Raw genomic sequence first — 72,089 nt, forward strand, 5'->3', positions numbered from 1 at the left:
AGTAGTCTTTCAACTTTCAGATCTAAGTCTTGCCATCAGACATCAGATCTAATAATGTCTTTGATTTTCCTATATTCAGAAGTGTTACAGAAACGAGTTTGTCTGCTATAACAATATGGGATCAATCTGATCTAACTAAAAACAGATCATCCACTCTGGATAATTTATCTCACTCAAATAGGCATGGCCTAAATCAATTTCTTGACACTTACATTGTTTCTTTTCTTCAATAATTATCCAACATCTTGCAAGATTTAATTTCTTCTTACTTCTTTATTTCATTCTTCCTCTGATACTATAACATGCGTTGGTTCTGGCTTATATTTCTTTCTTCCACCATCCTACACTTCCTGTTTACCTGACTCCTTGTTGTACGTCTTCCACTTCCTCAGTGGTATCTGTGCTTTTGTGAGACAACATAAGCATTGGGATGGTCCTAGACTGATTCTATCCACCCCCTCAGGATATAGTGGCCTACAGTCCTGCTAGCTCACAGTGCCTCCATAAGTACCCCTAAACCTAGTAGGGTAACAAATCGATGTGGCAACATCTGAACATGACAATCCTGTCTCCCCAAGGAATCATGGTATCAGATCTAAATTCTTTTCACTCAGTCACTCGTGCACACACAGAGGCACACAAGAAATACACAACGTAGGTTTTCAATATTTATTGAACCATTGTGATTCTTGTATAAATATGTGTTCAGTTCAGTTCAAATTGCTTTATTCGACAACATGTATCATAAAAGCATTATTTGACATTTGTACAATAAAAATATGTGTTAAGTGGTAAAAGATCTTAGGATACAAAAAGTCATTTTAAAAATCTTAATGCAGCAATGGTGGCATCATTTTATCATGCAAAGCATAAAACAAACATTACTAAAAACAAGTATCTAGAAGAGCATAAATACTAATTTCAAACCAATTCCTACCACCAGAGATACTTAGTAGTTAAAATAGGAATAAAAAGAAAAAGATAACAAGCATTGGCATAGCCAATAGGTCTCGCGTTTGGGACCTTAGAAGTGTTTAGCCAAGCAGCACATTATCCTGGGTGCTGTGCCCCAGGGATTGAAGGGCTGTGCCAAGAGGACATGCTGGGACTTGCAGGCCACACTAATAGCATGAAAAGTAAAAAAACAATCCTTTGCCCATTTCTCATATGTGAGGTCCTGTTTTTATTTCAAAGAATGTTTCTGTACAGAGGTTGCTTAGTATTGTAAAACAAACATGTGCATGCAAAATGCCTGTTATAAACTCACACTTCGCTCACATTTTAATTAAATTAAAGGAAAATGGTGTTTAAATCATCTGTTTAGGAATTATTCGAGGTTATCAGGGCAATACTTTCTACAGAACAGAGCTGGTGGAATCAGGGTGTCCTCTAAAAGGCCAGGGCCCACTTTGCCCACGCATTATAATGTCTCTGCCACAGCACCAGAAAGTAGAGGCCATTTGACAGAGACCAATGCAAGCATGCACACAGCCAGAAGAAAGTACGCATAGAGAGTGCAACTAACACAAGAGTGCACACTAACATAGACAGGGCAACAGCTGCAAGCACACAACTCTACAGATGTGTTGGACGTGGCCCTTCAGGCAGGTCCGCCCCTGAAGTTTTGTGCTTGTTATATGTGACCTGGGAATAGTGATCCCCCTTCTGAGTGTGTGTGTGGTGAGAGAGACCTGCCTCCCATAGGAATGCATGGGGAATGTATGTGGCTCTGGTAGTTCCTGATGCGTGGGGCGTGCCGGGTCGAGTCTGATATGTGCGCGCTCGTGAGGTTGAATGCTACAAGATGATGTATGCGGCATGCGTGTGACTAGAAGGGAAGTGCCACTTCTAGACCTTGGTGTGTGTGTGCAGTAAGTGTGCTGGCGCATGATTGGCTGAAGCCGGCTGGGCCTTCCCCCACCAGGCTGGCTCCACCCCCTTGGGGTGCGTCCAGTGTCCCTAGCCTGGCCAGTAACAAGAAATTCCTTATAACCAGTTCTAGCTGGTTCTCTCCCTGCCTGCCCCTTTGGAGACAAAGGAAGCTCATGTATAAAAGGAGGGTGGGCCCTCTTCTCTCTCTCTTCCTCTTTTCCTGCTTGTCCTGACTGGAACCCTGCCAGGGGCGTGCTGCTGCGTGGGCTCAGGGTTGGCTGGCCTCCCTGGGCCCTGCCCTGCTCCTGAACTGCTGATGTCCCTTTTTCCCTTCCAAGAGCTGATGTGCTCCCCCTGAACTCGTGGACTTCCTATGGATCCTGCTTGCTATGGCCCTAGTGCCTGGGAGCGCTTTCTCGCTGTCCCGGCGCCTCGGGGCGCGTCATTCACCCTTCTAGCGCTGGGGAGCGCTTTCTTGCTGTCCTAGCGCCTTGGGGCGCTTATGCGTGTTTCTAAGTGCTGGGAGCGCTCTCCTCCACCAGCCGGAGCCCACCCGGCATTTGCCCCGTTCGTGTGGGGGGCCCGAGCCCCCAGCGAGTGCCTACCTCGCTTGCCCCGTTTGCGCTACATTTATCGAGGGAGCGTACTCCTCTTATTTCCCCCCGAGTTCACCGCCGCAGCCCGGGACCCCTCGTGAGGCCCTCCCCCGGGCCGCACTGGGATTGGCTGCTGGGCTGATGACGTCTCCCCGGGCCGCGCTCTGATTGGCCGGCGGGCCGGGGAGCCTTGAGAGACGACCGGAGAGAGCCGAGAAGGCAGGGGTCGGCGGGAGCCTACTCCGCGCCCCTGCGTCCCACCAGGACAACTGCCGCTTCCCCCCCCGGGGCCCCCAGGAGCGAGAGGGAGCCCCGGAGAGCGAGGAGAGACCGGCGCGTCTGCCCGCCGACCGGTGAGTGCTACAGGAGGGGAGGCGGGGCGTCGGAGCACATTGTCGGTGCTCGCCCCTCCCCTCCAGCGCGAGCACGCATGTGCCTAGAGGCCCGCGGGGCCCCCGGTGATACCGGGTCCCCCGAGGGGGACCTCACCTGCCGCAACTCCGTCCCTGAGCCCCGAGGAGGCTCCACCACGTGTCCCAGACCTTGCCTGAGCCCCGAGAGGCTCCACCACGTGTCCCTGACCCTGCTGAGCCTGCGAGAGGCTTCACCATTGCCCCCCTGTCCCCCCCAGCCTGCAAGGCTACACCCAAGCCCCTCAGCGGCCCAGCACTTCGTGGGCCGCTGCCACGTTTAGGTTTGCCCCGGGCCCCTTTCAGCCCACTCTGGACATCGAGACTCTAAGGCGCCCTTGCCCCAGGAAGGCCATCTGGCCTATGGGGTGCTACTGACTCATATCAAAGTGATGCTGAGAATTATTATGTGTTGCCCTGCTGATGGGGGCCTCTGTTGTGTTATGTACCTTGCCATTCCTTCCCTCTTGTATAACCTTGTCTCATGTATGTCTATACTGTTTAGAGTGAGTTCTATTGCTAGTCCTATGAGACCCCGGGGCGTGCGTATTCTAATGCTAAGCTCCTGGTGATTATGTGTTCTAGTCCTAGTCCGAGGAAACTCCCAGTTGTTATATGTTCTAAATGCCAACTCCATCATGTGCACCTTCCTGGCAGTGGTCCATTGGGCCTGCCCTGTACCTTTTCCCTTGTAACCCCTGCCGTGCCTCGAGCACATTGTAAAGTGTATGTTCCTATGTGTCCTTCTTAATACAAAGACTATTTTCATATATACTTGGTGTAGAGTTCCTTTTGTGGGAGGCCCGGGATGTTGTTGTTGGTGGGTGCGTGCGCAAATGCTTCACACATGTCCTCCGAGATAGGCCTGACTGCCCACGCCGCGTTACCTAGAGGGTGAGCAGGGGTCGACTTTACATAGGAGTGGCGGTCTCTGACTGGCTGTGGCGCAAGCCCTGGCCGGCCGGGGGTCCCATTTCCTACACTGGTGGCTAGCGGTGGGATCCGGACTTGTGTTTGCGCAGTACCACAACGATAACTGGCCTCCCTACAAAACTCTGCATTGTAAATGGTCGCAAAGAAAGGAGATTATTGTTTTTAAGAGGTTACTTAAATGTCCGTTCTGTGAAAAATGTATTCTGGTACGCTATGAGTTAGGTGGCCCTAGCTCGGGAGGGTAGATCAACTCCCTAGTGCAATGTGTTTTTCTGGATTCACCAGAAGGGTGGGATCCAGTGGTGGCAGCGTAATTGTGTTCAATGTGTATGGTCCCTGTCCCTTCCCTGGAGTAATGATACCTGCGCCACATGGGTCAGGTCAGGTTGCTAAAAATGTCTGTTCTGTAGAAATGTTTAATGATTAATAGAAATACCTGTTCTGTGGAAAGTTTTAAAGGTTACTTAAATGTCTGTTCTGTGGAAAAAGTGTGCGTGTACACTGTTAGTTAGGTGCCCCTAGCTTGGGAGGGTAAATCATCTCCCTAGTACAATATGGTTTTTTGGATTCACCAGAAGGGTGGGATCCAGTGGTGACTGCGTAGTTGTGTTCAAATGTGTATGGTCCTTGTCCCTTCCCTAGAGTAATGGTACCGGTGCCCCAAGGGTCAGGTTGAGGAATCAGGGGCGGTAGAAAACTGTCTTACCAGTCTAGGGGACGGTGTTTGGATGAATGTTGAGGTGTGCTGAGTAATGGAGTGTAAGTTCTCTGGGATGGGGAGCTTGCTGAATCAACGATAATCCGGTCCTTCCTTACCCCGCTGAATGTGTTTTAGGCGTCAGGTGTCGCCCTGGCTAAATTTATGTTGAGTTGTATCCCGGACAAGGAAGACCTGCTGGCGCTGCCGCGGCTTACCTTGGGGAGAGCTGAACACTGAGACCTGCTGGTGCTGCCGCGGCTCATCTTGTTGTATTTATGTTAAGTTGTATCCCGGTCAGGGAAGACCTGCTGGCTCGGCCGCGGCTTGCCTTAGGGGAGAGCTGAACACTTAGTTCCCAGGTGGAAGACAAGTGGAGGGAGGAAGTTCCAAGACTGGTAAGAGAGTGTGTTCTGAGGGTGTTCTCCTGGGAGAGCGCGGAACCTCAGAAGTAGAGGTAGGGTGGGGCATTCTTGCCCGTGACCTCTGGCAAGCCTGAGGGTGCGGATCCTAGGTGGAAGGATCAGTGGTAGTCGTGGCTACCCTGAGAAAGGGAGTGGAGAAGGGCTATTGTGGGCCAGGGGTTACCACCCCCCACTTCGGATTAGCAGGGACCAGTGGTATCTGGGTGGCCTAGGGCCTGGTCCTAGTCACGGACAACTAAGGCGTGCCAGTGGGGTAGCCTGGTTGGGCCTATGTCTTTATTATTTTTAACTTTTTTTAATTTTTAGTCTGTGTGTGTCTATCGGTCCATGTGGCGTTGAACTGGAGGGTGGCTCTGCAGCGCGGGCCACGTCCATGTTCTATCCCCCTACAGCAGGGAAGTCCATCACGGTAGTGATTGGTCTACCCTGCGTTTGGGCTGGGAGGGGCATGTGTTGGACGTGGCCCTTCTGGCAGGTCCGCCCCTGAAGTTTTGTGCTTGTTATATGTGACCTGGGAATAGTGATCCCCCTTCTGAGTGTGTGTGTGGTGAGAGAGACCTGCCTCCCATAGGAATGCATGGGGAATGTATGTGGCTCTGGTAGTTCCTGATGCATGGGGCGTGCCGGGTCGAGTCTGGTATGTGCGCGCTCGTGATGTTGAATGCTACAAGATGATGTATGCGGCATGCGTGTGACTAGAAGGGAAGTGCCACTTCTAGACCTTGGTGCGTGTGTGCAGTAAGTGTGCTGGGGCATGATTGGCTGAAGCTGGCTGGGCCTTCCCCCACCAGGCTGGCTCCACCCCCCTGGGGTGCGTCCAGTGTCCCTAGCCTGGCCAGTAACAAGAAATTCCTTATAACCAGTTCTAGCTGGTTCTCTCCCTGCCTGCCCCTTTGGAGACAAAGGAAGCTCATGTATAAAAGGAGGGTGGGCCCTCTTCTCTCTCTCTTCCTCTTTTCCTGCTTGTCCTGACTGGAACCCTGCCAGGGGCGTGCTGCTGCGTGGGCTCAGGGTTGGCTGGCCTCCCTGGGCCCTGCCCTGCTCCTGAACTGCTGATGTCCCTTTTTCCCTTCCAAGAGCTGATGTGCTCCCCCTGAACTCCTGGACTTCCTATGGATCCTGCTTGCTATGGCCCTAGTGCCTGGGAGCGCTTTCTCGCTGTCCCGGCGCCTCGGGCGCGTCATTCACCCTTCTAGCGCTGGGGAGTGCTTTCTTGCTGTCCTAGCGCCTTGGGGCGCTCATGCGTGTTTCTAAGCGCTGGGAGCGCTCTCCTCCACCAGCCGGAGCCCACCCGGCATTTGCCCCGTTCGTGTGGGGGGCCCGAGCCCCCAGCGAGTGCCTACCTCGCTTGCCCCGTTCGCGCTACATTTATCGAGGGAGCCTACTCCCCTTATTTCCCCCCGAGTTCACCGCCGCAGCCCGGGACCCCTCGTGAGGCCCCCCCCCCGGGCCGCGCTGGGATTGGCTGCTGGGCTGATGACGTCTCCCCGGGCCACGCTCTGATTGGCCGGCGGCCCGGGGAGCCTTGAGAGACGACCGGAGAGAGCCGAGAAGGCAGGGGTCGGCGGGAGCCTACTCCGCGCCCCTGCGTCCCACCAGGATAACTGCCGCTTCCCCCCCGGGGCCCCCAGGAGCGAGAGGGAGCCCCGGAGAGCGAGGAGAGACCGGCGCGTCTGCCCGCCGACCGGTGAGTGCTGCAGGAGGAGAGGCGGGGCGTCTGAGCACATTGTCGGTGCTCGCCCCTCCCCTCCAGCGCGAGCACGCATGTGCCTAGAGGCCCGCGGGGCCCCCGGTGATACCGGGTCCCCCGAGGGGGACCTCACCTACCGCAACTCCGTCCCTGAGCCCCGCGAGGCTCCGTCACGGCCCCTGGGGCCCCATTGATGCCGGGTCCCCCGAGGGGGATCCCGCCTGGCCAACCCTTGTCCCCTGAGCCCCGAGAGGCTCCACCACGTGTCCCTGACCCTGCCGAGCCTGCGAGAGGCTTCACCATTGCCCCCCTGTCCCCCCCAGCCTGCAAGGCTACACCCAAGCCCCTCAGCGGCCCAGCACTTCGTGGGCCGCTGCCACGTTTAGGTTTGCCCCGGGCCCCTTTCAGCCCACTCTGGACATTGAGACTCTAAGGCGCCCTTGCCCCGGGAAGGCCATCTGGCCTATGGGGTGCTACTGACTCATATCAAAGTGATGCTGAGAATTATTATGTGTTGCCCTGCTGATGGGGGCCTCTGTTGTGTTATGTACCTTGCCATTCCTTCCCTCTTGTATAACCTTGCCTCATGTATGTCTATACTGGTTAGAGTGAGTTCTATTGCTAGTCCTATGAGACCCCGGGGCGTGACGTATTCTAATGCTAAGCTCCTGGTGATTATGTGTTCTAGTCCTAGTCCGAGGAAACTCCCAGTTGTTATATGTTCTAAATGCCAACTCCATCATGTGCACCTTCCTGGCAGTGGTCCCTTGGGCCTGCCCTGTACCTTTTCCCTTGTAACCCCTGCCGTGCCTCGAGCACATTGTAAAGTGTATGTTCCTATGTGTCCTTCTTAATACAAAGACTATTTTCATATATACTTGGTGTGGAGTTCCTTTTGTGGGAGGCCCGGGATGTTGTTGTTGGTGGGTGCGTGCGCAAATGCTTCACACATGTCCTCCGAGATAGGCCTGACTGCCCACGCCGCGTTACCTAGAGGGTGAGCAGGGGTCGACTTTACATAGGAGTGGCGGTCTCTGACTGGCTGTGGCGCAAGCCCTGGCCGGCCGGGGGTCCCATTTCCTACAAGATGCAAGTGTGCACACACAGTGACAGTTGCAAACCGTACACTAAATTCACACAGCCACACTAATTCAGTGCAAAGGAATGTAAAAAGCAGCACACACATGGAGACAGAGTTGTAGAATAAGAAGAACAAACTAATACGGACAGGCTGACAGTGACTTTTTTAATTAAACATCACACAGACAAGTAAAGGGGAACACAATAAGACATGCACAGCTCAGTTGTAAGAACAGACACCAATGATACTGTTTTTTCTTCTGAAATTTGAGCAACAGCAGTGTGCGACATCACTCAATGGAAACATGTAGGAATTAAAAACAGCAGAAAACTCTCACACACAAAGTTGAGGGCTGTGCGGAATGGGGCGCAAGTGGAACACTGCTAAATTGTGCATGTTTTATGGACATGTTTGATGGAGGCCCCCCAATTGCAGTAACTCATTGAAAACAATCCTACTGTGCGATCCTCTCACTTTGTAGTCAAGCTTTCTTTACAGTGGCAGTAGCAATTCCCCAATTGTATTCCTGCAATGGTGTTTGTAGCGCTCACCAACTAAAGAGCAGTATTAAGTCCGTTTAAATTCAGAAATGCAGAGACACGCCATCTGATAATGTGAAATACAACAATGTACTTTTACTCGCACTATGGTATTCGGGAGGTGCGAACACATAGAGAGTCCATGTAGATTGCCTTGCTGGTGCTTGTAAATCGGGTTGTTTATCTTAATTTCAAAGGGCCCACCACAATAACCCTATCCTTTCCAGAGGCTGGATAAATAACATGCAAATTCAAGGCAATAAACTGTTCACTCACAGCCTTATCACAGATCAAAAAGAAAGACGGTAAACATCCCAAAGTGATGAAGGCAACCTCATGCCTCTCAAGGCAGCCAACTTATAATAAGTGGCTGCCCAGCATAGAAATCCTACTGTCGTAGATGAAAGTACCTCACAGCATGTGCGGGGCAAGAAGCGAAACCCAGTGCCTCTCAAGGAAGGCAGCCAGGACTGGCTGCAACTAGGCTTTTTAGGTCTCGGCCTGAACCAGCGCATGCGCTGACTTCAGCAGAGACATTTTGGGGCTCTCAGAAATGCTACTTTGCTGGTGATCAGCTTGCTAGAATGTTCACAAGAGCGCACGCACGCATGCGCATTATAGCAAGCTGATTGCCGGCAAGGTAGCATTTACGGTTAAGCGCATGCACACCACGTGCGTCACCACTTGCGTTTTTGAAAATGTAGTTTCACAGCCACCAATGCTTGTTTGTTTTTCTCTTTCTTAATCTCCCCCCAGCTGTTATTGCTCCCCCTCCTCTGACATTGCTTTATGTGTGCCGCTGGTTGCAGACGTTGGCATTAAAAAAAGTGCTCCTGCCTTAAAGCTATGAAGAAAGCATGCTTTTTAATCAGAGGAATGCTTCAACAACAGTGTGGAGACGATCCTCATTGTGCACCCCAAAGACAGTCTGCTAACATGATGAGTCCACCAACACACAGACGCAAACAAACACAAATCCGTGCACATACACAAAACACACAGCGCAAGTTTCCCATCTGTTGTGTTCCTCAACAAGCAAACATGCTTTCCAAGTTCCTGTACCACTCTCCTTCCCCATTGCATCCAGTCTGCTGAAGCCAACGAGGGCCTTCAGCACAGCAGTCAAACATTTTTCCTTTGCATGCATTCCAACCCCCTCAGTGCAGGCGGAGCACTCACTCATGGAGCTTGACTAACAGCAACCAATGTATGCCCAACAGTCCCATGGCTTCAAGTAACCTGCAGGATAATTAGCTATATACTTTATGTCAGACACACTGGGGGGTGTAGAGCAGCGTGATTGGCTGTGAGGCGAAGGCACAGAACACTCCGTCAGAGAGCAGAGGGCAGTGGTGCACTTCTCTGGTCTTTAAAATTGGTCTGCTTGTTCCTTCCCCCGCCATGCCAAGTACACTGGTATGAGAAAGCTTGCGCCTACCTGAACTAGCGCCGGGGGTACACATTAGGTGCAACCACTCTCTCCCTCCCATCAACAGATGGAAGCTCTGGCCACCTCCAAAAGAATGTGTTCTCTGTGCTCAAATGGTTCATGTTTCCACCGCTAGAGAGCGACATGCGCACATATTTGTACTGCCTTGTAATCTGCTGCAGAGTTGTGGCAGTTTTTAATTTTTACGTATTGATAGTATTCTGTAAGAAAATGACTTTCTTGATATGGCTTTTGTAATACGATGTATTCACTGTAAGGTTGTCAAATTCTCACTATGTTCAGAATTTGTGTCATTAGAATGAATTATTTGGCCGTTTTACCATCGTTGTCCAGCATTTGACTAGGTGTGTAATGGTCACCTTAAGATAAACGGGTGATGTGACGTACGCAATCTAGAGCTCTGTTTTGTCAAAATAAGAGCTCACGACTTCCTTTTAGTCACATGAAAAAACGCCATGAATTTGAAAGTATATGCTTTACTTTGGCAACACTTACCATCCCAAGAAAAGTAGCAGCTGAACACCATGCTGCTGTCCAGATTTGACAAAAGGAAAGCCCCTCAAGACTGTAAAGTACAAAGTTTAATTCCAGATGATATTGATTACACACCTTAATTGGAGTTTGCCTTTTGTGGTGGGAGCGCTCCGGTGACCTTCTTTGCAAATTAAGCATGTCTCATTTAAGCAATGGATTTCATTAGCTCCTGTTTTAGGGCTATACCCACGTTTTGCATGCCACATGTTTGTTTTGTGTATCAGTCAGCATGCAATCACTGCAAAAGGGATGTGGCCTAGTGGTAAGCGCTGCTGACTTTGAACCGGGACAACATCCTGGCTTCTGCTCAAAGTCGCATGATTCTGTACCACCATCGAACAAACGTTCCAGTTTTAAAATTTGCTCCACCTCAGCATCACTCTGCAACACATCGGCACCAGCACAGCAGCAAATAAACACCACCACAGCACCACATAAGCACCAACACAGCACAACATCATCAAAGCACCACTAACCGTGCAGCACCAAAACAGCAAAAGCACAGCACCACCTCAGCTGCAGTGCCCCAACACCTCAACATCAACACAGCACAACACAGCACCATCTTAGCATCAGCGCAGCTCCACCCAGCATCAATGCACCAATACCAACGCAGCCAAAATTCTGAAGCAAATCAAGACTAACACAACACCACTTCAACAACAGTGCTGTACCACCTCAGAATCAGCCCTGCTCCACATCAGCATCACTGCAACACCAGCAGTGCAGCCCCACATCAGCACCAGCACAGCCATACCACAGCAGCAATTTAGCACCAACAACGTACAACTTCAACATAAGTGATGCACTACATCAGCATAAACTAAAACAACATCAACACAAAGCCAGCTCAACATTACAAAGCAACACAGCTGCACAGCAGCCACACTGCTCTACAACATAGCTTAAAACAAAGACCAAACCAAAACATCTGGCTAATCACTTATAAGGTCCCCAAAGGCGAGATCTATTGGCTATGCCAATGCTTGTTCCTTTCTTTTGCCAACAGTGTGGGCGCCTGTCCGCTCACTTTTTTTTCTCTGTTAATCATTTTGCTATATCACATGCTGGCTGGGTGATGCTGACATGTCACTTCCAAGTCCAAACTGCGGCAATCCAGTTCGCTTACTGCATGCAGATTACATGGCACAGTGTTAAAAAGGTCTTGTAAACAGCAAAGTTGGGTATGAGTCATTATTACACAGGAGAGTAATAATGGAGGACGTAGATCATGTTTAATCTAGCATTTGCAAAGCCAATCATTCTGCTTTAATGTGCAAAATAACACGTAAATAGAGGCAGAGGCATTTTGCATACGTAAATGCTAGAGCATGTTTAGGCAGACCTATTGGCTTGGCCAAAGCTTGCTTACCCCTCCCACTCTCACTCTTGCTTCATCTTGTAATGAAGAAGAGTTGGTACTGCTCTGAAGGACAAAACGTTTCCAATGTGATTCAGAGGGACTGACTGCGATCTCCATACAATATGCTAACTGATTCATGGGTTCCACTGAACTGCTCTGTTGTCACCTGCTCTTTAGTGACACTGTTGTGACTTATATGTTTTAATGGGGTGGGGTTGGATTATTTTCTTTACGTTTAGTTAAAAGTGGGGAAAAAACTAAAGAAAATATATAAGGAATTTGTTGTAATGGTTCATGACTCGTAAATGTATATTATTACATAATATATAGCATGCATTCACATTAAATAGTTTTAAATATGGCTGCACATATGTCTACATCTAATATTTTTCCTACAGCATTTTTTATTTAAACACATTTTAATAGCTTCCTTTTAATTTATGACGAATAATATTTTTAAAATAAAGCAATTGTGTCCCGCTCATGTACTAATTGACATATTGTATATCTCCGGTATTCAATTCAAACTCGGCTTGAACCAAGTCAAAAGTGAGTGAAGCAGTGCGAGTGGTTTATTAAAGTAGTCAAAAAGGAAAACAGGGCATAGCAAAAAAAAGCAAGCATGAGAGACAAGCACTCGTGCTTGTGCTGCCAAGTGCCTTGCGGGTGCGAGCAGCAAGGCGCAGTCTGCTCTTTTTTAAAGCACATACTCGTGCATGTGGCACGTTCCTGCTCGCTCCCGCATGGTGGTTGCCGCCACAAGCACAAGTATGTGCTTTGAAAAAGAGCAGAACGATGGCTAAGGGTCTCCTATGTAGCGCATGCGCACTGCGTAGGTGAGACCTAAAAAGTACAATTCATCACTATCATGTTTGTATAAAGTGCAGGTGCTACGTCCATCATAAGAGGTAATCTGGAATAATAGAGACATCCCTATGTAATCTATGGTTTTAGTAAGTGCAAAGTAACAAAACTTTGTTAGCTGCCTCTCAAGTCACAAAGGCCTATGTTGAGGTCACCCCACGTATGACTGATCCTAACTAGCCATTCTTGGCCCAAAAACTTGGCAAGCCCACATGAGAAGAGAATGTTGGGATCAGATTTTAAAATGAGCAGAGCAAACCGGTGGTCGCGGGTGCCCCTGTCAAAGCAAATTGGTTTTAACCATTTAATCGCAGCTTTGTTGTAGGCTGGGCAATTAAACAGGACATGACAAACACTTTCTACTGGGGCTCCGCAGCAAGGACAACTTCCTATTGTTTTCACAGCTCTGTGCCAATTTGAAATTAGGGTATTAACAGGGAGCCTGCTGAACCTAAACTGAATGTACAACGTTCTATCCAGTGGGACCTGAATCACATCTAGATAAGGCTCTAGGCTTCTATTTTGCTTAGACAGTAGAAATTCCTCTGTTAATCTCCCCAGAGCTGGCTTGCTGAGCTCCTGACTATCATCCAATCCCAGTACAGGGGCTTAAGTTCCGCCTTGCCTTCTGGAATTTGGGTGTCCCATGATTCTGTAAGGCCAAGTAGTATCATAGTTTTCTTCACATATGATATCCAATTGACCCTATGGTCCACATCCAAGTTCAGTACCTCCGTTACGGCTCTAGCATAGTTGGTAAGCTCTGTGGTGCATCTTAGACGGGCCGAAAAGAGCAGTGGGCAGAGCCTAGCAATGGCTCCAAACGGCAGCCTACCCATATCATACATTAGAGGTAGTAATGGGGTGTTACGGGGAAGCATGATCAAATCCCTCAAAAACATGTTATAAATATATGTGCTGCAATGATTAATAGACAGAAGCAGATAAAAGTGATTAGGAGTATGAGAAAAGTGAAAAGGGTGAGTGTACAAGATGGTTCCCAGTTACTAAAAGCATTCGCCCAGGGTGCGTTCTCACACCTTTTCTGTTTTCCCTTTATGCTAATAGGGTGGAGTCTCAATTGCTTGATTCAGCCATAGATTTACCTAGAATAAATAAGATGTGTATTCTAATTTTATTGTATGCAGATGATGCAGTTTTAATTGCGCACAAGGGTAGGTCGCTCCAGAAACTGTTGAATAATTATGTAGAATTTATGAACAGTCTGGATCTTCATACAAATGAATCGAAGTCATTAATTTGGATTGCAGGAAAAAAGCAGAAAAATCCCCCCCTTTTTTATCTTAAATCGTAAATATTTTCCTATTTAGGGGGTGACCTTTGACTATCGAGCATCTTGGATGAATATAGTGGCGAATCGTGGGATTATACTGGAAAAGAGTACAAACGCAATTTGCTCCTTTTCAAATAAATTGGGAACAAGAAACCCATCTAATGTAAGAAAGGTCTATGGGGCCAAATCTAGTGCTGTAGCTGCATACAGTGCTGGAGTGTGGGGTCACGTTAATGTAAAGGGGATACAAATAATAGAGGATAGTTTCTGGAAATCTATGATGAGTCTTCCCATTAGCTGCTCCAATTTTAAATTACATCAAGAGATCAGTGCGGGCAGATTTTTCCTGTATTCAGAAATTTCACCGGAAGGAGAGAGAATTTGAGGGGGACTTCAGCCGGTATGGTAAGGGTGCATTTGCACCAACCCCATTTGTGTTTACGTGACCTGTTATTTGATTCGGTATCTGCTCTAAGTATTGCTATCGACAACAATTAGGTGAATGTAAAGTGGGCGCAAAAGCTGTACTTGCTTTCCACTTCTATTCCGAGGATTGGGCTCCTACAACAGTGAAGAGATTATCTTGACAACAGCATATACTGGTGCATCCCAGTCAGAAGGTTATCTGATTGGAGTTTACATTAACTTGGAGGGTTACTACAGGGATCAGGGATAAGTACCATTCTTGACCATTTTGATTGCTTTGACCTGGTGAGCTGCATGCTGTGCTTCCAAAGTGAGGATTGTGTATTCCTTCTAGCAGCGCACTATTGAGCATATTAAAGCACTATTGCCTGGGAGAAACTGTAATATTGTAAGTGCGCTGTGGTAGTGAACAGCACAGCTGACTTGGGAAGGGATGATACTGACTGCTATGAGCTATGCTGAAGAATAGGCACGACTGATCTCTGAAGTTATTCATAAGAGTATTGTAATTTAGCCTTTTAATAAGTGTTCTCCTAGGGTTTCTGAGGGTTTTCTCTCCTCTTGTGAAGCAAGGTTTTCTACTGTGACTGGTGGGTATTGTGTGAGCATATCATAACAGTTTATGTAAAGAGATGTTGTTGTGGCATTTTAGGGTATAGATAAATAATGCTATACTTCTATTCTGTCAAACAACTCCACTCATGCCAATAGTGATACCCATTTCCCATCGCACTTCATGATCACACATGACACTTAAAAAGACCATATATCTTATTTTTCTTGATTGACTCATATCATTGTATCACAAAATTATCAAGCTGAATTATTCATTTGTTAGAACATCAATTTGTCAATCAGGTAAACCCTGAATGATGGTAATCTACATGAGCCCCAGCCGCTAGCCACGCCGGAATGACAGAAGAAAAAAAACAAAGCACAAATAAGCTGTCCCCTCTTGAAGGTCAGATGCCAGGAATCCTTATATAGTTGCTATGTGTGGATTGACAAATATAGGAAAAGAAACTAAAGAAAAAGATAAGATTATAGCTTAAGGACATAAGGTATGAAGGCATCACTATGTGTGGCAGGAGGACCAGACATGATCAATAGTCAATAGTCAATAGTCAATAGTCAATAGACCACAGTCAGTGATGACTTATAATGGGTGCCTTGCCAGGATTCTTGTCGGGTGGATAGCGTTGGGTGAAGATAGAGCTAGAGCTAGAGCTAAAGCTATAGTTTGATTCATCCGTTGTTTTTCTTGGACTTCAATTCTTCTAGGTATTCCCCGGCTTTTATTTCAGATAAAAAGATTTTGGTTGTTCTATTGCGTATAACCTTTAGTCTGGCGGGATTCATGAGAAACACGTCTGCCCCTTGTTGTTGAAAAGGCAGGATTAATTGTCTTAGGCGCCATCTGCGCTCGACTGTCTGATGGCAAAAGTCTGGCTTTGCGAAAAAGTTTATCCCATTGGCCCCTTTTTTAGAGTTGAAACGGGCTTTATCATAGATCATCTCTCTAAGAAGAAAATTTCCGAAATAGACCAGGAACACCCTCGGGTGTCCTCCAGCTGAGTTATGTTGTCGTTTTAGATGAAAGGGGAAACGGTGCGCCCTCTGTACCTCATGGTCCCAGTCCCAGCCGGATTCTTCAGGGAAGGATTCTTGAAGTAGCTTGACGATGAAACGTCTTGGATCTTCCCCCTCTTTCCCTTCGGGAATACCAAGTAAGCGTAGGTTGTTTCGACGCTGGCGATTTTCCTGGTCCTCCATCTTTGTCATTAAATCGATCATGCAGGCTGTATTGGACTCCCCCTGTTGTTTAGTAGTTAGGGCCTCTGTTTCCAGGTGTTCCGTTCGGGCTTCCACCATGGCGACCCGTTCACTGATATCGGAGCAGGTCTTATTCAATCGCCTTAGCCCGCCCTGCAACTTTTTAGCGGTATTCTTAGCAATGCGATTATCTGCCCGCACTTCTTCCTGAAAGTCCTTAATGGAGGCCAGAATGGCTGCTAAAGAAGGTTCGGAGGGGTCTGTTTGCAGGTTCTTTGTGTTTCCCCACTGAGTAGAACTTGAATCTTCTTCATCCAGGGGGTAGGACACTTGAGAATCTGAATAGTCCCATTTAAGCTGACTGCGGCGCTTATTTTTGTTAATGGGTTTTTTGGGACGCTGGACTGTGCCTGTGTCTTTGTTTGAGACCTCACTGTCCCTTTCGCTGTCTTCCTCGGAGCCATCCTCGATAGAAGAGGTTGGGGTACTGTCTGACACTGAGTAAAAATCTTCAGCTCCTGCTTCAGGAGTCCAGGGTATTTGGGAACCGGAAGGCACCACCAGGCTTTGAATGACTTTGTTGGTCCCTGCTTCGCCAAATTCGCAGGAATTCAGTGGTCTTTCAAGTACTTCAAGTACTTCAGGTACTTCAGGGCTGTTCTCTTCTCTATTCTCCTCAGGTGTGATCTCGATGGCTAGAGATTGTGGGGTAGGCTGATTTAAAGAGACCGGGGTATCATCTCCTGGATGTATTAGGGCTTGGGGGGTCCCGTTTTGGCCTTTCACGGACTCAGTTAGTACTGCCAAGCTGGTTTCCGGAGTGGTGGGCTGAAAGTCAATTTTATCAATGTTCCCTGCTTGTAGAACACTAGTGGTTACAGTTCCGGCTGGTGGGTTGCTGATGGGAAATAGGGGGGTTTTGTTGTTGGTATTTGGCAGGGTTTTTTTCCCTCCCAGGAATATTTTTGCGGGGGGGGATGTAAAGTCTCAGTGATTTTTATGTCTCTGGGAGGAGCCCCCCCACCTGGTTTGCCCTGCGGTACCCCTCCCCCCCGCTTTCTTATCCCCACTGACCTCAGGTTTTGTTTTAGGTGCTCCTTCAATAGCAGCAGAAGCAGCACGACCGGTAGTGTCCTGGGCAGTTGGTGTTTTCGTTTTGGCACCTCTGCGAGCCCCTCGGGCGCTCATGATGTCCCAACCAAGTTCAGGAGGTCCTTCCACGAAGCAGATCCAAAGGGCCGTAAATCCGCTGTCTTTCCCTCCGTTGAAAGCTGTGCGCGATGCGGAGTAAAGATGTGCTGCTGCCGCGGCAGATTTTAAAATGGACCGTGTTCGATGCAGGACAGCCCTTTGAGTCCTCTGTGTGATGCGGGCACCATGTGTGGGCTTGGGGCTTCCAGTCACCTCTGCAGAGAGGCCCCCTCCCGAGAAAAGCTGTCTCGAGTTTCCTGTTGCGCTGTGGAGCTGGCGTGAGAAATGAATCAGCATCCCGATGACAGGCGCAGGACAGCTAGTCGAGTGATTACGCTTCCGGCGTGAGCGGCCAGGCAGCGTGAGCTCAGGCAGATTCCATGTTGCTCCGACACCGTTTAGGTTTGTGGGATTACCATCATTCAGGGTTTACCTGATTGCTCAGAAAAGGGGGGGCGGGGGGAGGGGGGGAAGAGGGAGGTACTTGCACTTGCACTTTTATTGGAAGAATGGGAACTATACTTTGTTTAGTTTAATTCACTACTCAATTATTGAAGATACACACAAGCAGACTGTATACTTCATGGCACCGAACGACGAACAACACTCTTTTTTAAATGGCTAACCTTGATACTCTAAGAATCATTAGCTTAAACATCTGCGGGCTAAATGACCATTCCAAAAGACAAAGTGTCTCGCAGGGCCTCAGAACCTTGAGGGGAGACATCTACTGTTTGCAGGAAACACATGTCAAAGGCTCACAGAAATACCTACTTGACTCTCTAGGATTCAAAATTCTGGGGACTACCTCTCAAGGATCAAAAACCAGGGGGGTGGGAATCCTTGCTGAAAAAAGACTCCTTCTGAACACTCCCAGGTCCAAAGCAGACCCTCTCGGCAGGTGGGTCATAACGGAATGTCTTCTTCCTGGCAGTCCCTCTTTCACACTCGGTTCTATTTATGGTAGTAATACGGATGACCCAGGGGTCCTCAACTTAGTGTCAGGGGAATTAGCACATTGGCCTATCCCAATAATTCTCTGTGGCGACCTCAACCTACACTTACCTAGTGATTGGGCTACCGATAGTACCTGGAAGTATAAGGGCAGAAAACCACTCGTCTTTCAGGCCCTGACCAATCTGGTAGAGACGCATGGCCTGAAAGACGCTTGGGCCAGCTTGAAACCCTCCAACCCCTGCTATACTTTCTACTCTGCCCCTCACCACACTCTTGTCAGGCTAGATTATTTCTTCATCTCATCCTGTCTTATTAACAACAGTACTATTGAGATAGTCCCGCGTTTTATGTCCGATCACAACCCCCTTATTCTCAACATCAAGGGGTTGTCAAAACCTAGAACTCCCACCACTTCGAGCTTTGAGAAAGCCCTACTGCAAGATTTAACATATCAGACACATATGCAGGGATGGATACAGGATTTTCTAGAAATAAATATGGGGACAGCACCCCTGACCATAGTTTGGGACACACTTAAAGCAGGCATCAGGGGCGAAACTCTTGGTTTTTCAGTGGGTAAAAACAAAAAGGAGAGACTTGCTACCTCTGATCTCCAGGAGAAGCTTAAGACTGCCGAAACTAAATTAACACAAGCCATTCAAGCAGGGTTAAATACCGAGGCTATCCAAGACGAGGTTGTTTTGATCAGAGCTAAAATTGGAGCATTTTTTCTGAAAAAATCGCTGCAAAGTGGGCCGCTACACGACAAGAAAATTACGAATGCAGCGACAGTATAGGGCACCACTTGGCGGTCAAGACCCGACTACAGTTGTCGAACAGCGAAATACACACCATTAAACTCCAATCAGGAGAGGAGACCAAAGATTTTAACTTAATACGTAAGGGCTTTCAGGACTTTTACGCTAAACTGTACACTGAGGAGAATATAGACCCGATTGACATAATTGAGAACGATATCTCCAGTTACTTGAATGAGATTAATCTTGAAACACTTTCTACAAATTCTGCCGACATATTAGAACTTATTCCTACTTGGGAAGAGATACAGAAATCTCTTAAGTCCCTCCCCGATTGTAAAGCTGCAGGTCTGGACGGGATCCCCATGGAATTTTATAAAGTCTTTGCGCTCCAAATTCAGAAAATATTAACTGATCTGATAACATCTATTTTCAGTGGGGCCTCTCCTCCTCCAGATTCCTGGTCTAACGCTAGGATAGCAATTTTTCCCAAAAAAGATAAATCTCCACTCGAGATGAGCTCATACAGGCCAATAACACTCATCAACTGCGACTCTCAGATTTATTCCAAAGTACTGGCAAACCGAATTTCTTCTGTGGTGGAGTCCCTGGTATCAGAGTGGCAACATGGGTTTATCCCAAAATAGGGCACCACAGAACATGTCAGGCGAGCCATTACTCTATTTGACGCCGCACAGGCAGCAGGAGACCCGATGTCATTAACACTACTTGACGCCGAGAAGGCCTTTGATCGGGTTTCCTGGAGATACTTGTGGGCAGTCATGAAGAGGATGGGCTTTGGGCCGAAGTTCATACAGGCCGTGAAAGCGCTCTACCTTAACCCCTCAGCCTGTGTTTCCATAAACGGTCAACTAACCGAGCAACTGAAGATATCCCGAGGCACCAGACAGGGTTGCCCCTGCTCCCCTCTGCTGTTTGCCCTGTACCTGGACCCTTTTATTAAACAAATTGAAAACAATCACAACATTCCACCGATAAGTTTCCAAGGCTTCAATACAAATATTTTAGCTTACGCAGACGACTTGGCCATTACATCACCAGACCCTCTAAAAGCTATAACGGAATTAGAACATGAGGCAGAAAAATTTGGAAAGATCTCTGGCTACACTCTTAATAAAAATAAGACTCAGATAATTACTAACAGCAAAATCTCCTGGACCGATCAGAGGGTAGTAGGCAAAGCCAAATATTTAGGAGTATGCATTTCTTCTAATCTGGACGAAGTTGTTTCCAATAATCTGCTCCCGCTCGCAGTACAAACCAAGAAAGCACTGAAACAAATAAATAACCTTCACCTCACTTTAGTTGGTAGATGCAACGTCGTAAAAATGACCTATTTTCCCAAACTTTTATATTTTTTCCGGACCATACCTTTAGAATTTAGTAAAGCCAACCTCACGAAATTCCAACAAATCTACACACAGTTTATTTGGGCATATTCACAACCTAGGAGGGCATTCAGACAACTATGCATGCCTAAAGACCGAGGCGGCTGGTCCTTTCCCAACATCACTTTGTACTACTGGGCCACGGTCATGCAATATAGTACTGAGCTAACTAAAGAACGTCCTGATGTGTTTCCTACAATGTTGCCCTCTCCCTTTCAACTATTGGTGGGGGAACACCACTGGGGGTGTCTGCTACGAGAAACTACCTTTGGATACTTTAAACGGGTTAGATTTAAGACCCTGCTCAACTCATTTAAAGTATTTCAAAGCATCCGTAGATACCTTGGTATAGGCAGATATAATCACTATTCTCCTATTTTAAACAATAGTAATCTCCCTGATATCTTTGGAAGGGCCTACTTATCTGACTGGTACAGGGCTGGTATTAGAAAATTAGGTGACTTAATTACCAACGAGGGAGTTATCCCCTTTCCTGACCTTATTGATAAATTCAGCCTCAAGAAAGAGGACGCTTTTAAATATATGTCTATCTACGACTTTCTCTCTAGAAAGGTAGGGGGAACCTCAGGTTTTATGGAGGTAGAACTCCTTAATGTCTTACGGAAACCTCTGACTCCCCGAATTGGCCTCCTATACTGCATCCTAAATAGACAGACTCCTGACGATTTGCAAAGTATTGCAGGCAAATGGTCTACCAAACTTCATTCTCCTAGAAATGTTTTCTTTAACTCACTTACCCTTTCACAAAATATTTTACTGTCTGCTAAATTACAAGCTCAGCACTTTAAAACAATTTTTTTCTTATATATTACTCCTAGCAAAATAGCAAAATGGGGGACCGGCCAAGGTACTCTCTGTCCCAGATGCGCTGAATTCGGGGCCAACTCCATACATATATTTGCTTCTTGCACCAAGCTCGCGCCTACTTTAAATCGAATACAGGGGTTTCTAAGAGGAGTCACCTCCCAGCCAATAACTCTGAACCATACTACCATCATGCTTGGGACACAAACAGAAGCCCCACATCTGAAAAGGGAGGGCCTAACATTTATAGCAATGGCCGTCTGGAGGATCTGTGTTCCTACAGCCTGGTTAGACCCAGAACCCCCTTCTTTTTCTCAATGGCTTGCCAGATTTATGGCAACATACCACCTGGAAATAGCTGTATATGCAAAAAAAGGACGTAAGGGCCGGAGAAAGGGCACCGAGGTGAGGGAAAATCTAACTAACTGGTTGACTCTGCCCGATTAGCTCGTGTATTTCTGTTCCTTTTTTATACTATTCAGTGCCAGTCCTCCCAGACAGTTTTTTCTGCATCTTTCTATGTCTGCTTCTTTCTATTCCCTCTTTCTTTTTCTTTTCTAGTTTTTTTTTTTCTTCTTTTTCCTCCGGTGTATTTTTGTGCCCATTATTCCAATTCCCGCTGTAACCTTTTTCTTCTCTGTCATAGGAGGGTGGGGGGAGGGGGGAGGGGGGCCACAGACCTTCAATGTTAATTTGTATGTATACTTACTTTGCAATTTGAGAATTAAAAAAAAAAAAAAAAAGAACATCAATTTGTCACAATCCATTAAACAACAAAGAGACACAAAAAAGTATTAAATTAAATAACATGCCTTAAAACACCACACAAAATCGGACAAAACATTAGACAATACATCAAATTGAATCACCTAATACAGAAATCTGAACTGCTCTGCATTATATTTTGGGTCTCTAGTTGGCACAGGTAGGTACTTGTGACAAATAGGGACCCTTGCCTCTAGTCAGGGTAAGGGGGGTACACTCCTAAAAGAACCCCTGCTCACCCCCTTGGCAGCTTGGCACGAGCAGACAGACTTATCTCAGAGGCAGTGTGTAAAGCATTTATGACCACATACAGTAACCCAGTGACAACACTACAGATGGAAACCACACAGTTGTATATTAAAAATAAGTATTCTTTATATAGACTTAACACAAGACCACAAATGACAAAAATCCCCAATACTATACTTAAAATGGTAGCTTTAGCTTAGTTCTGTTCAATTCTTAAAATGCAACACTTTAAGTCAATGTACCTTGCGATGCATGACGCTTCCACAACAAACAGTGTTGCAGCGATGGAAATGCAGCAAAGTTTTGGTGCAAATAAATAAAGACGTGAAGATCTTCCAGATGCGGCACGCTTCTCCGATGATGCAAGAAGTCTCAATTCGATGCGCAAGCTGCAGCGGCGACACCCTGGTTAAGCGATGCGACAGCAACAGCCTCGGCTGCGACACTCTTCTCCGACGTTGCGAGAGGCTTCCACATAATGTGCCAACTACAGCGGTGACATCCAAGATGCGACGGCAGCAGCCTCGACGGCGGTGCACTTCTCCGTGGATGTGAGGCGCTTTTCTTGATGCGGTGCAATACGACAGCTACAGCAGCGACATCCATAATGCAACGGCAGCAGCAGCGATGGTGACACGCTTCTTCCTCTTGAGTCGCGCTTCCAGCTCCTTGTGACACACAGTCCCTCAGAAGGCCCAAAACTGCTGCAGTAAGCACCTCCCAAGGAACTCTGAAGAGCTGGGGGTTGAAGTCTGTTGTCCCTGAGACTTCAGAAGGAGGCAAGCTCTGTTCCATGCCCTTGTAGATCCTTACAAGTTGAAAATAAAGTACACAAAGTTCCTTTCTACTTCCTTTGGCAGTCATGCAACCACTGCATGCCCCCAAGCAGCACTTCAGCTTAGTGATAGTCTCTCCTCAGTTTCTTCAGGTTCCTCTCCTCAGTAAAGGTTTCCTCTTGTTTGTCCAAAAGTAATCTAATTTCTTGGGATCAATGTCCCAATATTTAGACCCCAAAATCCTTTGTCCTCTGAGGGCAGAAGAGCCTTTGCCCAGTCCAAATCAGTTCTGGAGCACTCTGTTGACATGACTCCTTCTTCCCTTTCACAGTACAGGGCAGAAACATCGGACCTCAGGAGGTGGAGCCAGCATTGTGGAGGGAAAGCACAGCCTTGGAGCACTTTGTTGACAAGATTCCTTCTCTTCTTTCACAGTGCAGGGCAGAGATTTCAGCCATACCACAGGAGGTGGAGCAGCATTGTGGAAGGCAGACACAGCCCTATTCAGGTCCCAGGTGCAACTCCACCCACCCATCTAGATGCAGATCTCTCTATTTACCAATCTGCTGGCTCATTCTGTCTCTTGGAATCCCCTAGCCCTGTCACTCAAAAACACCAGACAAGGAATACACAACCTAGCAGAGGCAGGCTTTGGATAGTTAGACAAGAAAATACCTACTTTCTAAAAGTGGTATTTTCAAACACAGAATGTTAAAATCAATTTCACTAAAATATGTATTTTATCATTTTGAGTTCAGGCATACTAAACTCGAATTTCTACTGTGTTCCCTGAGTCAGTCGGGATCATAAAATGCAATAATCTAACTACCCATTCTGGCCTATTGGAGAACAGGTAGCCTTGCAATAGTGAAAAACGAAAATGGCTGTAGTTCACTATTAGGACGTGCCACGCACATCAGGGCTTGTCCTACCTTATACTTACAATGCACCCTGCCCTTGGGCCTACAATGGGGTGTCTGATATGAAGAATGGGAAGATTTAGGGACTGGCAAGTGGGTGCACTTACCCAGTCAGCATGACAGTACCAGACTGCACACAGGCTCTGCAATAGCAGACCTTAGACACATTTTACAAGGCTGCTTCTGTGGGTGGCACAACCAGTGCTGCAAGCCCACTACCAGCATTTGGATGTACATGCCCTGGGCACACTCAGTGCACTATTCTAGGGTCTGACAAGTAAACCAAATCAGTCAATTATGGAATCACCAATTCATACATCAATTTACAATAGAGAGCACTTGCAATGTGGCACTGGACAGCAGTGGCACAGTGCCCAAAGCATCTAACACCAACATAAACACATGAGGCAACAGCAAAAATGGAATGGAGACCCACGCCAATGGTGCCAGGTCTGACACTCTGGTTGTGTAATTCGGAATACAATTTGTAATTTTTGGACCAGAAAACAAACAACGCCCTTTAAGCTGTTGTTTCAACACCCTGCTTGTCTATTCCTTTCACAAGGACAATTCCAAACAGTGTACCAATTGGGCTCATTATAAACCATCCCAGTTATAATTTAAATTAATTCAAATCATGAGCCTCATTCATAGATGCTTGCATAGAACACTTATTTGGAAAAACAACAGTCGACACGTTTCAAACCCTAAAATATGTCTTTCAGGGCTCTCCTCAGGACTCAGAACACACAATGAGCTCTTTTACCCAAAATAGTCTCTCCTGATTAATTGTCCTTAGGTTTAGCCCCAACTTCACTATCTATTAAGACATTCTAATGATAAAAATCCTTCCCATCCATTGGATCCAACAAGTGCTTCCTGGGCATGTGTATGAATTCACTTCTTCTTGAGAGGACACCGAACGGGGCTCTAATCGCCATTTTGTGGGTTCTACTTCTATTCCAGCACTTAAAAAAAGGCATTATTATGAGAGTATTGGGACATGAAAATGTTACCCACACTACTCTGCCAATTCAAGGCTGAGATTTTCTTTTGCAAGTGACACTTGCTAGAAGATTTTAGGTCTCCTTCTCAGCTGTTCCCTTACCTACCTTCCCTCACTTGATCACCTCAATCTGCTGTGCTATATTAGCATTCAGAATTATGGCTGCTAAGAAGTGGACTATGTTGAGAAAATAGCAGACTCTGAAGAATTTGCCAGGCTGACAATCTGGATGACTTGATCATCCTGGCACACAATCAGATTACAGTGAGGTTACATCTGTCCTGGTGTATACAGTTACTGCATGAATTAGGTTTTGTGGTCTATTTCAAGAAATCAGTACAAAATCGGACTTCTTGTGCATAGTTTCTGTGTTTCTAGGTGGATTTGGTAGGAGTTCACCTACAATTACTGTGCAGAAAACAACATCTATCAAAAGGGAACTGAGATTAGCTTTTATCAGACAGAATGTTTCATTGAGGTTTCTAGCTAGCATCATGGGTTTGTTGGTATTATCGATTCAAGCAGTATTCTTGAGCCCCTACACTAGGGAGCATCCTCAGGTTTTCCAATTCTTAAATTAATATTGGGGTATTTGTGCAATAGACCTGTTCTCCAGATTGAATACACAGCTGATCATTTTCTTCAGCTGAAGGCCGGACTCAATAGCAGCAGCAATGGATGCATCACCTCACGATTATGCTTTTGCTCCATAAGTGATGATCTCGAGAGTAGCGGCTCAAATCTCTGGGTCTTCCACATCTGTTGATTGTGTTGGGCCAACTCACCCTCCTGGCTTAAAGGATTTCAGGGAACTTTGGCGAATGTCAGGAATTTCTGAACATGCGTAGTTTTTAATCCAACAGGCTAGGTCCACAAACACCCAAAAGAGACATTCTTTTACCTCGATGAGATTGGTATGCTGGAGCAATGGCAGGAGTGTGGAATCCTTGGGGGCTCAGTTGCACTTGATTGTACAGGGTTTGTCACCATTAACAGCAGAAGGAATGGTTGCAAGTCGCATAACAACTTCAGATCTGCTGCTTCAACAGCGTATATTCTAATTGAGGGTAAACTGATGGGTGAGCACCCTCTTGTGCTTAAGGTGATGTGGGAAATCAGACTTTCTAAGCCTTCTACGCCCAAATATCAGACATTATGATGGAACAGTTCCTTGAATGGCAGTCAGACAATAATAATGCGACAAGGAAACAATTTTCCACAAACTGATGATGCTGTTATATCTAATTTTGTGTAGAAGAGTTTTTAATGTGCACGCTCTGGCTTTAGCTGGCAGAGTGTTTCCCACAGAATGGATTTCATTTGCTATTTCTAAATGCACTAAGGCACATTCATGTTGTATGTTGTTTCCTATTTTTCCTACAATCATAAGTTATGTGTTGTTTATTCTTTTAAGCTATATGAAAGTGTTAAAAGGGTGTTTCAAAAAGAATCTATGTGACAAGTGCTTATTGCCCTTTAAAAGTCACATAGGCCTATGGCTCTGGCCACACTGGCCGGATTGATGAGATGGTTGCTGGAAGAGGCTGTAATTGATGTGACCAAATTCAGAGCCCATTTGACAAGAGGTGCTTTGAATTAAAAGCTTTTTCCCTTGCTTCTAGGTTAGAAGACAATATGAGAGGAGGTAACTGGTCCTAGGAGTCTATACTTAAAATGTTCTATTATAAGCCTATTGTGAAAGTTGTTTTTTATTATTGTGGTTCAGCTTTAAGCAGAGCATATTCTGAGCCTCTAGTCATGCCATAGAACGAAACAATTTATAGTTTAAGTGTCAAGACATTTCAATTCCATTACGGAACTGGAGGCAAGAATTGTCCCACACAAATATTAGTTTAATTATCATTTCATTATGTAACTTACATAATGCTTCAGTTAGCCTTAACCTACTGTTACTTGATGGCATGGAAACATTGCGTATGGCTGATTTTGTTGTTGCAGGGAACGAACAGAAGCAGGAGTGATCATCAGCTGAGAAGAAATGGGCGCTTCATTGGTTGGCTCTATCCAAGGATTCGGTTGCTCTTCGAAGGCTGAACTGTTTCGATATTGTTACACTGTTGAAGCAACATGCTTTTGCGAAGATGGAATTATTCCATTTGGATTAACTTTTTTCTATATACTGGATTTTTTTCAGATTTGATTGACTAAAGAAAGATTTACAAAGAAAGAGGCAGCAAGATGATGTATCTCATGTTTCAGGGGACAGGTTCAGGATGGTTGGTAGATGTAGCTGTGACAAGTGGAATAGTAATGATGGGAAATGTATTTTTGTTTTCAAACTGTTTCCATTGGCTGGTGTGTTTTTTTGCAGTAAAGACTGAGAAACATAATCTTCGCCTCTGTATCCTTAATAGAATTGAAAATGCTTGATGTGCTACCTAGAAAAAATATATTGATTTCCCGAGAAAACCAGGGTTCTTCTTAGGAGATAATGGTCATCACTATGTTCATTTTAGTCTATGGAATATTTAATTCAAGTCTTTCCATTTCAATCTTCAAGAAACCTTTTTTGAGTGATCTTTCCCTGCTATCGTGGTTAGCCTCAGCTAGGCCTACCAGTGCTAGGGGTTCGCCCTTCTCTGCACAAGTCCTCAGACCAATAGAATAGAAGTTGGCACAGAAACTGAAATATAAAACAAAGCACTTTATTAACCTCAAGAGGTGGAACTACATTCATACAACACCCTTCGGCAGTGTATGAAATAGCACCCTGAACAGAAGGAACATGGTCCTTTTATACCCACACAGGAGCTCAGAAGAAGGTGGTACAAGTACAGAAGAGAAGGTTTACATACATAAAAGGTCATACAGAAATGGACAGCCAACAGTAGGGAGGAGCTTAGCAGTTTGCTAATTATGGTAAAAATACCCTGACAGTTACAGACTAAGACATATTGAACAGTTACAGTGTCTTCTGCGCAAGTGCAGAGTAGCAGAACATAAATATAGTCTGTCCATAAGCAGAGTACAAGAGTAAAAGACAGCAAGGAAGGACAGAGCACATGGCCGACAAGATGGCTGCCAAAAAGAAGATGGCTTCAGCTAAATGCTAACATTGATTTCTGCCAAATTACAACAGATGACCCTTTTAGCATTAGCTGAAGACATTCGTTCATTTAGGGTAATCTGAATATGCATCCTGTACATTTATTTGCATCATTTCAGTAATTGTTTTATTTAGCATGTGTTGGGCTTTTATTTCTTCATCATTCCGCTTACAAGGCATACAGGTAGTGATGCAGACGGAGCAAAGCATTGGACCATATTGTATACATACACAGCATGTAAATAGTATCACAAGTATGACACATAGGATGGTCAAGAGCTTCCAGCCCCATGTAACAAACAATGTCCATAACCAGCTGGCAAAAGTCCACGTGCCAGTCTCTGGGTGAATTTCAGCAGCAATTTTGTGCAGTTTAGAGATTGTATTGAACACTGAAGGTGAGTGATCAGGAATGTAGACGCAGCAACTACTACCGATGATGCGGCATGCACCACCTCGATCAGCTAAAACCACATCTAAAACAATACGATTTTGGAGTGCTACAATCCTCGCAACTTGCAGCTCTTCTGTAATGTTCCCAAGTGCCATAGCTGTCTGATTGGTAACAACTTCCACAACACAAGTCAATTGTCTTATCTTTTTGCTGTTTAATGCAGCACCCACAAAGAAAAGAAAAATAAGCCCAAATTGAAATCAACGTATTCTTGCAAGGTGGTGTCAGTCTGGTCCACCTCATCAGTGCTTGTTGTCCTCATATATCTGTTCTTAGAAATATCATTGTACAGTTTGAAATCCTTGTGATACGATGCAGGTGCCAGAAACACAGGAGGCAACAGAAGACACATAGCATATTCCAGACCATCCAACAGGTAGTTGGCAATATCCCTTGTTACCACAGACAAAATAAATATTATGTGAGGATATGAAACTACTGTTATTGGGACCTTCAATAGTCAGAACCACAGTACACTCAGTTCTTCCTACTGGAATTCTCCCAACACTGCCTATACACAAGTCTGCTTTAACTCTAGTAACAGAAATCACAATTGGTCCATTGTTCTTAATAGTTCTCATATTTGGCACAACATATGGCGTGGAAATATTTTCAGGTCGATACTTCTCCCATTCCCAATTAGTCCCTTCAGCTCGAGGATAACCATCTTTATCTGGATAACACACCTTATTGAGCTGATAATTAATCCGTCCTACTGTCATCCTTGAGATGTTAGCCTTTTCAGAAGCAAACAAAAGCACAAACCATGCTTGGCAAGAACCATTGTGAGAGAAAGGAAGAGGAATAAAAGGTGTTCCTCCCTTCTTCTGGTGAGCAGGTATCAACCCACACACTCAAAAGTGAGTAGTATTGGTGGCATTTTGAGTGTGATGTAACATCTGAATAAAAGTGTTGTTCAGGTAGGATTGTCGATGCTTTTGCTCATGGTACGGAAGTGTAAAGTAATGATGTTCAGCTGGTACTGGGGTAGTGACAATCAGAAGCTGCCGAGCAGGAGCCACTTTCTCAACAAACCAGGTTGTCACTGCTACAACTAGCATAGCAACAACAAATCCTACAGCGCATATGGCCTTTTTATTACAGATCTTAGCAACACTTGATCTCTCTGCAGACATGATCACTTCATTGTTGAATCAATCGTTGGAGCTCTAAAGTCCTGTGCAGCCGTTGGTTTCTTCACCGAGGGTCAAGATGGGTGTCACTATGCAGGACTGATCCCCCTCTTGCCACATCAGCTCCATTTCACAAACCCAGGACGGTAGCTCAACCAGTCTTTTTCAACAATGCAGGCTCTTTCTGTGGTCTCAGTTGGTTTCGGGATACTCCAGAGATCGTGTGGTCCGGGATGACTTCCTCTGATTCGTCAGGTGATATGGTGTGGCCTTTCTGTGTTTCTAGAATCTCTCGATGGTCAGTCAGCACAGCAGGTTCCACCAAGGTAGGCGACACTCGCTTGCAGTGAGTGCTGTGTACCCAGTTCTTCCTGTTTGTCACTCGAACCGCTGTCCTTGTAGCTAGGAGCACCTGTTCCGGTCCTCGCCACCTGGGCTCCAAGCTGTTCGACCTCTCGAAGGCTTTGACCATTACATGTTCGCCGGGCCGGAGTTCATGGGCCTCACCTGTGTACCTATCAGGAAGATCTTCTCGAACCTGTTGATGAATAGAAATCAAACTGTCAGTCAACTGCGATAAATAGTGACTCATCAGAACACATGGTGCATCATGTATGGGGCGTGGCTTAGGAACTCCTCAAATGTTAATCGGTCTCCCAAATACCACCTCATATGGTGTAAGCCCAGATCATGAATGTGGCACTGATCTAATAGACAACAATGCCAAGGGCAACGCATAAGGTCATTTTAAAGACGTGGAAGCCAGTATTTTCGCTAGTTTCTACTTCAAAGTAGCTTTATACCTTTCCACTAGCCCTTCTAATTGTGGGTGGAAGACTGCATGGAACTTCTGTTTGATCCCTAATCCTTTCAGGACATACTCAACAACTTGCCCAATAAAATGAGGTCCGTTGTAACTCCACAAAAGTTTGCAAACACCAAATCTAGGGAAGAATTCCTTTAAAAGCACCTTTGGTGTGGCGAGAGCCGTATTATCTTTTGTAGGGTATGCCTCTATCCATTTACTGAAAGCACATACCACCACTAGAACATACTTCAAGTTACTGCAACGTTCAAGTTGGATGTAATCCATTTGCAAAACTTCAAAAGGTGCGGTTGGTGTAGCAAACCCTCCTGCAGGAGTCCAAGTCCCTTCACCAGGATTATACTGCCAACAGATCAAACAGGACTGTACTGTCCTTTTAGCTGTGCAGGCAATTTCTAGATGCTCCCAAACTTGCGTGAGCAATTTCGTTATTGCTGAAGCTCCAACATGTGCCGGCCTATGTGCCATCGGAACCACAGGCTGTAATTAGGCTCTAGGCAGTTTCCACTTATCCATCTCTTTATTGCGCCAATAGCCCTCATCATCCAACATTCCCTCTTTAGGCCATTGCTCAAGCTCCTCCATAGAAGCAGATCTCTGTATGTCTAGCACTTCTTGTCTAGCATCATGCCAACGTTCAGCTTGTGACTTCAGTATGTACATTGATGTAGTGCTACGCTGCATTGCAGTTTCGTGGGCTATGTGATCTGCAATAAGCATGGGCGGAAAATCCGTTTCGCTCGCGGATTTTGCGGATTTTCGGTAAATTCGCAATCCGCGAGATTCGCGAATCTCCCGCAAAATCCGCAAATCCGCGAGCAGCGGATTTTGCTCGCACTGCTCGCACTGTTCGCGTGAGTTCGCGGCTTCCCAGTACAACTTCGCGCCCCGCGAATAAGTGCAAAATTGCAGAAATACGATTTTAGCAAAACTGAAACTACTTACCAGGTTCAAAAGTTCAGGCTCATCATTAGTAGCCATTTCCTGTAGTGCTTCCTGAGGGGCCCCTCCAGAGTTCAGTTGCCAGTTGCAACTATTATGTGACCCTGCTCTGAACCTCAGAATAGTTACACATATGCCACAAAGGTCCTGAATTACAGCTAAGGGAGACAAGCAGGAGCCAGGCTGGAAGTTCAAATCCATTAATCAGCCCCTAATTCATTATTGTCAGTTGGGGCAGGGCAGGTGTTGTAACTAATTTTGCAACAATGAAAGCACTTAGCAAGTACAAAAGATCACTAATCAGGAAGCACTAAGGAAGCAGGTGCCAGCTAAAAAAATATTCTGTGACACATTAATCAGCCCCAAATTAATTCAGGCCACTTGAGGCAGGGAAGGTGTGCTTGCGTTGCCACAATAATGTACACTGACTGGACAACCAGAGGGTGCTGTGATGAAACAGAGGGTGGCATGGGTGGGCCAGAGGGTGGCATGAGTAGTCAGAGAGTGGCAGTGGTGACAGAGAGTGGCAGTGATGAAGAAGAGTGTCCCAAACAGGCTGGACATGTAGAAACAACAAGTTCGCGAAACTTGCGACCCGACAGGTAAGTTCGCAATTTGCGAAAGTGTACAAAACCCTCGCGAACTGGCAGAAACCCGCGCAAACACAAAAAAAAAATCCGCAAATTCGCGAGAATTCGCGGATTTTGCGGATTGCGAGTTCGCAAATCCGCAAAATTCGCGAACGCGAGATTCGCAAAATTCGCCCATGCTTAATCTGCAAAGGCATTGCCTTGTCCTGTCTTGTCAGTCACTTTCTTGTGTGAGCTACACTTAACAATAGCTATTTTCTTCGGATATGTTAGTGCAGTCAAAAGATTATGCACTAGTTCTCCATGCATTATCTGCATCCCGTGGGATGTAAGAAAGCCTTTTTCCTTCCAAACTAGGCCAAAATCATGGACCACTCCAAAAGCATAGCGGCTATCTGTATAGATGTTCACACACAAGTCAGTGCTAAGTTCACACGCTCGTGCCAAAGCTATTAACTCAGCTGCTTGAGCTGACTTCTGTGGTATATGAGCTGTCTCCAATACTGTCTGAAGTGTCGTAATTGCATATGCAGCTGAGGTTGTGCCATCTGGTAGCTTGAAACAAGACCCATCAACCCATAGTTACCCATCTACATCTGAAAGGGGCATATCTTGCAAATCGAAGCGACCCTTTATCTGTTCCTTAGTAAGGAATCTACAATCGTAAGACTCCTGTGACTGAGTTTGAGTCATTGGATATGGCAACGAAGTAGCTGAGTTCAAAGTCGCACATCTCTTCAAGGTAATGTGAGGGGCCAACAGTGCCAATCTGTAGCCTGTCAAGCGAGCACTTGTTAAGTGTTGCGTCTTAGTCTGGTTCAAAAGGGCATCAACCGTATGGGGTACTAGCACCAACGATTTAGGTCACAAAACTATCCCTTCACTCTGACGTATAGACACAGCTGTTGCTGCAACTGAACAGAAGCACCCAGGCAATGCACGAGCAACAGGATCAAGAACAGCTGAAAAATATGCACAGGGTCGCTGCTTGTCACTGTGTGTCTGTACTACGACTGAAAATGCACACCCATCTTTCTCGTGTACATAGAGTGTAAAAGCCTTCGTATAATCTGGAGTGCCTAACACTGGTGCAGAGCAAAGAGCTTGACGTAACTGATGAAAAGCATTCTGGTATTCAGTCGTCCATGGAAGGGGCATTAGAGTGTCTTTGGTCAGAAGTGCCAACAAGGGTTTACCAATATGTAAAAAACCTAATATCCATTGCCTACAAAAATAAGTAAGAAAAATGAATGCACTGACATCTTTCTGAGTAGAAGGAACTGGTGTGTCTAAAATTGCTTGAATGTGATCTGGTGTAAGTGCACGCCCCTCCTTAGACAGAAGGTGGCCTAAGTAGGTAACCTTCGGTCTACAATCTTGTAATTTCTTCCGTGACACTTTGTGGTGGTGTGAAGCAAGAAAGGAAAGCAAAGACAAAGTACATTTTGCACACTGTTCAGGCATATCGGCTGCCAACAAGATGTCATCGACATATTGTATGAGAGCCACTCCTTCAGGCAAAGTGAAAGAATCAAGTTGTCTTTTCAATGCTTGACTGTAAATACTAGGACTCTCAGTATACCCTTGAGGAATTACACAAAATGTGAACGATCGATTATTCAAAGTAAAACCGAACAAATATTGGCTATCAGGATAAATAGGAATCGAAAGGAAACCATTCTTCAGGTCAATCACAGTGAATGTAGTTGCTGTCGGAGGAACTAAGGTAAAAAGTGTTGTTATATCATAAGCCACGGGGTATTGTGGTATTTACAATCTTGGTAACCTCTCGTAAATCAATGATGAATCTGTAAATCCTAGTGTCAGTATCTTTTTTTTAATGGGAAGAATAGGACTGTTGCAAATGTTATAAGGAACTTTTTCCACAACCCCCACTTCAATTAAATCATGGGCAATGCGTACAAGTGCTTCTTCACCTTCTTGAGAAATTTTGTATTGAGGCTATCATGGCAATCAAGCACCCTCCTTGACACTAATATGTACTGGTGGAATAACCATTTGCCCTACATCAGTGTCTGAAGTAGCCCACAAAGCACTAGGGAGTGAAGCTGATACAATGTCTTCTTTAACAAGACAAGATCTCTCAATCATGGGGTAGTTGTCAATTAAAATAACACATACACCTTCTGGAGAACATCGTATCATAGCCCTGAAATACTTGAGCATATCAAGACCCACAATAATGTCCGGAGTGTTCGGAGAAAGCAAAAATGGACTAGGAGAAGTAGATTTGTCAACATGAAATGTAAGTGGTTGTGACAGTGGGCTGAGGGAAGGTGTTCCACCGAAACCTATCGATGCAATGGTTAAGCCAGACAGGGGAGCAATTGGAACCAATTGTTTAGATACGGCGCTACGAGTAGCTCCTGTATCAACCAGAAACTGATCAGTAGAACCCAAAATATGTGCTGTAACATAGGTACCCTTCTGATCTACCGGAACTTCAGCTGATTCCTTACCCCACCCTAGGCAGTCCTATGCATAAGCAGAATTTTCAAATCAGACAGCAAATAGTCAGAAATGTCATATTGGTTCCGTCTATCGAAAGTGTTAAAACCATTCTGTCCACGCGTATTAGTATCAAACCTAGCACGATCGTCCGTGCTTCCTCTTGCCCTGAACATCCTGAACGATTTCTCATTTGTCCCCGTCCACGTGGATACTGCTGAACACGCAATACCAAACATTCAGCAGCCCAATGTCCAAATTTCTTACAGTCAGAAGACAAAGTCGGACGAGCATAAGGAGGAAAAGATGGACCATAAGACACATGCCCACCCCTGTCACCACCTCTAGAAGGCAGCCTGAGCTAACATAACTTTCGTTTTTACTTCCTTAGTCTTCTTATCCTCACTACCCTCCGCTTCTAATTCTTGCCGTTCATAATACTGAGCCATACTCAAAAGAGAAACCAAAGAACAGGTACTCCATGAACTCTCACTGGCCTTTAGGCAACTATCTAATCCTGGCAACAGGTTGGCAACATATTTATCGACAAACAGATGCCTTCCCATGTCATCTGTCAATGACTAGCCACTAAAATCGTTGAATGCCTCCTCAAAACGTGTAAAGAAGTCAGAGACCGATTCATCTGTCTTTTGCTTACATGATGCTAACACAGTCCAGTCTATCTTTTTAGGGGGAATAATCGTCTTTAACTTAACCAATATAGCTGAGGGAAGGTCTCAAATTAACTGACATGGTTTCCATGTGGGTTCCCTTTCTACGTCCATTTGTTCTAATTCTTTCCATAACGCCCCAAAAGTCGCATGATCATCAACTTTACGAACAGTTCTCCACATATCAGGGGGTAATATCAATACAAAAAACATGTCGATATCAGTCAGAGTCATGGTACAAGAGCTAATGGCTCCCTCAACTTCCTCATAAAAAGTGGCTGGATTTTTCTGCGGATCAGGCAATGCAGTTTTAAGAGCCATCACATCTGCTCTATTCCAAGGACTGTAAACAAAATTATAAATAAAATAACCCTTTGCATCAGTGGAATCCCTATTATCACTTGTTCCCGTACCTCTAGGAAGGACATACAAAGGTGCGGCTTCCCGCATAGGTCTCACGTGAACTACTACATCCTTATCTGTTTCAGAAGTAGAAGCTTGTGTCCCGCCGTTTTGAGATGTTTGTGCACCTGCCTCTGCTGCCTTTTTCTCTTTTCGCAAACGAACTGCTTCAGCACGTAGTTTAACCAAATGTCTGATTGAGTCAGCCACCTGAGAGAAGACAAAAAGACCATCACACATTTGCTTACAGTCATTTGCTATATCATCGGGCTCCAATTCATTAGAATGTTTCCTAAACCGCTCAATGACCTCTGCGGCAAATGTCTCAGTAAAATATAGTTGCTCTCTTTCCTGCTAGTTTTTTATGTTATCTAAAATTTCAGAAGCAGGAGCAACACCACTAATTGCTTTGCGAGCAGCAGACCTAAGCTCAGACGCATGGCCAGTGGTTAACATAGAACAAATTTTCCATAATTTCTCTTGCTCTGTAGCAGAGTCCTCATCTGACTCATGAGGAGCAGAAGGGAAAGTATACGAAGGTGGAGAATGGTCTAGCAAAAGGGAATCATCTTGTGGTTTGTTAAGGATAGGATAAAGGGGTCTCCGAACAGCGTATTGGCCAGTTACCAGCAAATGATGCTCCCTATCTTCTCTCTCCTTTATTTATTTCATTTCTTTATTTTTCATTTCTAATGCTTTCGCATGAATAATTTTTCGTTGTTCTTTTCTGATCAAGCTTGCCCTCTCTTCATTCGTTCACGCACTTCTTTCTTCCACATTCGTACACAGTCAAACATATCTTGCCTAGCCTTTCGCTTAAACATACATTGTTCTACATACTGAATCTTTCGTAAAACAAATGACCCATGCAAAGGTCAACGCAACTCAGAATCCTTACTAGTATATTTATTCCATAACGTGCTGAACATTATAGAAGAAATACCATATTTCATATACATATCCCTATTAGGCGTCCCCTCCGGGGCGGACCAGTTGTGTCTTAAATTGGTACCACCACAAAAGCAACACATTCTACGAAGTGTGCTAGAAACAGGCATGCCAAAAATAGTGCAATATATGCAGTATTATACCTAAAGTAGCACTTAAATCACGTGTGCCGTTCAAATCTTATACAAAATAGAGAAAATTCTCCTTATTACCTGCCTATATAAATTGCAATTTATATATAGATCCAAATCCCAAAATCCCAACATTGGCCAATGCAAATACCAAACCAAACAGCAAGTGTCGCATCAAACGACCTTACCAATCCCAAATGTCTAGATTCCAACTGCCAAGTTCTTGAATCGACCAAATGGTCACTGCACGGCGAATCAACAGAAGAGATCTCAGTTGAGGACCAGCACCACCTGGAGGGTCAGATCAGAAAGAGAGGAAAACGCCATGGTTTCCAAGACGCGGGTCTCCTCGGGCAGATATCGCCCGTAGCGAGATTCCAATCCTTTGTTTCTACCACTCTTCGGGCATCCGAGTTGCCGATGAGCCCCACGTTGGACGCCAATTTGTTGTGGTGTGCCTCAGCTAGGGGTTTGCCCTTCTCTGTACAAGTCCTCAGACCAATAGAATAGAAGTTGGCACAGAAACTGAAAACTAAGTACTTTATTAACCTCAAGAGGTGGAACTACATTCAGACAACACCCTTCGGTAGTGTATGAAGTAGCACCCTGAACAGAAGGAACATGGTCCTTTTATAACCAAACAGGGGCTCAGAAGAAGGTGGAACAAGTACAAAAGAGAGGGTTTACATACATAAAAGGTCATACAGAAATGCACAGTAAACAGTAGGGAGGAGCTTAGCAGTTTGTTAATTACGGTAAAAATACCCTGACAGTTACAGACTAAGACATAAGTGAACAGAAACAGTGTCTTCTGCACAAGTGCAGAGTAGCAGAACCTAAATATAGTCTGTCCATAAGCAGAGTACAAGAGTAAACGACAGCAAGGAAGGACGGAGCACATGGTGAGCACATGGCAGACAAGATGGCCGCCGAAAACAAGATGGCTTCAGCTTAATGCTAACATCGATCGCTGCCACATTACAACACTGCATGGCATTCTTGTAAAGGACTAACACTAGGGGGCTTATTTTTGCGCCACCGGTGACTTTTTGTGACGCACCAGTGGCTTAAACGGATGCGCCATGTTGCGCCATATTTACGACGTGACGCATCTAGGTAGATGTGTCACTTCATAAATCCCTGCGCTACATTATACCTGCTCTAGGTATAATGTATGCCGGGTGGGCGTACCCCCGCAAGAAAGGGTCGTAGAGATTTAGCTGCGCCACTTCTAGGACCCCAATGAGTCAAAACCTTACGCCTGCCTCATGGCAGGCGTAAGGGTGACGCAAGCCAAGCCCCATGTGAAAGGAACATTGCTGGAGTTGCGTCAGGCTTCTGACACAACTCCAGCAATACGCCACTTTTTGCGCTGGCAGCTACGTCAGTTTTACTGACATATCTGTCCTTCCTTGCGACATGAAGCATCATATTATAAATATGACGCATCATTGGTGTCGCAAGGAGGGCACACTGAGAAGTGGTCCATCGCTGCTTTCACGCAGCGATGCTCCACCTCTCGTAAATGAGGCCCTAGGTATTTCACAAGGAAGCAAGATGAAATAGATAGATTGTGCGGGGTGACCAGAAAGCACAAGAGCTGAAGATACCAAAATAAATGGTATCCGCATAACTGAATACACACAGACACACACTCAAACACACAATCATAGACAGAGGAGCTGCATACATTTGGCAGCCTCTCCCATGATAAGTAACACTAGTCACGAATGCAACACTGAGCAATTCACCCTCTTCCGCTTACAGTGTACATAGAGTGGAATTTGCACACTTGGGGGCTTATTTACAAGTCCCATGCGCCGCCAGGGCCTCACTATTTATGTGATAAAAGTGACGCACAGGCGGCACAAGGGGTTTGTAAATAAGCCCATTGATTTGTCCCCATGTTTTTTGTGTGTTCTCAAATTTACCAACAATGGGTGACATGGAAGCAGCTGTTCTTTTCTTGTCTTTTTCAGTGTTCATCGAATTTAGGAACATCAATCTTTACGCTTTGTATCTGCAGCCGTACAAAGCAAGGCCGTTGGCATGTGAAGTGGGGTTCTGCCCTTGAACAGCAGTCAGGGCACCGCACATATTTCCAAAAGCAACATATTTTCTGCCTTCCCGACTTCAATGTTTCCCTGGTGAGTGTGCAGCGCAATTGGTAGGGATACAAAAGGAAAGGACACATTTAACCCGCAAACATTCCACAGTGGTCTGTCTCAAGCTGCACAATTTGCGCGCATTTCGGAGAAAGTCCTGTAGAGGCCAAAATAACTCGAGCAACAATTTGTTCCCTGCTTGCTTTCCATAATTGCAGACCCCGAGCAGTACAGTTCAAGGGAGCAAACGCCAGAAAACTAATTTCACTGGGGAGCGCAACCTAGATATGTACTGATGTACTCTCATCTCATTCCCTCTGGCACAGATGAATCCCCGGCCTTATTTAAATGCTTCATCCCGAATTTGCTATTAAGTCATTTTGCTGTGAAAATATTTATGTCTCCCAGAGATTACAGGAAGAAAACCGTTTAAAGGGCAAACAAGCAGCACTTCTGAAAATCAAGACAATAGAAAGTGGGGAAATATATCGAAAATATCTTGCGAAATAATTCAACTCTCATGTCAGCGCTGACTGACAGCTCTAATACATTCCTACATTTTAAGCAGGCTTACAATTCGCATGCATTTGCTCTCCACTGCTGAGCAGAGGGGAACATCTATTGTCAAATGCATAATATAACATTAGGAATGCAAACTTAATGTAGCCAATGGTAATGTATTATTTAAAACTTATGAGCCCGAATAAGGGCTTATTTTCTCCAAATTGAAATTTATAGTTTCATTTTAGAGTGCTAACTTGAATATTGATGGGCTATTTGGCATCCTGTTATAAAATTGGAATGGAAAACAAAGCAAGTAACTACCAGGCACAAAACAGCTATTATGATAATGTATGGAAAACTGACTAGAAAAGGCATCTTTTACTTGGATTGATAGCTAGAAACACACTGTGTAACTTGTGCAAGAGTTATAAAGAAGGCTAGCGTTTATAGTATTATACTTTCATACTGTTCTTGCTGCTTTCAAATAACCATCTAGAGAGGGCCTTGCAATCTAAATTCCTCCCAGCAGACCCATCAAATGCTCAGATAACATTCTATTTAAATGCAATTGATGTTATCTTCTGTGTGTCAATCTCGATCTTTTTGTCATTTTGTTCAACGCTCATCTATCTCTCTAATAAAAGATTTCTAGATGTCTCAATCAGTCCATAATTGCCAAAACCATCAATCATTTTTAACGTGCCACTGACTTGGCTGAAATATACATTCACTGCTTTGGATCTATGAGTGGAATGGGTGTGGTTCCTGAATAATAGGTCCAGGATATAGTGGGAGACTAATATTGTGGACAATATATTGAGGGACAAAATATCAAAAGGTAAGTGGGCGGTGGCAGAGCCCTCTAACTGCTGTGCATTGCGCCTAACATTTTAATTTGATGGATGCTGTAATTTTAATGTGTGGCTACTCGTGTTTTATTTTCTCTTTTAAGAAAAAAATAACCGACTTGGGGGCTTGTTTCACAACGACCCTCCCGTTATTTTTACAGTGTGGGGGTCTTCTCTGCACCTACCTGAGGCTTGGGCTCAATCTCCCTCCTTCCCGCCCGGTACGACGCGGTGATTAGCACCGTTGCGCGGAGGGCGAGGAAGGGTAGAGCCAGGCACTTCCGTTGGGCTGGTAGGCCGGTTTGCAGTCTAGTGGCTATTCTTCCAGGGATAAAAGTCACATGCTTAAGCGGCCGCGTGCAGTGGACGCGCCGCCGATGCGGCAAAGGCAAGCCCATCTGCGCCAGTCAGCGGCCGCACGGGGACCGGGGCCAGAACCCCAGGTCGGCCAGTGGTAAGAATACAGTTTAATTCGGCAGATTTGAATGCGATGCACCTCCTTATAGCTAGCGTGTGTAGACATAGCATGATGGTCAACCAGGATTGAGATTGTAGTCATTGCTCTGTTAAGTGCAATACTGAGCGAATTAGGCAGACAGGGAGTTAAGGACTGAACTGTGGTCTACTGCATTGTAGATCTCTAAGTAAGCATAAAATGGAAGTCTTTGACTTGCTCTCAGAGGGGAAGGTTGATCTTCTGTTTCTTACGGAGACATGGCTAGACTCCGATTCTGAGCCGGAAATTCTAGAGACACTACCCCCTGGCTATACGCTAACTAGAATTGATAGGGCGACAGGTAGAGGAGGAGGGATAGCGATTATTTTTAAACTCCCCCTCCAAAGTCTCCTTGAACCATTCACGATTGCTGATAGTGAAGTGGGCTCCTTCACTATCAAAGTTAGCTCTAACATTACGGTGAAGAACTCTAGGTCTATAGACCACCTGGCCCACAAACGCGGTTTTCACCCAGCCTGGTTGAGGGTATTACTCATTTGGCCATAAGACATGACAAACTTCTACTGTTGGGCGATTTGAATCTCCATCTGAATGATCCCCTGAATAGGGGGGCCGCTGACTTACGTCAGGGCATACTGTCGGTCCACCTTAGTCTGAAATCATGTGCTCCTACCCATCAGCATGGCCACTTACTCGATCCAGTGTTTGCCAATTGGGAGGATGTAGGAGTAACCACCCCCTCCCTGTCCCCTGGTCAGACCACTTCTTGGTTCCATTTGTGGTGAGGGTTCCAGAGCCCAGAGTCCAGAAAAAATCCACATGTAACTACCCCTGTAGAAAACGGACAGGTTTCTCGCGGGATCATTTCAACAGAGCACTGATTTGGGTGGGCCCCCGGGGGGCACAGATATTGGAGGTGTATAACTGAAGCACTAAATAGTGCGGCCCGCTGCTTCCTAAAAAGACGGTGGGCAGGGCATCTAAATTCGCACCTTGGTATAACACTGCTTTGCACCAGGCTAAAGCTGAATGTAAACGCCTGGAGAGGCGTTGGAGAAAGGAATTTTTGAGCCAGGATAGATTGGAGTACCTTGGAAAACGGAAAAAATACCATGGACTCATTAGACGGGCTAAGGCCACTCACTACCAGGCTAGAATTGGGGCTGCGAGATTTCCTCCCTTGCAGCTGCCACCGCGCCTGCAGAGGGCTCAGCTGAGTCTTGCAACCGGATAGCAAACTATTTCTCGGAGAAAGTGGAGAAAATGTATTCCTCTTTTCCTGGTACCGTAAAGATGGGTATGGAATTTGTGGAACAGATTGGAGGAGCTGGGGTGGGTTTGAGGCTGGTTAGCTTAATTATTACCCCACTGAGCTACTCAGTAAAATCTGTCTGAGTATTAAGTCTGTCTCGCCCAGAGACCCCGCCTCACCTAAGTTTCTGGGTGAGAGTATGGCTATTCTTGAGCCCTATATGAGGCATATCTTGGAGGTCTCGTTTAGATCACACATGGTGCAGGCAGGTTGCAAAAAAGCAACTGTCCTTCCACTTCAGAAGAAGCCGAATATTAGCCCGGACAAACTTGAAAACCTGCGACCTATCTCGCTGCTGCCTTATTTGACTAAGGTCAAAAAACACAAAGGGCCTTGACTCTAAACTCAGCAAGGCTGAGCCAAACTTGAATGATCAAACAAAACAATCGCCAGTGCTGAGGACTTCAATTATAAGCTGACAAGCTGAAAGAAAGGTTGTTATGAATGTAGCATAAACAACTGCTTTAAGAATTGCAGCATATGAATTTTTAATGCTTCTTTTTGAATTCTTCCACTTTTTTTAGACACAACTCATTTCGTGCATGGAAATACAAAAATATTTATATGCATAATATATACAAAAACAGTTAACACAACAAAAATTGACAATTAAACAGTTCAGACACTCTTGGCCGTTCATTCATCAAACTACCATTCAAACAAACAAACATACAAAGATTGGTCTCGGTATCAATAGAACTTTAGACATATATTAAGGGGAGAAGTCCTTTTCGTTTTCAACCAATGTCAAGATATTTGCAGAATGCAAATCACTAGAGCATCCAAATCTCTTGCTATTCACTAACAGCCGTTGTGAAAAAGATGTTTTAAATGACCCGAGACCGGGTTGGTCGACGCGTTTCAAACCCCGCCATGTACCGGGGTTTTCCTCAGGACCAATATTAACACTGCAACAACAGAAAGACATGACTTTAGGACTATGACCTGTACTAAGAGACTAAACCCCTGTGCCACACAAGAGCAGCCTAATCCTACCTTGATTCTTCGATCACAAATCCAATTTCATAAAGGTTGTATCTCAAATGGAAGTGCGCGCGGGTGCTAAGGAAAGGGGAAAGAACACACGCACGCTACATTTAGTCATTGCAAACACCCGCTCTCTGACCTGCAAACATCTACCATCTCTGCGGTAAGGCTTACCCGCTCGGGTGATGGCATCTAAATCCCCGACATTCTTTTGTTTGTCCGACCTCGTTACTGGGGAGGTGAAGCGACTGGATCTGATTCCTCCGCTACGTGGAAGAAACAGGGGGTGTGTATCAAAAACTGATTGCAGTAAAAAAGAATTAACCCACTACCCTGTCTCCGCCGGTGGAGACAGTTTGAGACATACCGGTATATGCAATTTAGGCACTTCTGACAGGAAGGCTTGATGCTTCACCCTCACTCGTTCCGACGTGGTGAAAGACACGGCAGTAACTTCCTGGTTAGTTGAAGAGTCCCGTGTGGTGGTTCTGGGAAATGTAGTTCGGCTCAGAAAATGCTGATGTGTGGACTGCGGTGCGCATTGTAGATTCAACATCTTGGCTTAGAAAAATTTAGCAGTAGCGGAGGGGTCAACCCTGCTGGATAACCTTGGTCTAGCTGCTAGGTTTATATATTTCTGAAATTTCATTGAGCCCTCTCAAGGCAGTGTTAAATTTCATAATTAACAGCGCTTCACGCTGACCTAACATTGCGTCCAAGTCTCCTCCATGTGGGTCCCTTTCTATTTTAGAAAGGACTGTCCATCTCAGGTCAGTTTGCTCATGCTTTTTGCCCATCCAATGGTTGACTAATGGGGCATTCTCAATTCCTCTCCGAATCCTTGATTTGTGCTGTGTTATTCGGTGTCTCACTTCTTGCGTAGTTTTCCCAATGTATACCAACGGGCAAGGGCAGACAATTGCATAGACCACATATCGGGTCTTACAATTAGTAAAAGTTTCGTGTTTCCAGTGGATGTTGTCAAATGTAAAAACCAAATCTTCCATTGTCTCATCACAGCAAGTACAGGTTCCGCACTTATGATGTCCTTTGGTTGGAGGTAATCCAAACAGGCTTCTCAATGTGGGGGCTTTTGCAATTGGAAGGGCAGCCCTCACAATATGGTTGGCCACGCTTTTTTCTTTTTTGTAGGCAAATAATGGAGGTGCTGAAAAATCTTCATGAAGATCTTTCAGCAGGTGCCAGTTAGACGTTATCAGTTTTTTATGTTGATTTGCTGCTGGGCAAAAGGTGGTGACACAAACCAATCTTTTGACATCTAGTTTGGTTTTCTTCTCCAGTAGTGTATCTCGTGGTATCCACCATGCTCTTTTGAGGGAGTTTTTAAGCAGGGTTTTAGACGCCATCACCCGAGCGGGTAAGCCTTACTGCAGAGATGGTAGATGTTTGCAGGTCAGAGAGCGGGTGTTTGCAATGACTAAATGTAGCGTGCGTGTGTTCTTTTCCCTTTCCTTAGCACCCGCGCGCACTTCCATTGGAGATACAACCTTTATGAAATTGGAGTTGTGTTCGAAGAATCAAGGTAGGATTAGGCTGCTCTTGTGTGGCACAGGGGTTTAGTCTCTTAGTACAGGTCATAGTCCTAAAGTCATGTCTTTCTGTTGTTGCAGTGTCAATATTGGTCCTGAGGAAAACCCCGGTACATGGCGGGGTTTGAAACGCGTCGACCAACCCGATCTCGGGTCATTTAAAACATCTTTTTCACAACGGCTGTTAGTGAATAGCAAGATATTTGGATGCTTTAGTGATTTGCATTCTGCAAATACTTGACATTGGTTGAAACAAAAAAAGTACTTCTCCCCTTAATATATGTCTACAGTTCTATTGATACCGAGACCAATCTTTGTATGTTTGTTTGTTTGAATGGTAGTTTGATGAATGAACGGCCAAGAGTGTCTGAACTGTTTAATTGTCAATTTTTGTTGTGTTAACTGTTTTTGTATATATTATGCATATAAATATTTTTGTATTTCCATGCACAAAATGAGTTGTGTCTAAAAAAAGTGGAAGAATCCAAAAAAAGCATTAAAAATTCATATGTTGCAATTCTTAAAGCAGTTGTTTATGCTACATTCATATCAACCTTTCTTTCAGCTTGTCAGCTTATAATTGAAGTCCTCAGCACTGGCGATTGTTTTGTTTGATCATTATTTGACTAAGGTGGCAGAGAAGGTAGTAAACCAACAGCTAATGGCTCATGTCAAGGAATCCAGCCTTCTGCACCCTTCCCAATCGGGCTTACGGGCGCTACATTCTACAGAGTCGGCACTACTCCTTCCCATGGAGGTAATCAGACAGGGGGCAGATGCTGGGCAAACTATGGCCCTGATTCTGCTGGACCTGAGTGCCGCCTTTGACTCTGTGGCTCATTATACCTTGCTGCAGTGTCTGAACAATGGTGGTGTCTCAGGCCCAGCCCTAAAATGGTTGCAATCCTTTTTGACAGAGCGCAGCTTTCAGGTCAGACATGGTGCTCATAACTCCAAGGACATCAAATTGGAACAGGGTGTGCCACAAAGGCTCGGCCCTGAGTCCTACCCTGTTTAACCTACACGTAACCCCTTTGGCGGGGATAGCGGAAGGTTTTTGAATCAGGGTCGTCCCATACGCTGACGACACCCAGCTGGTGATCTCCCTATCACAGGCACCAGATTTGACAGCTTCTAACTTCAGGGCATGCATGCAGGAGCTTGCCTCCTGGATGGCTAAGAACAGCCTGAAACTTAACCCCTTCGAGGCTAATGACGAGCTGGGCTCGTCATGGCGCTTACCTGCCGTGCGCGGATGACAAGGCCAGCTCGTCATGAAATAATGGCATACAATCATCTGCAGCGCAGGACGGGAAAACGCCTAGCAGCCATGGGGTTAATGGAAACAAAACCGAGGTGCTTGTGGTAGGGGGTGCTCTGTCGATCTGGACGTTGGGTTGATGGCCTTCGAGCCTGGGTCCCACTCCCACACCATGCACCCAGGTGAAGAACCTGGGTGTATGGTTGGACTCCAATCTTTCGTATGAAATTCATACTAGATGTACAGTAGTGACGTGTTTTGAAGTCCTTAAAAGCCTGCGGAAAACTATGGATCTCCTCCCTATAGAGGCTAGAAAGACGCTTGTGCATGCCCTCATTACATCTCACCTACACTATGTTAATATACATTATCTAGGCACCACAGCTAAATGCTTCAGTAGACTTCAGGTTTTGCAGAATGCAGCCGCAAGGCTGGTGCTTATGCAACCGAGGAGGGCTGCCTCCAAAAGAGCTTTGGACACTTTGCACTGGCTCCAAGTGAGGAAAAGACTGATGTTTAAGGTCCTTTGCATATGCCACCGTATCACCCAGGGCACGGGCCCTTCCTATTTGAGGAATCTTCTCACCTTCTATATGCCCGCAAAGTCCCTTAGATCGAGTGGGTCTGGCCTGCTGCTAGTACCTAAGGTTAAGAAGGCCAGGATGGGAGGCAGGTCCTTTCGGCTTCTGGTGGCTCAGAGTTGGAATAAACTTCTTCTGAGCCTCCGGATCGAAACTTCCGAGTTGAAGTTTAGGAAGGCTCTTAAAACCCATCTGTTTTCATGTTAATTCATTAGCGGTTCTAGACATGGTTTCTCTGCGTTGCTTCCTCCACTCACCCTAGCGCGGGGACACACCATTATGGCGTAACCAGGCGCTTTATAAATTTCTTTATTATTAATATTATTATTATTATTATGCCTAGATAATCAATACCAAACTCCTCATAATAACCGACCATTCATATATGTTCAAGGTACGTAGATGTGGAGTAGGGAATAGTACATTTCTACTTCCCCCTGTGCACTTATCTTTTTATATTTTGTCACGTGGCATTCAGTCCATGATGTTAGTTTGCCACAGTATACTTGTACTCGATATTCAAGAGCACAATCTGTGGAATGGCAGCCTTTGACATTAAAAAACATAGGTGCCATGGAATGTGCTAAATTTGTGGCATACTGAAAGTACACAATCTCACATTTATCTAATTAACTCTATTGTTAACATGATAGCATTATGATTAAACAAATAAATACTTCTTATCAAGTGTGGGATTGTACTAAAATGGCATCACACATGTCACTATATTCTGTCGAAGGTAAAATTAGTTATTCCGTTACTAGGCATTACTGAAGGAAGAAATCTAAGCTAGGAGATTTATAAGATTCTAGTGACATGATCCCATTATTCATTGAAATGGTATGAAGAGGAGGGCATTCACAAAGGTGGCGCCCAGTGAATAGCAGAAGTTACAGAGCTCCTGGTGTAGAGGGGATCCAAAAATGGTTTAGTGGTCATTCAGAATGAGAAGCATGAAGATAGAGCTCAACTGAGGGCACAGCTGGTTGGTTGAAGGACAATACAAGTGCAGAGCAGCTGCCAGTGTTTGACCCTATATAAGTGAACTGTCAGTGGCAGAGTAAGTAGTAGGGGAAAACCCTATTGCCATTGAGTACGTTCAGGTCGTGAGCAACTAATAGTGTAGAAACTCAGGTTTGAAGAGAGATAAACAGGACACACAGAGCTGGAGTAGCACATCTCCAGGACTTGACAACCTCCCTGCACCGTAGAGTTCCAGTTGTACAGAGGGTGAAGGGCTTAGAGTAATTTTTCCATTTCCATTCACCCAGTGATAACATGGAGAAAAAAACGACTTAGAGGAGTCTTTGACGTCTATCTTTGTAGAGTATAGAGCATTCTGTTATAATTAAAAAGGTCCACTCAATCAGAACAAGAAAAGACAAGGGGAGCTACTAAATAGATTTGTTCCTAAAAAGATAACAGAGTATCAGGGGATGGGACAAACCATTTTGGCTAGTATTTTGTTTACATTTTCTAAGGCTTATTCCCTCCCAAATCTCAAAATTATTTCAATGCTGCAAGGTATTGACAAAACACCATTATTTTGATAGTAGAATTGGATGCCCTACAAGAGATGTTGGCAAAACTTTAAAAAAATATATTACATTTGAGTCAGAATGGAGTTTCTCCAGTGAGATAAAGATTGACTACTTGGATTTATTCAAAGTCAATGACAGTGTGGCCTAAGTCCTGACTCATCAACATAAGGAGAAGATTTAAAATGATGGAAAACTCTCTAATAGCAAAAACATCAGGATATGCGGTATCCAGGGGGATAAGGACATAGATGATTCCTAACAAGGTGCTGGCAAGAGTAACCTGCTGATGTTTCTAGCAGAAGAGATGAAGACCATGTCCACAAAGAAATAAAGTGAACCCCATAGTCATCTTCACCATGAAGGGAAGAGGACCTTAAATGAGACTATCTATGAGACAGCAAAAAAATAAGTTGAAATACAAATAGGAAGCACACAGATAAGCTTTTTCCCAGATGCCCCTTTGTGTATTGAGATGAGAAGGAAGGCATTTGAGCTGATAAGGAGACAATCTATAGCAAAGAGGTTCTTCCCAAGAATAATTTACCAGTCAAGTTATGAGCAGTATTATTAGACTTAGCTTTTTCTCCAGGTTTACCCCCAGAATTGTAGCTTTTTGCCTCCTGTTTTTGACACTGTTTTTGTTGGTTTTAGGACTTTGCTGTTCAGTGCTAAAGTGCATATGCTCTCCAGGTAAATGATGTTATGGATTGGTATTTCTATGATTGGCATGTTTGACTTACTGGTAAGTCCCTAGTTATGTCCACTGTGTGTGCCAGGGCCTGTAAATCAAATGCTGCTAGTGGACCTGCAGCACTGGTTGTACCACCCACACAAGCAGCCCTTCAAAGGGTTCTCAGACCTGCCACTGTAGTGTCTGCACACAATTGTGACTGCCATGTCGACTTGGCAAGTGCACCCACTTGTCAGGCCCTAACCTTCCCATTTCTTATATGTAAGACACCCCTAAGGTCGGTGCCTGTGGGCAGGGTGCAGTGTATGTGTAAGGTAGGACATGTACTTGTGTGTGTGACATGTCCTGAAAGTGAAATACGGTGTATTTCGTTTTTCACTATTGAATGGCTATCTGTCCTATAGGATAGACTGGGGGATACTTTGTAACATCTTATAAGTATAACTTCCCATTGGGACAAGATAGAAAGCTGGAGTTTAGTATGCCTGAACTCAGAATATAAAAATGCATCTTTTAGTAAAGATGATTGTTATATTGTGTGTTTGAAAATACCACTTTTAGAAAGTGGGTATTTTCTTGCTTGGCCATTCTGTGCGCATCTGTTGGGTTGTGGATTGACTGTCTGGCTTTGGAGTGACAGTGCCTGGGGATGCACATTCTCTCACACAGCCACAGGGGTGGGGTTGATGTGTGTCCTGACTTTCCTGAATGAGTCAGGGCGGATAGAGGAAAGTATGATTTGCTGTTATGGTCAACCCCACTTTTTGCCTGGTTCTATGCTGTTTCTGATTAGGCTGACTGGAAGCTTGCTAATCAGGACCTTATTCTCTCTGCTTCCTTGCATAAATTGTTATGGTGAGTACTTAGGTACATCCCAGATTGGATCCTGGGGTACCCTTGTAAGTCCCTAGTATAAGGTACTGAGGTACCCAGAACATAGGTACCCCAGGGGTCACCCATGGGCTGAAGCATGTATTATACCACCCACGGGAGACCATTCAAACTATCACAATAGGCCTGCCATTGCAGCTTGTGTAATCTGGTGCTAACACCACTTACACAAGATATAGATTCTCTACATCTACGGTCACTGCACTTAAAACCTATAAGTCACCCCTGCAGCAGGCCTTTTCAATTATAAAGACAGGGTGCTTGGTTCTAAGTGTGAGGGTGCCCTTGCATGAGCAGGACACCCCACAGCCTTCAGAGTCCATTCTCCCGGGTTGTAAGTGAGACAGCCATATAACATACAGAGGGGCACCACGTCATTACAAGTTGACCATGTCAAAACTGGCTGTAACAAACCCTATCATTTTTGGTATCAAAATGTTGGAATCATACCCCCACACCGTAAATGGTGTGGGAGTTATGATTCCAAGCACTGTAAAGGCCCTCCGTTAGGTCCTCAGTGTTCCTGGTAACAGTCTTCTAGAGCCAGACAGCACAACATGGCTGCTGCTGAAAAGAGGCATCATTCTGCCCTCCTGCTGCTGAGCCAAGCTCGAGCATGGGAGGGCAAAACAATAGATATCCTGCCACAGGGAGGTGACAGCACCTCCAGACAGGTTCAGTGTATTGGGGGCGGGAGGGAGCGCTTGGCAGCGCCACTTAGTCAGCTTAAGGGGCACATCTGGTGCCCTTCTTTCATAGTCCAGTTCAACCCAGCTCAGGGAGACGTTGACATGGGAGTATCCTCCCCACTGTCCAACCACTCTCCTGGGAGGGAACCATGTATCATCCCAACCCTTTCCTGAGCGTATTTAAGGGCTTACCTGAAGGCGGGTCCCTAGATTCATTGTGGGACACAATTCATTTTAGGTATCACTTCAACTTCGACCATCTGGGCACTCTGGATTTCGCTGGACTACGCTCTGGGCATCAAGGCTACAACCGAGAAGACTCCTGCTGCTCCTGATCTCATTGTCCTGCTGCACTTTCCATGCTTGTGCTCCATAAAGGAAACCTTCCAAGGCCTGTGGGCAGCCAAACACCCAAAGAAATCTCCCTTGAAATGAAGAAGACACTTCCTTGCATCAGCAGGCACTGCAACTAAGCTGACTCGTGTGCTGATCCTGGGCTGCCACAGAATGTGAGAGGCTTAGCAACTCAGTTGGTGGTGCATCACATCTCTCGAGGCCTGGCCTCTCACCAAGTTTTAGGCCAGTATCCCTCATCAGAGCCGCAGGAACCAAACTCCTGTGCAGCACGTGACTGGAATTTTTGACCACACAGCATTGCTTGAACTGTAGGCCTGCATATTTGGTAAGCTGCTCGAGGTCCTCTTGCGACGCCAGTGCCTCTGGTCTATGGGTCCTGTCAAGGGTCACATTTAAAATCTTTGGGCTCCCCAGGTTGCATGGGGCCTGCCCAGACTCCCCTGCTTGTGGAGAGGCTCCAGGACCTTGCTTGGCCTGACATTGCACCTTCTTAAACTTCCACATTGGTTGCAGTTGCCAAGGTTTGTTGGTGCTTCCGCCAGACACTGACCTCTCAACTTTCTTTTTTTTTTTTTTTTTTTTTTTTTTTTTTGGTCCTCATCTCACCTGACAAGCCTCTGCGGGTCTTATGAAGCCGCCTTCGTTACTGGTCGCCCCTACGGCTTACCGCACTCGCTTGGGTCATCCGACCAGTCCCATTGTTTTGTATGGGACCCTGGTGTAATCATAAGACCAATGATGTTACAATAATCTTAAGTCCTTGCCCCAGCTCACCAAGGGGTGCCAGATATTCAAGATTTTATCTTCCGCTCCATCGTACTCTAGTCGCGCCATAGCAAATGCAGCTTTAAGCCATTCCTCCCTTTGCGGGGGTAGGGCATCCTTCCACCTCTTACACACTTCCCTTCTTGCCAGCAGTATCAAATTCAGTAATAGGCCCCTATCTTTCTGCGAGAGGTTCTGGCTGAGTTGACCATCGTCTCCAAAAAATACCAGTTGTATATTGATCTCAATGTTGGTATTAAATATGCCCAGTAAGTTGTCCCCTACCTCAGCCCAGTATCTTGTGAGTGCTGGGCACTCATAGAAAATATGTAAGTCATTTGCTAAGGGTTCTGCGCATCTAGGGCATTTAGGAACGGGAAAAGGAGCAAACTTTGCAATTTTTGCCGGGGTGTAATAGAGTCTATTAATAACAAAAAAGTGATTTTTCTTTAGACAGGCAGGTTTAACTGATCTGTACAGGGTCTTCAGTGAGGGTTCATACAAAAGGTCTGCTGACGGTCCAAGTGGGGATCCTGTCCACACTGCTGCAGAGGCGGGGGTCTTATGGTCTTCGGCATCTAGCAGACTGTTATACCAAATAGATATTTCCTTATTCAGTGGGCTTGTCTCTTGCAACAAGTCTTCAATCTCCCAGTTTCCGCTTATCTCCCGCTTTTCCGCCTCATACCATGATGTTAACTGTATGTATTTAAATCTTGAGAGCCCGGTGCCAATCTTAGCTCTCAGATAATCCCAGGGGAGTATCCCCCCACTGTCCAACAACTCAGACCAGATTTTGACACCGGCCCTCTTTATCGGCAGTGCCAAGCCATCCTGCAAGCAGCCCGGGGTCCCTGGGCCGTCCCATATAGGGGCATAATCAGAATAGTATCCAATGCCCCATCCATGCCTGAGCCTACACCAAGTCTCCAAAGCTGTCCTTAGAACCTTCAGACGTACCCTCTTGAAGAACCTAGGGGATCCAAATTTATACAGAAATGCTTCTCCGTTACCTCCCCCTTCTACCCGCACCATTTCACCTAATAGCCTCCCCCAAGCTGATTCCCCTGGCTTAACTAACAGCATTCGTATGCTTTTAAACTGGAACGCATCTGCATATAGTCTTACGTCTGGAAGCGCCAGCCCTCCTTTTTTTAATCTACGTCTAAGTTTTTTCCACGCTAGTCGAACCCCTTTATTGCCCCAAATGAAACTGTTGATCTTACTCTGTACTTTACTCAGGCTTTTACTTGAAAATGTCAAAGGAATTGAAGAAAAGAGGTATGACAGTTTAGGAAGGATGACCATCTTTACTAAGTTGGTTTTTCCATATATAGTCAGAGGTAGATTTTTCCATCTGCTGAATAAGCTGTCAATTTCCTTTACCACCCTTTTTAAATTTAACTCAGGGATCTTTTCAATTTCCTTCACTACATAGATCCCCAAGTATCTCATCTCTTCACTTTCTGTCCCTGTCCACTCCAAGTTCCAACACATCACCTCCGTCTTGGTTTTATTTACAAGAAACCCAGAAATTGCTCCAAACTCGCGCATACGCTCTTCCACCCTTATAATAGCTGTATCCGGGTCGCTTGTATACAGAACCAGATCGTCAGCGTACAGAGCTATTTTTGAGCTATAATGTTCTGATCTGAATGGATAGATTGACTCATCCAATCTAATCGTCTGTGCCAACGGCTCCATATATAAATTAAACAAAAGGGGTGAAATCGGACACCCTTGCCTCGTTCCTCTCTGAATTTTAAAACTCGCGGTGAGGAACCCGTTCAAGAGTATTCGGGCAGAAGCACCCTGATAACAATTCTGCAGGGTCTGAATAAAAATAGGACCAAAACCCATAGCCCTCAGGACCTCCCATAGGTATGCCCAGCAGACCCTATTGAACGCCTTGGCCGCATCGACTGCGATAACGGCCAAGGGTTCTGTCTTCTTGATAGCCAAGTCGATGTTGCCTATAAGAAGCTGTGCTTGTTCCTGTATATGTCTACCTGCGACAAACCCTTTCTGATCTGGATGTATTAACCCAGGTATCAGTTTGGCCAATCTCCCTGCTAAAATGCCCATAAAGATCTTATAATCGGCGTTCAGCAGGGAGATTGGGCGGTAAGAATCTGCCTTTTTTGGGTCCTTACCCGGTTTCAATATCAGAACTATTATTGCTTCTTTCCAAGTATTAGGGACCTTTCCATCCAGACCATAAATTGAGTTAAAGGTGTTTTCCAAGGGTTTGACGAGCTCCTCTTTAAGATGTTTATATATTTCACTCGGGAGCGCGTCTGATCCTGCAGCCTTTTTATTCTTAGATTTATTTATCTGAGCTATGATCTCATCTGATGTAAAGGGAGCATCTAAGTTGTTTTTACTTTCTTCTGTGAGAACTGGAAGTTGTTTGTTTCTGATAAATGACTGAATCACACCTGATCGGGGAGTCAGATCTTCCCTATACAGATCTGAGAACATAGAGAGAAGACATGTCTGTATGTCATCTATCTTATTTGAGATTTCCCCGCCGGCGTTTATTTTAAGTTCTTTTATGTCATTCCTGGCCCGGTCGGCTCTAGCTTTCCATGCTAATAAAGCACCAGCCCTCTCTCCATACTCATAATTCTGCATCTTACCAATTTCCCACTGTGCTCTACATTTAGCTTCTAGTTTCCCTCTATATTCTGATCTTGCCTCTTCTAACTTTCCCAAGATTTGAGTAAGTTGTTCCTGGTCCCCATTACTAGCCCCATCCCTATCTCTCTCCAGGCCACCTATCCTCTCTTCGATACCCTTTAATACCCTGGCTTCGATCTTGTTCTTATAACAGATGGCTCCATGGAGTTTCCCTCTGAGCCAGGCTTTATAGGCGTCCCAGACAACATCTGGGGTTGTTGAGTCGGAGTTCAACACAAAAAACTCAGAGGTTGAGGCCTGTACAGCGGTAATCACATCAGGGTCCTGCAGCTTGGTCCTATTAAGGGTCCACCTTAATGCCCGTCGCAGAGTTTCCTTGAACTGATACACAATACGTAAAGGTGCATGGTCGGATAGATGACCCGGGAGGACTAAAATCTCTTCTATGCTAGCTAATGAGCCTCTATCAAGGAAGATATAATCAATCCTGGAGGAATGACGATACTTTTTGCTAAAAAAAGTAAAGCCCTTCTCATTTCCTTTTATTTCCCTCCATAGATCTACTAGATCCATATCGTGGATCATGTTAACTAACGCCCTACGTACCTTCACTGCACCTTTATAATGACTTACATTAGATCTATCTTTAAGAGGGTCAATCAAAACATTAAAATCCCCCCCTATCACATATGGTGGTGGCTCCAACATCAATATTGATTGCAATTTATAGATATAATCGGGGTCGTCAGAGTTCGGGCCGTAGAAAGAGGCACAGACCATATCGCGATTTTCAAATGCTAAAGTAGCGATCAACCATCTACCGGAACAATCTGACTGTACTTTTTTAATATTGCAGGGTGTCCCTTTTTTAATTAGTATGGCTACCCCTCTATTTTGGGCTGTTTGTGTTGATGCACCAAAGCTCTTAACCCAAGTGATTTTTGAGAAAGTTGCTATGCTCTCTTCATGGCTCAAGTGTGTCTCCTGTAGCAAGCATATTTGTGCAGTTGACAATTCTAAATACTTGAATATAAGCCTCTGCCTCCGAGGGCATCTTAAGCCATTGACGTTCCACGAGATAAATATTGCCCCACTACTCCTTGAGGTCACAGTAGCCATCCTCCTCTTTTCCTACCCGTGAGTGTCGACCCTTTTTTTGAGGCTAGACTTAACACATTACTTAAAAGGTTTAGATGAGGTTGAATTTTTTTTCCATTTTTTCCCACTGCTCCCCCACCACGTGCACCCTCCCTACCAACCCCCCCCTCCCCTAACCCCGTGACCTCTCTGCCCTCTCTGCCCATGAGGAACCCTCCCTGCTAATAGGCGAAGGCCTATTTAGCCATCTTCCCCCTCCATGAAGCAACTATAAGATCACAATTATTGTTTATAAAAAAATCCCTACCTATTACACATTATTTTAGTAAAAGACCCAATTAATCTATCTAAATCTTTATCGCTCCCTACCCCTATTTTTGGTCTCTAATCTTAGCTATGAGGGCATCCGCTTCTTCCCCAGACTTAATCAGGTGCATATGGTTATTCCACATAACTCTCAACTGTGCCGGAAACTTCAGCTGTGCCTTGGCTCCTAAACTGTTTAACACCTCTAGTCTTTTCCCCAACTCCCATTGCCTTGCAGCAGTGATATGTGAAATATCAGATCTTATATAAAATGTAAAGGGGTTAGAGCTATTGAAGTGGATGGGACCTACTTTCAATGCATTGGAGAGAATCTGTTCTTTTATAGAGTATGTCAAAAAGTTAACCAAGATTTTTCTGGGTTTCTGCTTTGTAGGATTTCTCTTGTAGGGGTCACGGTGAACTCTCTGTATATCCCGCAACAAGTCCACCTCTGACATATCTTTCAACACTGTCCCCCTCAGCAGAGCGATAACAAACCCCTTGATATCTGCCCCCTCCATAGATTCTGGCACATTAAGGATTCTCAAATTATTCCGACGTGAATAATTTTCCAAACGTTCAATATCTTCCTTTAGTTCTTTATTCTGTGCGTAAAGCTTTGTAACCTCTGCCTCAGTAGATCTCACTGACTCCTTTATCTTAGGAAGTTCCAGCTCCATTGCTTCTGTCCTAAGAGTGACTTCATCCACCCTCTTAGTCAACTCCTCACATGAAGCCTTTATTGCTGCTTGGTTAGCCTCCGAGACATTAAATCTGTTTGTCATCTCAGCTTGATTAGTTTCAGAGACTTTAAACCTGCTTGTGATTTCTTCCTTCATGGCCAATAGAATATCTGCCAGCGAACCTGCACTTGCATCTGGTTTATTTACAAGAAGTGTAACACCCATACCTGAACTATCAGTGGGGTCGAGCTGACCTTTTGATACATCTTGCGCAGTGTTCAACATAACTGCGCTTCCAGCCGATGTTTGTGTGTCCTTTTGACTTTCCTCCTCTAAAGCCGAATATCGATTACTCAGGCCAACATCGGCATGTACTATTACCTCTTCTGGAGCAATATTTATCTCTGAATTTACCTCCGGGATAGCCGGGATGGACTTAGATAGCTGAGCAGGGTGCGTACCCTTACTGTTCTGCACGGGCTGGGTACTAGAGGTAGAAGTTGTGGTAGTGGTGTTGGACATTACTTTGTAGTAGGATTTAAGTGAGGGGGTAACTTTTATATTTACCTCTGCCCCTTTGCCCCCTTTCTTTTCCCCCCTGCTTTTGATAGTTTTGGGGCTTAAATATTCTTCAGAGGTGTTTAGTTTAGTTTTCCCCTTTCTTGCCCGCTCTTTCACTGCCAAAATAGGGGGTGAGATGCGAGGTGTATAACCGGAGTTTCCTCTAGATGCGTTAAACACTGTCCTAGCTCTTAGTGCATATCTGTTCTTTCTCTCAGGGGAATGATTTTCCTCAGTGCTGCTGGCCCTTCCTAAGCTCTCTTTGGCTTTTTTGCCCTTGTCCTTGTCACAACCTCCCTCTACATCCATGCACCTTGTCGAAACACTCGTGTTGATAACAATGCTGTGTAGATGGTAAGTTATTTCTTGATTTGTTATTTGGTGTTTGCTGGCCCAAATATCGCCCTCGCTGTCTTTTCTCACCCCCTCTCCCACTGCCTCCGTCACCACGTCTTTCAGAGCATTGCACACACTGCTACTTGCGGTTCTCTGATCGAATCTCCTCACAGCCTCCGTTCCGCATACGCTTCTGCCTGCACCACCGCCGCCGACCCGGAACGCCAGCAATGCAGAGTCTCGCCTCCTACTCAATCTGGCTGCCTCCTCCCACATCCAACGTCGGATCCCGGATACATCGTCACAGCTCCCAGGTGAATTACAGCCGCTCTCCCTGCAGTGCCGGTTCTCAGCCACGACCTTGCCGGTCTCACTCGACTGGCAGAAGCAAACATTCGGGGACATACTCAGCAGCCACGGTAAAGCCCAGTGCGATAAAGCGATAAAGCCCAATGCGGACAGGCTCACTAATTGCTTATCTTTTCACACGTATATAACGTATATAACTACATGGGTCAAAATTACTCATCTTATGCAGGGCGAATTAGTTGCTCCATTGATGAAGGAAGGTGACTACGGCCGCTCAGCTAGCGGCCGCCATGTTCCTCCTCCAACTGACCTCTCAACTTTCGACATAAGACGTGGGACAGCTCATGAAAGGATCCTGGTCTTCCAACGCATCGCCTGGTCCACACAGATGAAGTTTCAAGTTCATTGTCCAATCTGCACTTCCCGCCATCAGTGAGCATTAGTCTTCTCGGCTTGCTGATTCTTCACATCCTGAATCCACCTTTGGCTTTCACCGGACACTTTCAGCTTCCCCAGCAGCGGCATTTTTCGGAAGTCTCCTAGTGAGTTCGACAACGGTTTCCGACGCCAGGTCACACCTATGCACCTGGCTTCCCGGGTGCAGGTAACCTGGTTCCTAGGATATCCATGGGCGGGGTGGATCTCCAACCTCTTGTCCTCCACAGGGTTTCTTTAGGGTCCCCTGGGAAGGGTCCTATTTCTTTAAATTTCAACCATGACATACACGCTGATTCGTATGGAGACCGAGGTTGTGTTCCCACACTGCACACGACCTATGTGGGGCTCCTAGATACTCACCTTGGGTGGTTCCATGCATATTTTTTTAAATACCCTGTGTGATTCTTTTTCATTTAATCTATACCTATAAGATTAGGTTCAGGTGAAACAATCGGCTTTACACTGCTTCTGGACCAAGTCTGAAGGCTGATCTCCACAGCTACCACTTAGAGAGCTTTTCAAGGTTGTTTAAGACCAGTAAAATCACCATAAGGGTGGTCTGGCTTAGTGCAAGGTGTCCACTTACATTAGTGTACATCATATACTAACCCAGCCTCTCATATCTGGGCCGAATAGTCCTAGGCTGAATATAGAGGAGTGAGAGGAGATTCCCTAGCACCAAAATAGGCCTGGTCTACATTTAGAATGGCAGGAGGAGCCCTGTCTCCCTTGCACAATGCTGTCTCCACCTCATGCCAGGAAGCTCTGCCCAAAAGAACAAAGAGAAACTGAGTATAAATATTGGTGCCCAGACCCCAGAACTTTAGATTACTGCTGAACTAAGGAACCTACCAGGAAGAAGGGCTGAAAAATCTGTCAGGAGGAACTGCCACTTTGCTGTGTGCTCAGCTGCGTTGGCCGGATCACTGAAATAATATAGACTGCCAAAATATCGACCTGCAAAAATATCGTTGCCAAAATATCGACAGACAAAATATCGACTTTCTATCTACAAACAGGTAAGTACAAAAATATCGAGTACAAAATATCGTTAACAATAATATAGATGTAAAAAATATCGACTTTATTAAAAACAGTGTTAAATTAAATTAATATTAAATTTTAATGACTAAAATATACTTAAAAATACTTAAATTAAATTATAATAATTAAATAATAAATGAAAATAATAAATTTACAATCTTATTTGTTGACCCTGAACCCTAAAATATACCCCTTTACCCAAAAACCCAAAACTGACCCTGAACCCTAAAAATACCCCTTTACCCAAAAACTAAAAACTGACCCTGAACCCTAAAAATGCCCCTTTACCCAAAAACTGAAAACTGACCCTGAACCCTAAAAATGGCCCTTTACCCAAAAACTGAAAACTGACCCTGAACCCTAAAAATGCCCCTTTACCCAAAAACTGAAAACTGACCTTGAACCCTAAAAATGCCCCTTTACCCAAAAAACTGAAAACTGACCCTGAACCCTAAAAATGCCCCTTTACCCAAAAACTGAAAACTGACCCTGAACCCTAAAAATGCCCCTTTACCCAAAAACTGAAAACTGACCCTGAACCCTAAAAATGCCCCTTTACCCAAAAACTGAAAACTGACCCTGAACCCTAAAAATGCCCCTTTACCCAAAAACTGAAAACTGACCCTGAACCCTAAAAATGCCCCTTTACCCAAAAACTAAAAACTGACCCTGAACCCTAAAAATACTCCTTTACCCAAAATTTATCAATATCATTTAATTACCAATTAATTATTAATTAACAATAACAATAAAGTAAATATATTAGCACATTAGCTGTAATTATTTTAATAATTAATATTATTTTTTCCCAATTAATTACTTAACAATAACACAAAATTATATATATTAAAATGTACTCTAATTAATGTAATTAACTAATTACAATTAATCAATTACCAATTAATTACTAATTCAAAATATGTACAAAATTATATTAATTAATTAACTAATTATTATTAATTATCAATTAATTATTAATTATAAATATTTACAAACATATATTAATTAATTAATTATTATAAAATTACTTCCCACCCTATTCCCCTATAAACCCACAACCCGCTACAGAATTACATAACGCAATTATTAAAAAAACAAATTCCATTTAATAAAATATTTTATAACATTAATACACACTTTTCACACATATTATTACATAAAAATACACTATAAAATATTATATATTATTAAAAATTCGATATTTTTGCTATCTATATTTTAAACAGTCGATATTACTTCACTTACCTGAAAAACGATATTTTTGTAGTCGATATTATGTCCAGTCGATATTTTGTCCAGTCTATATTTAAAACTCGATATTATGTCCAGTCGATATTTTGGAGTCGATATTTTGTCTGTTCACCGCGTTGGCCTGCTGCTTGCCCCTTTTGTCTTGGGCAGGGAAAGGACTAGATTGTACTTTCATCATCCTGCTGTTAGAGTTTTCTCCAAGGGCTTGAAGTAGAGCTTGCCTCCTGCTGGAAGTCTCAGAGAGATAAAAGACTTCAGAAATTGGATGAAATCAAGAAACCTGCCAAGAAGAAGATCAGGAAGAACTACCAGGAGGAGTGTTGCCCATTTGCAGTGTTGTTGCTTTGTTGGGTTGGCCTGCAGTTACTGCTTCTGCTTTGGGCAGTGAAAGGACTTGACTGAACTTTTGTTACTGGTTGTTGAGTATCTCCAAGGGCTTGAGGTAGAGCTTGCCTCCTGTTCTGAAGTCTCAGGGACAGAAAATACTTCACTGACCTCTGGGTACCGCCTCTGGAACCATGTTTTCAGTTGCCATAGAGGGGGGAAAGCAGCTGACTCCATCACAGATTCTGTCGCTGGCTCTGTGTCCTGAAGCCACCACAGAGGGTACCGCTGCATCTCACACTGCATTCCTGGTCTCACCGACAATGACGACTGCCAACGCCACCAAGCCAATGCTTTCACTGTGACCAGTGGGCACCGCACTCTACACCGCCTAACTTCTTCCTAGAAAAGACTAAAACCATTGAATACGACATTCAATCTAAGAATGACCTTCCACAAACTATTGATCATGAGTCTACTCTATACACACAGATCAAGGACCATTTAACATTCCGATTCCAAACAACAATGCCTATTGGCACACCTTCTCACCAATCCCGGGATATGAAACCTCTAACACTCTTCTAGTGATCAACCCTTCCAATCACTTCTCTGATCCCTTACCCCCTTTTTTATTCAAAATGATAAAGACCTCTACACCCGACAAAGTAGTCTAATAGGTAAGGTGATGCTCTCTACTGATACCCATGTGCAGCGTGGTGGGGTCAGAATTGCTAGGACACGTTCATTGTAGAAAAATAACTTTTTTTTGTGGAAATATTTTTATTTGCATTTTTTCCAGTAACAATAATACAATTACGTCCTCATCAATCAGCATCAACTGCCCTCCAGAACTCCACCCCCGCCACATGTCTAAAAATAATACTGCATTCTGTTTTCCAGTCCAGCTCAATGGCGCTGTCCATATCATTGTCCGTATCGCCGTATCTGAATCCCCTCTGAGCTCACTGTTGCCTAAACGTGCCCCTTCCCTGCTGTCCCACTTGCAGTCCCCCATCAAGGCCATGATATTTTCTCCATTTATTCCAAACTCTACCATCTACCTCTTGCCTTGTAAGTGACCCTTTCTGCCGTCATGTAGAGGTCCATACCTCTCCTCCATTCCTCAATCTGCGGTGGCGTGGCCGCCCCCCAGTGTTTCGCAACATCTCTCTTAGCCACCACCAGGACCAAGACCAGGAATAGTAGTGGGCGAGCCATATCTATATCATTCGTCATACCTAACAGGACTAGCTTGGGGTCCATGTGCAGAGGTGCTTCTAGTACCGCTTCCAGTTCTTTCAATATCTCCCCCCAGTAGACTTGGATCATTGGGCAAGACCAGATTATATGGAAAAAATCCCCCCTTCCTGGCCGCATCAAAAGCAGTTCGTATCTCCTATCTTCCCCATTTGTATAGACGTGCCCTATCAAAATAGGTTCTATGCAGGACATTAAATTGTATGAGTCTCAGCTGTGACTTAATGGCTACCTCTCTCGAGTGCGTGAGAACCATTTCCCAGTCTACCAAGTCCATCTCTCCTACATCTCTTTCCCATTTGGTTCTAAGGGTGGCCAGGCAATCTGGCATGTTATTCACAAGTGAGTGATACTGCCCTTTCAGGTATTTGTTCCTGCAGTAACCTACCCTATAGGGGGGCATATTCGGGGAAAGTGTCTTCTGGTATCTCCTCTGCCCGCCACGCATGGCGCAACTGAGCATACTTAAAGTATTGCGTGGGAAGCAGTCCGAATTCTGTCCTCATAGTCAGGAAGGATTTCAAGACCCCCCTTACAGTCACATCCCCTATCATTGATATACCTATATTATCCCATTTCTTGAACCCCTTCAATTTAGTCGGTTCCTGCAGCCAGGTGCAGTGCCACAGTGGCGTTTGTCTTGTTAGCTTTTTCTCCCATCCTATGGCCCTGGTCGCTTTATTCCATATCATCAGCGTCAGTCTGGTGGCTGGCAGCAATCGTCCTTTCCCTTTACCCCTACATAAATAGTAGGTACATGGGTGAATACCCATAGAGCTTCTTTCCAGGGTGTATGTGGGGTGAGTGGCCGAGGCGTGGACCAAATCGTTAACCGTTATTAGGTGTTCGGCCCAGTAGTAAACCTCGACATTAGGGAGAGAGATCCCCCCACTGTATTGGCGTCTCTGCAGGGTCGATAGTGCTACTCTAGGCTGTTTACCTAGCCACATATAGGTCCGGACTTCCAAATTTATATCCATGAATACTCGTCGTGGGAGAGGGAAATATTCATTTTGGAACGCATAGAGGAGTTTAGGTAGCGTCACTATTTTGAACATAGCCGCGCGACCTAGAAGCGTTTGGGGCAGTAGCCTCCATCTAGCCACGTCTTCTATAAAGTTGTGCACTATCCGTCTACATTTTTATCGCACAAGCTTTTTCTATCCATTGTCACAAACACTCCAAGATAGACGAACCTCTCTACTGTCTTCTGTAGCCTTTCCGGGAGGTTTGCCCACTGTTCTCTGCCACTAGGGTCATATATGACCGATTTATGCCAGTTACTTTTATACCCCGAATGCGCTCCAGTTCCGAAAAGAGCACCGGTATCGTTGTCTCCGGGTGTGTAACGTATAGGAGGACATTGTCCGCGTAGAATGATATTTTTTCCTCCGCCACCTCTAGGGGTCTTAGTTTAAATCCTCTTATCTCCAGGTGTTGTCGAACTGTCGCTGCCAGCACCTCGATTGTCAACGTGAAAAGCAACGGGGACAGAGGGCACCCCTGCCTTGTTCCCCGCTGCACTGGGAAATCTTGTGACAGAACCTCGTTCACTTTGACCCTTGCCCTAGGATCTGTGTACAAGAGTCGTACCCACTGCCGGAATTTTGAACCAAAACCCAATCGGTCCAGAAACCCCTCTAGGAATGGCCAGTGCGAAAGGAACCAATGTGGGTCCTGACTTCTACCCACCTCCTGCAGCCCGTTGTGAGTCCGTCTTAGGTTAAATCTGGTGGCCCTGCCCGACAGGAACCCCGTCTGGTCCAGGTGGACCAAGTCTGGGATCGCCCTTCGTAGCTTGAGTGCTAGTACAGTTGCCAGTAGTTTTACTTCGATGTTCAGAAGGTATATAGGACGGTAGGAGGAGCAATCATCTGGCGACTTGCCTTCTTTAACTATCGGGATAATCATGGCCATGTGCAGGTCTGGGGGGAGTTCTCCTTCTTGGGCCGCCTCCTCAAACAGCCCTAGTAGGTGGTGAGCCAGGAGGTCCTTCGTTTTTTTGAAGACCTCTGCCGGGAACCCATTCGGGCCAGGGATTTCCCCGCACGCAACTTAGCTATGGCCTTCTTAATTTCCTCGAGTGTAATTGGGGCCTCTAAATCTTCTATGTCTGTGTCTGCCAGTCCCGGGAGCTCTACGTGATCCATATAGCGCATAGCAGCATCTTGCGTTCCCAGATCTCTTGCTTCATAAAATTGTCGGTAGTGTGTAGCAAACGACTCCGCAATCTGGCCATCTGTTACCGTGAGGTTACCTTGGCCGTCCCTAACTTGGTCTATCCACCGTGCATTTCTCTCTTTCCTACTTAGCCAGGCCAGTAGTTTGCCTGACTTGTCTCCCACATCATATAGGCGATGAAATGTCGCCATCGCCTGTTTCTTTGCCTCGCCTGTCACCAAGTCTCTATAGTGCCTTTGCACGTCCGACAGTATACGTAGCGTCGTCGTGTCTCTGTTACCCTGGTACTCCTTTTCCAGTTCCAGTATCTGGGCCTCCAGCGTCTCTAGCTCTCTCTGGGTGTCCCGAGTTCTTTCCACTAGCCTATTTTGGGCTCTATCTCTCATGACTGCCTTAAGGGCCTCCCAGAAGAATACCTTTGACAAGACTGAACCCAAATTTTCAGCTATGTATACCTTAACATCTTCCCTCAGGTCTTTCAACACGATCGGGTCTTGCAGGTCCCAAGCTGCCAGTCTCCACTGTCCCTGTCTCTGCTGCGTCCTTCATCCCAACTTCACTAGGAGCGGTGAGTTGTCAGATATCCCCCTGGCTTTGTATTCTGCTACATCATCTCTTGAAACTACATGTTGGGCCATAAAGATATAATCTAATCTGGAATAGACCTTATGAGCTCCAGAGAAAAAGGAATACGTCCTGTCTTCCGGGTGTAACCACCTCCATATATCTGTCAACCTCAGTGCCCTGATCCTATTAAAGAGGGGGGTCTGGGCCTGATCCCTTGGCCTATCTCCCGTTCTGTCTAGTCTCCTCCCAATATCTGTATGGTGTCCGATGTGCCAAGAAGGACGTCCGCGACCCCACGTAATGTGGCTGCCTGCATTTTAGGAGGGGCATATGTCGATATTATTGTGTAATCCTTTCTCCTCCAAGTACCTCGCACCCCTACATATGTCCCCTGTGGGTCTGCCCAGACTTGTGCAACCCGGAATGGTTGACTCTTCCTTATCAGTACGGCCACTCCTCTCGAGCCCTTTTTGAAGCCTGCATGTGCCAGGACTTTATAGTGTCCCCTCGCTAAGAAGCCGCACTTGGTGCCCAGGAGGTGAGTTTCTTGTAACAGAATAAGGTCCGGGCCCACCCTTTTAACATAAGCATTTACCAGGCTCCACTTGAGTTTGCTACCCAGGCCATTCACATTCCACGTTAATACTGAGAATTCCTCTAAGTCCTGATGTGCATCCAGCTGCCTACCCGACATCCTGCCACAGACTGTATGTGTTAGCAAACTGGTGTGTTGCCGGTGCAGAGACCTGTAGTTCGGTACATGTGATCATGATGACGGGTCTCTATCCCACCCACCCTCCACCTCTCCCCCCCTCTCACATCCCCCCTACCTCCACCCTCAACTTCGCAGAACTTAGAACTTTCATAACTCCCCCCTCCATCCCCCACCCCACCTCTACCTCCCTTCAATCCCATCTTCCAGTGAAATAGGACCATAGGTAGAGAAGGTTTGTCACCCTCCCTCGTATCCCCCCTCAACCTAGGCTCTCTGTCTAATCAGGGGACATGTAACCCTTCCCTTTCTGATCAACCCAGTAGAGTCAATACAATACTGTGTCACAAAAACAATACAACATAGTAACAAAAGGGAAAAAAGGGGATGGGATGAGTCAACTTGCGTGCTCCATGGCTATGAGCTGAGATCTCCAGTGTCCAAAGCTGCCACCGTTCAAGAATGGGAGTCCTGTGAGTCGGTTCTCGGGTCTTCCGCTTGGCCAGATGCATCTTGTTCCAAGTCCCGGATAACTGCCACCAGGGGATGTGAGGATCGTGCCCCTTCCTCTTCGCCTCCCGAGGAGAGGCCCTCCGTTTCTTCCTCTCCTTCCGAGCGGGCGTTCTTCCCCAGGCATCTGAACCTGGACCCCGCCATACCCCTCCCCCCGGGCGAGTCCGAGTTCCTCCTCCGACTGCCTGCCGCGGAGGGGCCTGGGTACGGCGTCGTCTGCAGTCCTCTCCTATTCCTTGGTCTCCTCGTTCTCTGTGTCTTCGGCCCTTCCCATTGAAAACCGGTTGTTGTCCTCCGAGCCACGGCACCCGCGCCCTCCGCCTCCGATCTCCGGGTTGGGGGGCGTTCCTCCAGCCACTGCCATGCATTGTCTGGATGAGTGAAGAAGTTTGTCCGGTCTTTGTATATTACTTTCAGTTTTTCTAGAAACAACAACATATACTGAATATTCAGGTCTCTCAGTTTTCTTTTTACCATGTCGAAGGAGCGCCGCTGCTTCTGTACCTCCTGGCTATAGTCCGGGAAAATAATGATGTTGGTGTTTTCCAGTCGGATCTCGCCCATCTTTCTGGCCTCTCTCAAAATCAGGTCCCTGTCTGCGAAGTTGAGAAAGCGGGCTATGACCGGCCGTGGTAGCGCTCCCTCCGGCGGTTTTACCAACAGCGCTCTGTGTGCACGTTCAATCACAAAGCAGTTTGAGAATTGTGTCTTTGGGAAGGTCTTCCGTAGCCAATTATATTGGAATGTCACCATGTCGGTCCCTTCAATTCCTTCCCTAAAGCCTACGAAGCGGAGGTTGTTGCGTCGGGCCCTATTTTCCGCATCGTCCACCTTCCACAATAACTGGCGGTGAGAGGCCTTCCGCCATATCTTTCCGGAGGGTGGTGAGAGAGTCTTCTGCCTCGCCTATCCGTGTTTCTGCTGTGGTCACTCTCTCAGTCAGGTTCCGGAAATCTTGTCTTAATAGCATTACCTCTGATCCCACCTCTCCGATCTTAACCTCCAGCGTTGAGCGAGACTCTTGTATGTCTGTCCTAGATGCTTGGATCGCCTCCATTAGTAACTCAGTGTCCGAGCGTGGGCCTAGGGCTGGGGACACTGCCTGAGGTTGGGCTGTGGCATATCGATCCATGGTCCCTTGTCAAGGAGTCTTGGGGACCGTGTCTTTCTTCCCCATTCTGCCTGCCACAGGATGACCGTCGGTGTGATCAGCTAATGTCTCCTGCCTGCTGCCGCCGCTGGTCTCTAGCCACTCTTCCCGAACCTCTCCAGGTCCTGGCGTTTCTCAGTTTTCAGAGTTGCGACGCACCATGTCGTCGATGGAGGCGCTGGTATTTTTTTCCGACCCTGTAGTACGGGAGGTTAGCAGCCTGGGGCTAGTCCATGGGCCTCCTGGTTCTTATCTGCACCTTCCTCTTAACTGGCTCCGAGCCCTCAGGGCGCCCAGTATACTCGCGGACCACCTCAGCGCGTCCTCACTGCCTCCCAACGTGGGGCAAAGTATCTATGGCTCCTCGCGTGGGTAGATGGGCCCGAGTCCACAGGCCCTGGATAATGGGGGCCTGTCACAGAGGATGCCTAGGTTCTGGTGCTTACGAGCTCCCGGGCCTCCCACAGCCACCAAGTTCCTCCATGGATGTACCCTATCCCGTAGGGTTATCCTCTTCGGCCCTCCGGGGTGTCGTCAGTCGCTGTCATCCCCTATCCTCCACTACCGGCCCCCGTCTGGTCTGTCTCACCCCGGTTCCTGGGGTTCTGGGGGCCGACCTCCAGCCCGTTTCAGCCGCCACTATAGCTGGATCCCTGCCTCCTTGCAGCGGTCATTCCCCAGGCTGGGGGGAGGGAGGCGCCCCAGGCCCCACATCCAGCATGGCAGGCTGCTTGATTCTGCGTATCAGGGCGCTACAGCAAGGAAGGCGATCCCCTCCTCACCGTCCCCCCTCCGCGGTCCGGGGGGGGAGGAGGGGACGCCAAAACGCCCTCCGTCTCCTCTCTCGGCCCGAGCACCAGCACGGAGACGGCGTCTCCTCCCCCCGGCATCGGAGCCAGGGTCCGGCTCTGCGTGTCTTATTTTGCCCCAGGCAAATCGGCAGCCGGTGTCCCACGTCCGTTGCGGGGTAGGCAGGCTCCGCAGCACCGCAATCTCCTCGTCGGACTACTCGGGGTTAAAGCACCCCCCTACGCCACCTCTACACCCGGTGCCAGGGCGGATCCAGCCGTTGCGTTCGCCGAAGTCGCGGCCCCTCTCCGATCCTCCCCATAGGTCTCTGAAGGTGTGTCGATGCCTCGGCCCCCAGTAGTTCTTCCATCCGCCTCAGGCCCGTCTCCAGCGCTCAGGGCCTCTCCGCCATCTTTGGTCACGCGTCCAGACCCAGCCCTCCTTCAATGCCGTGTTTCTTGCTTTTTGAGGTGAATTATGTTTCCGTCTCCGACCCGTGTGTAAGCCGGGTCTTCTATCGTCCTGTTTTCATGAAAACAGGGCTTCAGGACATTCTTTGAAAGTCGGATTTAGATCAGCTCGCCGGGAGCTACACAGGAGCACGTCTCACATGGCCATGTCGTCGGCCACGCCCCTAGAAATATCACATTTAGCCTTCACATATTATTTTGACAGTGTCATATACATTAGATTTTTAAACAGATCTATTTCTCATACTTTGCAGGCATAGTAGACATAATTTGTCTCCGCCTGCATACACCTCAACGGAGGTGGCGTTAAGCTGGGAGTTTGTAGTGGAACAAGCCGGACGACTTTCTTTCTTTCGGGCTGAAATTTATAAGCAACAATAAATTTGGTAGGGGCATCTGTGTTTCTTTGTCAAGTAGGGGTTGTGCTCAGGACTGAGCTTAACAGGGTTACAAAGTATGCAAAATAACATGTCAGATTGTTACTATGCAAGTTTGGTCTGGGAAAAGGTTTTTCTTAGCTTTCTTTTCTCTCTTTTTCCTGGGTCTCTTGCCTCTTAGCTGTGCTAGTACTCCTACTAAGTATATATATATATATTCTTTTTTCTTTTATCCATCTGTTTTTTCTATTCTCTATTACTTTTTAGAATCATGACCATATGCATTGATCACCCATGGGGAGCGAAATGTGCTGCCTGGTGTTGAATGCATATTCACTGATTAGCTGTCCCTCCTGTGAATGGTTCAGAATAAACGAATATGCCGCAATGGAAAAGCTATTTTTGATCTTATATGGGATGATTTATGACCACTAAATGGGAATTTGTTTATATCAGGAAGTTCCAAATGAACAAAGAAACTAGTGCTGTTTTTGTGAACAAATGTCAAATAAGTCTGTTGAATGGTAGCTCAAAGAAAACAATTATTTTTAAAGTAATGGTCTCATGTCTTTGTGATATGTATTTTATATCAAATGTATGTGTATTTATTTATATGTATTATGTTGTATTATATATTTTTACAGCCCTGATGAAGTTCTTCTTATAGAACGAAACGCATTGGCTGTATGGTGTATATTATTCATTTTTTTTTTATTATTAAAAAGCTTGAAAACATTCACAAATTGAACACAATATACAAGAGATATGCAAGAAAAACGAAAAGCAAGAATTAACGGCTGCTTCAAGGCAATCTAATACAATTGTCATAAATCCTATCTTATTTTTTTACAAAGCATGATATCAAATATAATGAAGCATAAATCAAGAAAATTCAAGATGAAGGAAGACAGGGAGAAAGAGAAATTTGTTTTTTGCAAGAAATCTAATTATTCAACCATTGCCTTAAGGGTGCCCATATTTTTAAAGCCCTCTCCCTTCTCCTCCTGCCACTTCTCAAAAGCACGGCTGACTCCAAATTGTGGATGGCCAGTATCCTTGCTCTCCAATTCGGAAAGGTAGGGGAGACTGGATTTATCCATTCAGAAGTTATGCACAACCGCAATAGTTCCATTGGAATGGACAGAAAGGCAGATTCATAATCTGATCTAACACTGTGCGTTTCAGAACCCATTATCACCAGCTCTGCCGTGAACACAACCGGAATTTTTAAAGAGTTATTATTAAACAACAGAACTTCCTGTATAAATTTGTCCAACTTAACACATGAGAAAAACATATGTATATCGTTCACAGCGGGCAATGCGCACCTTGGACAGCACTGAGCACCACTGCCTCCCCATTTAGATATTTTATTGGGAGTATAGTATAAGTCGAATAGTGCCATATAGCTTTAGGAGCGAAGGCTCCCTGAAACTAAAGCTGAATGTGAAAGCTCCAGAGCCTGGCCTACATCTGTGCCGACTGTTCCGAATTTCAAATCCAACTTCGAATTCTGGATGTGAAGGTCATCAGGGAGACCCGACAACAAACTTTGATGCAGGGTCCCAATTCTATCCTTCCTCATGATCATGTTCATGAGTGACTGTTTGCCTACTGCGGTTGGAGAATTCTGCAGGACAGTACCTATATAGCTACGCAATTGTAAAAATTAAAAAAATGTGTGCGTACCTAAACCAAATTTATCTTGCAGAAAGGAAAAAGAAGCCATTTTGCCATCATGAGCTAAATCCCCCAACGTAAGGATACCATGAGATCTCCATCTTATTACAAGTGAATCCTGAAAAATAGAGTGTAACAACCTGGCAGCAGCAAGAGATGTAAACATATTTATTTTAGGGATCGTCCATTTCCGTCGCACCTTCTTCCAAACTGAATAATTTGCTTTTGCTACCTTGAACTTGATCTTTTTATAATAACTGGGCTCCAGAACTGAAGAAAGAATCCCTTTAGCCTCCTCTCCCAACCCAATTTCAAATATGGAGGGACTGAGTGCTGGTGGGAGTGGGGAGCGTAGGCCGAAGAGAGGCTGAGTGAGATGTAGCAAGAACGCCGCCCAGTTATACAACAAAAGACTAGGAACTGCCAACCCACCCCTTTCCACTGGCAGACACATCCATTTGGCAGCCCTTCGAGGAAGGCAGTAACCCCATAAGAACCTATTACAGCATCTTTCTTCACTGTTGAGGCTGGACTGGGCAAATTCCAACGGGATAGTCCTAAAGATGTACAAGAATTTCAGTAAGATCAACATCTTCAACACATTCCTCCTGAGAAATAATGATAGATGCAAGTTGTCGAGCCTACGGAGAGTGGAATTAACAGTCCCTATTATCGGTAAATGTTCATCTCCGGTATCTGCTCTACTGCAGCCGTGATTTTAACCCCCAAGTAAGTTGAAACTTGGACAATTGGTGCATTAGAAGGACCCATGGTGGATGACTGAATCACCTGTGTTTTCTGGACGTTAAGTTGGTACCCTGATATGCGACCAAAGGATTCAGCCTGTCTCCTAATTTCTGGAAATGCAGATGAAACATTGCTAGTTAAGACAATTAAATCATCTGCATATGCCAGAACTTATATTTGACCAGGTTTACCCTTACCGGAATAATTTCGGGAGAAAGCTCCAATTTGCTGATAAACAAGTCAATATAAAGGGCAAATAAAAGAGGCGAACAGGGACAGCCCTGACGGGTGCCCCTGTTGATGTCAAATGACCTCGATTGCAAGCCTGAGATAGACAGAATGGCTTGTGGGGCAATATACAGCGACTGCAGCGCAAAGATAAAGCTATGAGAGAAACCCTTCCAGCGCATAGTGTTAGGGGTGGTCGGATTTGACCTCATAAACGAGTGTTCAACGTAGATTCCACAGGGCTAAATCGGAGTTCTCCTTCCAGCATTTCCTATTGAACTCCATGAGAACTATGTTGAGTCCTTTGGTGACATTCCCTAAACAGCGTGCTGGGTTGTGTTGGCAAACTTTCGAGACGCTCCCTAACTAAGTGAAAAGGGTGTCTCACCCGCAAATCATTGCTTGGCTTACTGCTTGGTTAGTGACCACGCCCCTCTTTACTCAGCGTCCTGCTTTGTGAGGTTCCCGTAGCGTTCTTGGTTCCTGTCTGCCTTCCTGTTCAAGTTTGTTTCCTGATTCCTGAGCCCGTGGTATTTTCTTTGTTTCCCTGTTGGATTCCCGGTATTTCTTCCCTACCCTTTACCCCGAATTTCGCTGCCCAATCTGTTCCCGATACTTAGTCTCCCTGTCTCCCTTCCCGCTTCTCAGTTCTCCCCGGTGCCTTGCTCGACTTTCCGCCTTACCGACTTGTTCTGTCCCTACGCCCCGTTAATGGTGATTGGTTCATCTTCGGGCCATTCTTTCCGCTCCGTTCCACTCGGTTTTCAGTTTGTGAGTGGACGGAGGCTTTCTCTAGGCATTAGTGTTTCTGTGTTTGTACATGTCCACACGCTCCACTCTGTCTTCAGTTTACGAGTTGGAGGCATTGTGCGTACTCCGTGTGTTGTCTTGTTGAGTGTACACCCGCTCCGCTCCGTCATAAGTTCCAAGAGTCGGACGTGCTGCGTGTATTTGTGCTTGTTGTGAGTTCTGTGTTTACCCACTCTGCTCTGTCTTTAGTTTATGAGTCGCAAATGGGAGTTGTTGCCGTGCCACTTTGTCTTTAGCTCCATAAGTGGTACGAGTCTGTCCTCTGCTGCTCTGGTGGCCCAGTCTTGCTCAGTCTTCATTTTATGAGCAGGACTGGAATTGTTTACCTTCTTGCTTGGAGGTATCCCTTGCTGAGTAGTCATCCAGGTTCCCTTCACTACCTCCTGGTTCATGACTTTTAACTACTCGCTTATGCTCTGACGCTCACCTGGTGAGGTAAGTGGAATTCTATATTGAACACTTGTGTACTAGTCCTGCAAATTACTAGAGACTTTTGTCCTATTGTATGTTTGGTTACAGCCATCCCCTGCCATCGAGACTACAGCTACAACGTCCCTGCTGGGGGAGAGTTGGTATACTCCCTGGGAAATTCCCCCCACACTTTTTGGGAGCAACTGACTTTGAGTGAGTTATCTCTTCT

The sequence above is a fragment of the Lissotriton vulgaris genome, chromosome 4_1 (assembly GCF_964263255.1).
Source record: "Lissotriton vulgaris chromosome 4_1, aLisVul1.2, whole genome shotgun sequence".
NCBI classification, from domain to species: Eukaryota; Metazoa; Chordata; class Amphibia; order Caudata; family Salamandridae; genus Lissotriton; species Lissotriton vulgaris.